A 70,327-nucleotide genomic window follows, 5' to 3' on the forward strand; every position below is an offset into this window, starting at 1 on the left:
TCAAGTTCTAGAGCATATAGCCTGACGTGAGTCCGCAGCCCCGGCACTAACACCGTAGCCCCAACAAAGCCACCACGACGAACAGCCATCTCCCTAAGCTTGGCTCTGGCATATTTGGACCTCCCAACTGGGTCCAGAGCTAGCATCAAGATTCCTCAGCCAAGCCCCTCTACCCCCACTGCCTTCATGGCTGGTGCTTATGTCATCCCGCATAGATGACACACGCAAAAACGCACACAGGAAACCCTGGGGTGAGCTGTGTGAACACGGGGAAAACCCACAGGGCCGGTGTTTACTGAATACTCAGCACTGCTGGGGAATCAGCTGGTGACCCAAGCGATAGGGCCGCCAGCGGTTTTCCTGCAGCCCCAGAATGTTCGATTCCACAGGGAGGCTTCCCTAGAAGTCTCTCCTTGCGATGTGATTTCCTGCCTCCGTTAAGCCAGGAAGGGGGGCAGGCGGTGCGGGCCAGTGGCCAAGGGAGTGGGGACTGGGTCCTCCCTTGGGCAGCAAACCTCAGGAAGAGATTAGGACAGAGGAGCTGAGGGAGGGTGGCCATGCAGGAAGGAGCCCTCCGCCCAGTAGGGGCTTGCCAAGCACCTGTCCTTGGACACACCCCTGGGCCTGTGCTATGGGAAAGTGTTACCCCCTCTGCCCTTGAATACCCTCTGCATCTGCCTGTGGCCTCCGGGGTTGAGCCCAGACTCCGTGAGGGGGGTGTGGAGGGGACCAGAGACTGGCCTTGTCTGTATGGCTGGGTCTAGGAGAACCCCAGCCCCATGTGTATCTTACAGTCTAGCCCCACCCCATCACCCGTGTCCCCCGCCCTCTGTGCTGCGACATACACTGGGCCTCTGCCAGGAGTGCTTTTCCTCTGTCTGTCTGTCTGTCCTCCAGGGCCCAGTCCTACTCCTGCTGGGCCTGGTGAGTAGGCGCCTCTCCCGTCCTCCCCGGCCCTGTCTACACGCCTCTGCGTTTGCGTGTGTCACGTGAATTCCTGTACACGTGTTCGTCCCCCTGCTGTGAAGGCAGGACCATCCCTGAGTCGTTTGTGACAAGGTCAGACAGGGACCACGCGGGACCAAATTTGATGCAGAGAAGGGCCTGATCTCCCCCCACCCCACTGGCCCGATAACCCCCGGGGTCCTGCTCCCAGAGCAGACGAGACCTGCAGGGTGAGTGGGTTTGGTGGGGGATGCTGAACAGCAGGCCCCTGAGAGCTGGGGCCTTCTAGAACCAAATGGACTTTGGGGAAGAGGTGCTCACGGGGAGCGACCACCCAGAGATGGAGAGATACAGATGCCTTGGCTCCCCTGTCTTATTGGGTTGGAGCTCCCCACGGGGGGTGGGGGGGCGTGGGGAAGGCAAGTGGAGAAGGTTCCTGTGCCCATCACCCTCCTGTGGCCTAGGGCCTTCATCCCATGCCTCACTTCCAAGAACCAGCACCCACGGGCCTTCGTGAGGCACCCACCGGCCGGTGACCCTGAGCCAGAGGCTTCTCCTTCTGAGGGATGCTCACTTTGGGCTGGTGTCGAGAGGGGCTGGGCAGAGCCTACGGAAGAGTCCAGGCGCCCCCACCCCTCGGTGCTGCCGGGGGGACTCGAGGAGAGACTGCAGACGGCGTGTGCATGGGTGTGCATGGGGCGGCGGGGTCAGTCCCCGGGACCGGTCGGCCCGTGTGGGCCCTACTCCAGCTGGAGGTTGGCTCACTGGGGCTCGCCCAGGCCAGCCCCGGCCTGCTGGGGTCCCTGGTTGTCTCTTTTCCCCCCTCACTCTCTCTCTGCCTCGGTCGCTCTCTGTGTGTGTGTGTTTCTCTCTCCATCTCTGTCTCTGACTTTTTTTTTTTATCAACCGGGAGCCGTTCCCCACTCCTGTCTAAAGCGGTTCTTTGTCTCCTATTCCGGGATGTTTCCCAGCTGAGCTCTGCGTCTCTGTAACCACCGACTCCACCGCTCTGGGGACGCAGGAAGATACCGCAGTCAACTGGACGAGCTCTTGGGCTCTCAATTCATCAACAGAGGCTAAGGGCCTGCTGCTGCCGGGGAGGGCCCCACTTCAGGGAGGCAGCAGAGGCAGGCCCAGTGGCCGCTTTTCTTCTGGAAGAACACGCGGTGCGTTTTGCGCCCCAATGCCACCGCCCTCGTGACAGCTCTGTGACCTGGGGGAGAAAGACAGTGGTGCTGCTGGCCGTGGGGAGTGGGGAGCAACGCGTCTCATGCTCGGTTTCCTCATCTGTAAGATGGGGGTAATAATACCCGAGTAGCGGTGTTTTGGTGAGGTTTAAACAAGTCAATATGCTGTCCAGGGCACAGCATGCATTTCATGAATGTCAAGTACTAACATCGTATTGGTATGATTGTTATCTCTGGGGTCATTGTTTTACCTTCCAGCGGCAGGGGGGAGGGGGGTGTGAGTTCACCTCCCTGAGCCCGTTTTCTCCTTTGTAAAACACGGCTCTAATACCCGCCATCCTCGGGGGCTGGGGGGAAATTCTGTGTAAAGCACCTTGCCCGGTGCCCACCTCTCCGTCGCTGCAAAGTTAGCCACCGTTCTCTTCCCCCTCCCCCCCCTCCTCCTTCCTCCTTCCTCCTTCCACGTAAAACTGAGGCCCCGGGGAGGTGGCCATGGAGGCTGGCATAGCAACCCAGTGGCAAGTCTAGAAATAAAACCAGAGGTGGGGACTTGCCTTTTCTCTCGGTCCCTTGGCAGACAACGCCCGGCTTTGCAGCTCCTTCGGCATCGTGGACGCAGGTTCTAAACCTGTTTGTCCCCAGAGGTTGGGCCCTCTCTTCATCTGTCACCCGTCTGTGCGGATTGTCCCCATTACGTGGAGAACAGTGCATCCTAGGTCTGAAGCACGGGGACGCTTGTGGCTTTGTGGACTTCTTCCGGCTAGATTAGGGTGCCGTCGCTGAAGACTTTAGTGAGCTGCAAAAGAAAGGGAGGGGACAGAAACGGGAAATATTCTTTCTGAGCTCAATTAATTCCTGTCTTCAGGCAGGACCGTACCAGGGGACTGACTCATCCCAGATGGTTGGGTGTCTCTTGGAGCTCATCTCAATGCTTCCCGCACACTTTCCTTCAGAGCCCCTGCTCCTTTTTTTCCCCCGGTGGCGTCTGGATCATCATCGAACAATAACCCAGATGCAGAACTTCTCAGGTCCGAAACTTGCACCCCTCTGCCTTCTCTTAGCCGCCGTGGGAGAGGACGCCAGGCCTGGGTCCCCAGGGCCACCCTTCTGCCCCAGATCCTGTTAGAGCTCTGCGTCTTTGCACACGAGGCCTGTAGGTGGCAGCACCTCCCGAACCCAGGAGGGCGAGCAGAGCCGGAGAGAGGAGGTTGAGGAGGGGGAGGCCTGACTCTGAAGCACCTGGGGGTTAAAGGTGGGGCCAGGGATCGGGAATCAATCGGGTGAGCAGTCTGGATGGACGCTCAAGACAGGGTCAGCATTAGAGCTAGGGACGGACGACAGTGTGAGAGCTGGCTCTGGGGCCAGCCTGCCTGGTTCGAATCCCTGCTCCGTCATTCACTAACTGTGTGGCCGCGCCCAAATTACTTTCCCTCCCTGGGCCTCAACTGTTCCATCTGTAAAATGGGAATCATAACAGTACCCGTATCAAGAGATTGCTTCAAGATTAAATCAGAAGTTACTTGTCGCGGTAAGTACTCATTCGAGATTAAGTCTGTGCTAAATGTCCCCTGGGTCAAACAGTGAATTGTACCGTAGAAAAATACTACGGCTGCAATGCCTTCACCGTCTAGTCTGGGAGTGGGAGACAGTGCATCAGCAGGAACATGTCCAGAACCCAGGGTCACAGCCTGGGGTAGGGGACAGACTCCAGGCCACCGGCTGGGGTCCTCAGAAAGCTGGCCTGTGCACCTGGATGCTGTCTAGTTCCTTCCTTCCCACCCCTGCAGGGGTGAATCCTCAGGCACTGGGGTCCTGGGGCTGCAGGGCTGGGCAGGGGCTCCCGATTAAGTGGGAAGGGAGGGGACAGGGAGAAAAGCAGCTGAGGACAGCCTGCCCTCCACATTAGCCCATCTCCTTTCAAAGGCTCCAGTCCCCAGAATAACTGAGGCTTTGGTTCCCTCAGCTGCCGTCTGCTCGTTTTCCAAAGAGCTGCCTCGGTGCCCCTCGCGGTCACTGACAGATTTTCAGAGCGACAATTATGAAGCCCAAAGATGCTTCTGGCAGTGAGCATGACTCTCGCTCTCTCCGCACACCAGTGCGCCCTAGGCCTTGGGAGGGGGCCGGTTTTGTCACAGCCCAGCCTTCTCGGGCTTTCCGGCGGGGCCTCGGGGATCCCGGCAAGTAAGGAGGCCCTTTAGGTAGAAAAGTCTGCTGGCCTCGGGGGTCCGCAGCCCCCACCCAGTCTTCCCGTTCTTCTCCCCTTCTTGCCTGCCCGTTTTGTACTGGCTTTGAACTTGAATGCCCTAGCAATGCATTCATTAAGGAGATAGCGCTGTTTATCAAGAAGGCTTCGGTCTTTGCCTGCAGAATCAGAGGCCCCAGCCTGCCCATGAGAGTTTCAAAGGCTACAGATTCTGGCTGGCTCCCATTCAACGACCGAATCCCCTTTGCAACCTCTTCTCGAGGTGGCACCGGCTTCTCTAACCACTGACGATGGAGAGCTCGGTATTTTGGAGGCCGCTCATGTATAGACAGCTCAGACTACTCCCCCGGTCCCCCGAACAGGAGGACGCTCTGTTATCCTGCCCTGTAATCTAACCTCAGTCCTTAGAACCACCCTGGGGGGGGCGGATCTGGTCACTCTGGAAAGATCGGAGGCTGGAAAGATCGGAGGCTGAGTACCTGCCCTCGGGTTCCGGGGGCCGGGCCCTGTTTGTGGCCGGGCGCGGGCTTGCTAAGGAAGGATGCTGCACCCGAAGGGGCTTCTGACACTTTGATGTTGGGCTGGTGCACGACACTTCAGCGCCACCGCTCAGGCGTGGGTGCTGGTCTCGTGTCTGTGCGTCTGTCCCCGTGGTGTCAGGAAACCGTCTTCCTGTTTATCTGTTGCCAGGACCTCGCCCTCTGGGAGGGAGACTGAGGTCTTGAGGTCTCTTTTTGACTCTTGGCTGCACGATCACTCGCTGGTGTTCCAGGCTCGGCAGACTCCTGTCACCCAGAGCCACTTCCCCTCCTGGAGGTGTTGAGGAGCCGTGAGCGCCTTCCCACCCCCACCCCGCCGTGCTCCTCACCCCGTAACCTTGTGCAGTTGACTCTCTCCCTTCTTTTTTTTTTTTTTTTAATTTTTTTAAGCTTATTCATTTTTGAGAGAGAGAGAGAGAGAGAGAGCGTGAGCAGGGCAGGGGCAGAGAGAGAGAGAGGGAGACACAGAATCCGAAGCAGGCTCCAGGCTCCGAGCTGTCAGCACAGAGCCCGATGCGGGGCTCGAACCCACGAACCTCGAGATCATGACCTGAGCCGAAGTTGGGCGCTCAACCGACTGAGCCACCCAGGCGCCGCCGACTCTCTCCCTTCTTTGGACACAGCCACTGCTCCTGGCATCTGCCTTCGCAGTGACCTTGCCCTGAGGCTGAAAGGTACCCAAGTTTCTCTTTCTATCTCAACCCTTGTGGACTCAGAATACTTGAACGGGGAGTAGTGGCATCATATGCGCGTGGAAGTGAGCCCCAGCGTCACCATTCTCTGGTCGTGTGACCTGGGGCAGGTCAACCGCTGTCCCTGAGCCTCAATTTCCTCAAGGCCAAAGTGAAGGTGACAAATAAAAAAAAAAAGAATCACAATTAGTTAACCCTTTTACTCTGTGTGTGTCAGGCATAATTCTAAGTGCTTCGTATAAATTATGCAACCATTGTAACTAGGATATGCAATCATCGGTATATTTCAGTCTCCACGTACTCGGGTGAGTAAACTGAGATCACGTAGGCAGTTCACGTCCAGCAGTGCTAGGATCCAGGAGGAGTTAGCTCCACAGTCCTGGCCCTTTACGTCTCAGAAAGGCACACGTATAGTCCCATCAATAATGTCTACTTCACCGGGTAGGAAACAAATGGTGATGATATCTGTATGTGCCAAGCTCCGTGCTGGGCCCTGAGCTCATTAAGGCTCACCTACCTTGTCCTCTCCCGGCTCGTCTATCTTTTTCCTTCTAGACCCCCCAGGTGAGCACACGCTGTGGCTACAGCAACGAAGCCAGTAGGCTGCGTCCGGGAAAGGCCGGCAGAGTAAGCACGGGCCAGTGGTCTCTCACTTCCCTCTGCCTCTGGGACAGCCGGCACCATAGCAAACAAGCAGACGTGGGTGGCGTCCCCCGTAGCTGACATATCCCTCTGACTGTTTCCCAAGGCGGGAGAGGAGGAGGGTGTAAACCCATTGGCAGCTGTCAGTAGGCCTGGGGTTCCTCCCCATCTGCTCTGGGGAGGCTGTCGATTTATGCTTGCACCCATTTCCTCATAGGCGCCCTGAGGGTCAGAGGTCATGCGGCATGGCATCTGGGCCAAGGGACAGCTGATAAGGAACAGACCCATCCACTGGGATCCACTGCGGGGGGGGAGGGGGGCCTTCCCATTAAGTCACGCACCAATGTAGATAGCCAAGGCCTTAAGTAGAATTCACACTTTCTTGATCCCTTTCTCTTGGTTTCTCCAATCCCCAGCCAGCTCAACCCCAAGGGGCAGCCAGTTCCATTTCCCCACAGACAGACGAAACCGTGCTGGAACCCTGGGGGAAGTTTCAAGAACCAGTTTGACCACAAAACCGAGAAGCTGGTCTGTTAGGCCCTATCTGGGCAGAGCGGTCATGGTAGCTGTCAGATGAGGATCCAAATTAGTCACGGGAGGAACAGAGCCCGTCTGGGGGTGGAAACAAGCCTCAGCGGGCTCTGCTCCAGGACTCGGGATCCGGCTGGGGCAGGAGCAGAGGCTGTGTTGCAATTTCACTGCAAATCAACTGGGTCATCTCTTGTGGGTGGCAGCGTGCAGAACTGCCAACCCTCGTGTTTTTTTGTTTTTTGGTTTTTTTTTTTCGTTTTTTTTTTTTTTTCATAGATAGGGAGATGGTATCGTCTCACCCAACTGTCTGTAGCATCGGGCCGTGACACGATGCCGGAGGGAAGATGTATGATAGGTGTTTTTGGCCAAACCAGTGGCTCCAGACGCATGGGGTGGAGGGGGACAGGGTGGAGTCAATGGTTGGACAAGTTGGGAGCCGATGGCTGGAGGAACCATGGGTACCCCCCTCCAGGTCAGAGTGGGACCCTGGGTCTGTTTGCAAGAGAGGAGGGAAACATTCACCACGTCTCCAATTGGGACAATTGCTGGCTATCTACGACACAGTAGCCAACCCGTTGGCCTGGGGCCACCCTCAGCCCCTTGAATACTCAGTGCCTTGGCAGGTCGTGAGGTGTGGTGGGAAGAACGTTGGCTTTGGGGTCTAACCAGCTTGAAATTAGATCTGAACGCTGCCCGAGACACTGGCTGACCTTGGTTATGCCACTCAATATCTCTGGACCCCATTTTCCTCATCTTTTTTTACTAGAAGAGTGACGACTTCTCAGCAGGGTGGCTATGCAAAGCAATAAGGATAACGTGGGTGGAGGGATGGTATACTGTAGGGAATTAATAAAGCTGTGGCACATTTCTCCTCCTCTTACAACACACACCGTCCTTCAGCGACTTCTGGGTTTATCTTCTTCATCTGGGTCTTTTGGGTGAAAGGCCTCACGGCTGGCTGCCTCTGCCTAGATCAGGGATCAACAAACTTTTTTCTGCCAAGGGCCATAAAGTAAATATTTTAGGCTTTGGGAGCCATAAGGTATCTCTCACAACTACTCATCTTTACAGTCACGGTGCAGAAATAGCCATAGATGATATGTAAATGAACGAGTATGGCGGTGTTCCAATAAAACTTTATTGACAAAAACAGGCAGTGGGCCAGATTTGTCCCCCAGGCTGTAGTTTGCCAACCTCTGGCCTAAAGTTTTAAGTCCAAACATACCTGCTTATCCCTCAAGGGACTTCCCCAGGTTGGTTTCACATGGTCCAACCAGTCAGGTTTGCAATTGTTCTCTTAAATGTTTCCCAACCCTATCAAACAAAATTTCCTTTTGTTCTCTCTCTCTCTCTTTTTTAATGTTTATTTGTTTTTGAGAGACAGAGTGTGAGCGGGGGAGGGCAGAGAGAGAGAGAGAGGGAGACACAGAATCCGAAGGAGGTTCCAGGCTCTGAGCTGTCAGCACAGAGCCCGACGTGGGGTTCGAACTCACAAACTGCGAGATCACGACCTGAGCGGAAGTCGGACTCTCAACCGACGGAGCCACCCAGGCGCCCTACCCTTTGTTCTTTGCTCACGAAGCCTCCGGTCTTGCCTCCATGCCTCTGCTCAGACTCTTCCTCCTGCTTAGAAGAACATCCCATTTCTTCTCTGCACTTCAACCTCCCAGGTTGTCCTGTAAAGCAAAGGGCTCAGATCAAGGTCTCTGGATTCAACACTGGACGAACATCCTTCAAGATCCTTCAGGGCCGGGCTCAGGTCAGCTGTCCACGGGAATTATTCCCTTTGCAGGAATCGCGCGGCCGTTCCACTGAGGCCAGAGTGGCCCTCCTGCGGACCCTGGGTTGCGCTGGTGTCTCTGTTTTGGTGATAATGCCTCGCGGCTCAGTCCCCAGCTTTCCTACCGCAAACTCACAGCAACAACTTGAACTTCCATCCTGCCAGGTATCTCTGGGACTTCTAGCCAATATGGATCCTGAAAAGTCTCCGGCATCACCTCTTTCTTTATCTGTGTCTCACACACCCACCGACTTTTAAAGTTAATTTTTCATTTTCAGCCATTCTATTTGAGTCTGTATAAACATCTCCCTATCATTTTTGGTAGTTTCTTATTCCTTGATCATCTTTTTTTTTTTTCTTCTTCCATTCCATCTTTCAAGTCTTTAAACAGTCCGTACATAGTTATTTGGTGACCTAGCTCATCGTTCTAATATCTGAAACCGTTTGAGGATCTCAATCAGTGCTTTTCAAGCGGGAGCCATGTTTCCCTCCGGGGACATTTGGAAATGTCTGGAGACATTTCTCGCTGTCAAAACTAAACTGTGTGTATGTGTGCGTGTGCGTGCTCACACGCGCATGCAACCTGCATCCAGCGAGTAGAGGTCAGGCATGCCAAAACATGTGCAGACGGCCCTCACAGTAAAGAATCACCTGGCAAGATGTCAGTGGCTCTGAGGTTGAGAAACCGTGTTTGAAATCTGTTGCTCGTTGTCTCTGATGACTCTTGCTCAGGGTGACTCATTGCTTTGAGTGTGTGTGTGTGTGTGTGTGTGTGTGTGTGTGTGTGTTTGGAGTTTCTCTTTGGCAAATCCGATTGAGAACGCACTTCCCTCCTGGGAGGGTTGCATTTGCTTCTTCCGGCCACCAGGGGGCACTGCCAACCTGGGACCACTTGACTTTTCCAGCGTCGGGCGGGGGGGGGGGGGTCCCTCATCACCCCCCAGGCAGCACAGATTCAAACCCCAGACTCCCGCGAGAACTGGCACCGTGAAGTTTTGTGCGTTAGCCCTGGATGGCTCGGAGCTGACGTTCGCCTGCTGACTTTGGATTGTCCCGCATCAACTGATTAATGAGGATCCGAGCCTGGACACGAAAGAGCGCTTCCGTTCAGTCCACTGGGCAGGGCGTGTGCATGCACGTGACTGAGCCATCGCATTTTGTCCTATATCGTTTGCTAGGCGTGAGCAGAAAATGGGTAAATGCGAAAGCTGGGGTAGGCGCGATAGATTTCCTAACCTTGGTACCGCTGTGCCAAACGTGGAAATTATTTAGCATGGCCAAGGCTGACCTCAGGGGCGCCAGCACCCCCGTAACTCGGTTGTGTCCACTGTGCCCTTAACTATGCGAAGAGAGACGGATACGAAGACGCAGGGGGTGCAGGTACAACATGCTGACGTTGCACTGTCAGAAATGGCTTTGCAAAAGTGGAGACTTGGTTAGGGATGATCTTGCGATATGGCACCTTATCCACAGTTTCGAAATCCGGGAAGCTCTCAAACACGAAAAATTGATTTTGACAGTTCAGCACAGACTCATTTAGCAGCAGAATCTTACTTCAGCCGACCTGTGGCCATGCAATCTTTATATTTGGTGTGAACGTTCGTGCATTTTGCCGCAGAAATGCCGTGTTTGACTAGAAGGTGCCGTTCCAGGCTCTGCCAGGAGTACTGGGAAGCAGACAGATTTTGTACACCAGCACCTGCTAAAATTATAAATCTTTAAAAAAATTTTTTTAAAATGCTTATTTATTTTTGAGTGAAAGAGAGAGAGAGAGAGAGACAGAAGACAAGTCGGGGAGGGGTCGCGAGGGAGAGACACAGAATCGGAAGCAGGCTCCAGGCTCCGAGCTGTCAGCACAGAGCCCGACGTGGGGCTCGAATCCACGAACCGTGAGATCATGACCTGAGCCGAAGTCGGACGCCACCCCTGAGCCACCTAGGCGCCCCGATTATAAATCTTGTAATTTTTCAAAACACATCTGGCTCCCAGGGTTCTGGGTAAGAGATTGTCAGCCCACATTATTAAGTTTCAAAGAAAGGGTTCCCCTTCCCCACACCCTTACACCCACGACACATGTAAGAATGCATGCGAACACTCACCATCCAACTATCAAGGATTTAATTTTCTAATACGATACGAGGAAGACCTTAATCCTCGCCCAAACCAGAAAAGGTGGGAATTGTTACCCCGTTTCCCAGATAAGGAAGGTGAGACTCAGAGAACCTATGGGACCAGTTCATGTCATACGGCTAGCAGGGAGTGAGGTTCAAAAGGACAGCTGCCTCATTTATTTTTCTTTTTTAAAGTTTATTCATTTATTTTTGAGAGAGAGAGCCACCCGGAGAGGAGCAGAAAGAGACAGGGGGGCAGAGGATCTGAAACAGGCTCCGAGCTGACAGCAGAAAGCCCCCGATGCGGGGCTTGAACTCGCAAACTGTGAGAACACGGCCTGAGCTCAAGTCAGATGCTCAACCGAGTCACCTAGGTGCCCCCGAATTTGCCTCATGTATCCAGGACTCTGGGCTCCCATCTACACTCTTAACATAAATTCTGCAGGAAAGAGGAAACAGCAATATGCATGCGTCTACACACATCTATAAACACAGGAAGAATGTACCAGAAATTAGCGGAGGAGGATGGGAACAGGGTGGAGAGCATTAGCGTAGGAGTAAAACTTCTCCAAGTACGACTTTAAACATGGTTATGTGTTTTTAACTATGGACATGATTTATATGTTCAAAAAAGTAAATCAAAGTAAATAAAAAATAAGAAAAAAGAAACCCCCCAGGTCATGCACACACATACACAACTGAACATAACTGCAAATTAATTTGGGGACCTAACAGCGCAGACAGTGAATTCAAATAACCTGGGAAAAAAATACCCTGGCCATATACCTGCGGTGGCATATATTCTAAGGACAAATAAAACTACAAAGAAACCTCAAGCTTTGCTCAATAGGCTTATTGTTACTATGCATATTGTAAAATAAAGCAAGTAAATACGTACATTAATGCTGTTAGAGACGAGGATTTTCTGTGTAAGATAAAAGAGACTCGCATATTATTATTATTATTTTTTTTAATGTTTATTTATTTTGGGGACAGAGAGAGACAGAGCATGAACGGGGGAGGGGCAGAGAGAGAGGGAGACACAGAATCGGAAACAGGCTCCAGGCTCTGAGCCATCAGCCCAGAGCCTGACGCGGGGCTCGAACTCACGGACCGCGAGATCGTGACCTGGCTGAAGTCGGACGCTTAACCGACTGCGCCACCCAGGCGCCCCGGGACTCGCATATTAAACGAACAACAAGAAAGAGTTCAGAAGAACCACCCAGAGCGTTCCATTTGCACTGACGATATTATGAACTGATTTTATTTTTCCTGCCTCTGTCCACTGAAAGGATCTACAATCGGGAGCCCCATGAGGAGTGAAACTGAACTCCCCAGTGTCCGGATCCTGCTTTCTAAGACCGTTCCCACCAACTAAACCTTCCTGAAGAGATTGCTGATCTGAGGGATCGGATCTGGATCTGAATCTGATCCAGATCTGAGGGAAGGAAAGGACGAGTAAGTCTGGAACATTCTTATTGTTCTATGAAGCAAGGACGTGCCTAGTGGGGCCATGTCAAAAAGATGTAGAAGCAGACTTGAAGGGACCCCTCTAGCTAACCTTGGAACTGCTGATGAAAATGACGCCTATGATTAATTGAACAGGTAGACGGAGAGGTAGAGAGAGAAGAGAGAGAATGGGAAGCTCTTCTTCACAGGAGGATACCTGCTGAGCAATGTGTGTAGAAGGAATGATAAAGTTAGAAAGCCGCCATTTGCAATCCCCAGTGTAATTCTTGATCCCGGCAGGGCTCACCCAGGGGAGCGAAAACCAGGGAGCGAAGGGTGTTGGGGAACAGGATATCTGTGCAGTTACGAAGCATCTCCCCCTAGAAAAAGGGAGACCGTGCACCATTACATTAGAGATATGGCGGTCAGAAGTTTATCCAGTTGACCAAACTTAGCATCACAGGCCTCCTGACGTAAGGTGACGTGTGGAGCACATCACCTACGGAGCGTTCTTGCCAAAGACTTTAGCCTTTGGCCCCAACCACCTGTGCCCAGAGGGACAGGTTGAACGACAACGAGGTAGAACAGTCAGGCAAATCCTTTCTAAAAGACTCTTCAAAAGCCCAGTGTTATGGGGCGGGGGGAAGCCAAGGCCATTTTAGCGTGAGAGAGGCCTGATACCCACGTGCCACGTGAGACCCTTCTGAAAACAAACCAAACAGCCAACAAACAACACCGATGGGAGACGTGTTTGGGGTAGTTGGCCCTGAGGCGGGGGCAATGGATTTGTCACTGTGTAGAACGTCCTCAGAGCAGATGTGAGCGGGACAATGGAGCAGAGAAGTGCCGTGTGTTCCATAACTGGTCTTCAAACATCTCAGCAGGAACACATGTTTACAGAGCAGGATAAAGCAAGCATGTCAATATATTAAAATTGTCCAACGAGGCCAGTCCTAGGGTGAGGCCAGGGGGTGCCCTATGCACAACACGGAGGCAGGCGGCACTCTCAGGGTCCACCCTGCACCTGCCCACCCTGGAAGCACCTGCCCGCTGCTCCTGTGGGCACCAAAAGCAGCTTACCAGCGTCGCCCCCATCCTGGCCCTGCTGCGGAATCGGGGGAGCGGGAAAATGGGTGCTCATATGTCAGAAAGCAGATTCGAGGTTATCAGGGGATTGGAGGAGGAGGCATAAATGGGGAGTGATTATTTAATAGGTACGGGGTGTTTTCATAGGGCGCTGAAAATGTTTTTGGTTTAATTTTTTTTAACATTTATTTATTTTTGAGAGAGAAAGAGAAAGAGCGAGAGAGACAGGGTGCGAGCAGGAGAGGGGCAGAGAGAGAGGGAGAGACACGGAATCCGAAGCAGGCTCCAGGCTCTGAGCTGTCAGCACGGAGCCCGACGCGGGGCCCGAACTCACGGACCGTGAGATCGTGACCTGAGCCGAAGTCGGACGCTCAACCGACTGAGCCACCCAGGCGCCCCTGAAAAGTCCTCAAAGTAGAGCGAGCTGGTGGTCGCACCACGTGGTGAGTGCACTGAATAGCACTGACTTGTACGCTCAAATGGTTAATTACATGTGACGTGCATTTCCTCAAAAACTTCAACCGCAGCAAAACGTTGAGGAAGCAGTGGTCAGAATACAGGGATACAACTGATACCTGTGCAAAAGAAATTAAAGTTGTACGTGCACGCATCCGAAGGAAGATTTCTTGGAATGCCGGCAAGGGGTAAGGTGGCACGAGCAGGGACGGGGTCAGGTGATGTGGGCCACCGTTGGCTGTCACGGGGCCATGTTGCATTCAGCGCCCCCTCTTGAACCTGAGTTGCCACTACCCAGTAGGCTCCAGGTTTGCCCGGGCCCCGCTGCGGCTCTGAGCCTTGGCTCTCCACCGGGAAACCGGGCCACGGGCAGGGTGGCTCCCCTCCCTCCCCCCTGCGCACCCGGGCCCAGGTGGGAAAGTTGCAAGGAAATGTCCTCCTGTTCTGGGAACACGCTAGCACCTTTCCTGACCTGAGCCCAGGGGCAGGGTTCCTCGTGGGTGACCCAGGGGTGCCAACGGTCGCGTAGGTGATGTTGATCTGGCTGGGAGGTGCGGTTGATGAAGCAGCTTCTGAGGGACTCTGGCTCTCCCGGGGCCGGGGGATCGCGTTGCGTGTGACTCGAACGTAAAGGAGGAGAGTCTTGCGCTTGTGTTTGGGGGGTGGGATCAAACCAACAGCACCACCAACGTTTACTGAGCACTTACTACATGCCAGTGACTGGGTTAAACCTGGCGTGTGCCCTCCCCATGCAGTCCTCCTGATGGCCCTCTGATGTGGCGGCTGTTACGGGTCCCCACTGCCAAAAGGAGGGGAGAGTCAGACGGGTTGGGCTAGCTGCCCAAGGCAAACCCAACTGGTGAGTGGCGGGGCCAGGATTCAAACCCACCATGTCTGATCCCGGGGCCTGAGCGCTACCTGGTGGAGACCCCGAATCCTCCCAGCAGTGAAGGGGCAGCAAGGTTCACTGTTGAACTCCTATCCTGTGCTGCCCCCACTAAGCTCAGAATCCAGGAGTGCTCGCTGAACGAGTGCGAACGACCCCAGGCAGCAGGCGTATCTGTGCTCGTGACCATTTTACAGGGGAGGACACTGAGGCTCAGAGAAGCAACGTTGCCCGCACATCACACGGCCAGGAAGCGAGCGAGGCAGGATTCGAGCAGGCTCTACCCGAGGCCGCACGGCTGACCCCTTGCTTCCCGAAGGTGGGAGTGCCTATAAGCGTCTTGATTTGGGGCCTCCCCTTCCATCTGCTTCTCTGAGGAGCGGTTCAGCCTCGTGAGAAGACAGGAGAGGGCTGTTTCTGCCTAGGGACACACACGGGGCCGCGAGGCGTCCCGTGCAGGCATCGGGGGCGGAAGCCTGGCTGCGTCGGCAGCGTGAGTCTCCTTGGCGGACGGGACAGGGACATCGGGACCCCCGGCTGCCGTGGCGTCTCCTCTCTGGAGGAGCAGTGGCCTGGCTTTGATGCCCCGCGGAGGATGAAGGGGTTGGAAGTTTCCAGAAGGGGGGACACCCGCAGCAGTCCGGCTGCCCGCAGCCAGGAGCGTAAATAGTCCTCCGAGGACTCCGGGGGAAGGACACGGTGGGGAACAGAGTTCTCTGGACAGCTGGAACTCGAGCTTTCCCTTCTCTGGGCATCTCCACCACACAGGGTAGGGCCAGGACGGGGTGGGGAGACAGGAAGGCCCAGCCTTGTTGTTTCTGAGTGTCTCTTGCGGGCATGGGTTTGGCCCCGTCTCTCAAGGAGCCCTAGGGTGGGGGCCACCTCGCCTGTGTGCTCTGTGGGAGATCCAGTGACAGAACCCCCCCCCCCCCAGGCCTCCAGATACCTCCGGCCACTCCAACTCACCAGGTGTGAACCACTCACTTCCTCCACCGCTCAGACAGAGCAAAACTGGCTGAGTCTGGTTTAAACGAGTTCCTGTCAGCCTCTGCACACCTCCTTGCCTTGCCCGTCCCCTCTAGGCATGGCTGGTGCCCATTCTTGGTGGCTGCTGGAGGCTAAACCCTTTTCTGGGGCCGGGTACCGCCCTCACCTGGTCGTGGGAGCGGTGCTCAGGGTTCCCGGTCCCGGGCTGGAGGGAATTCTCTGAGGGAGGGAACACAGCAGCAGGGCGGGCTGGGGCTTGCCAAGGGGATGCATCTGTCACCTTCTGATAGATTTCTAAGGGGAACGCTGGGTTCCTGTGACCCCCCCCTCTAGGCTTTGGGGTCCAAACCGCTTCACAGGGATCAAGCGCTTACTTGGGATCCAAGGTGTGAGAGTCTGAGAGTGGAGGGGAGGGCCTTGAATGGGGCCTCCGGCATGTGAGGGAATATAGAAGGCTTTCTGGAAGACGGGAGGGGAGGAGGAGGGGCAGATCTTAGGACTGGGGGCCCAGATTCAAAGGAGGCACTCTCCCCCGCCTGGATGTGCCCTTCATCCTTCCCATGCATGCATTCCATGCCTCCATGACATGCCTGCCATATTCCAGACTCTGACTGGAACTTTGGGAGCAGGAGGTAAATTAAGGCAGGGTCCCTTTCCTCACAGCCTGGAAGGGAGACAGCCAGGAAAACAAATGGTTTTGACAGACACGTGTGCAAAGTAAGTGACTGTACTACTGGAGGGCCTGGGGTGAGTTCTGCTCTGGGGCCAAGGGAAGGCTTCACAGAAGAGAAGGTATCTGAACTGGTTCCTGAAAGATCTGCCAGGCAAGAAGGAAAGGGAAAAGCCTTATGGGCAGAGGAGCTGGCAAGTGCAAAGGCCCTGGGGCATCAGAGTGGGTATGTAGTGTGCCGGGCAACAGTCTGGTAGTTCAGCCATGTCAATGGGGCAGGTAGAGGGGATGATGCTGAAAAGGTAGGCAGGCCCAGGGTGCGCCAGTGTTGAAGGTCACGTTAAGGAAGGAAGATAGGGTCCCACAGCCACGGAATAATGATGGGTCCCTGTCAGAGGGACCGTCTACTGTGTGAATGTGTCCGAACCACCCGGTCTAGACTCCAGTCAGGCTCTCCCTCCCAGCCATCCCCCCTCTGTGCTGCTTATTGTGGTGTCCTGTGCCCAGGCCAGGACTGTGTCCCCACGGTGATGGAGGGGGCCAGGGAGTGGTTGCTGGAATAGCCTAGAGCTGTCCCTCATGACAGGCAGCCCGCAGCCCTAGACACGTGGGGCAGAGCCCCGTCGCAGAGCAGGCCCGGCTCGTCAGGAGGGGCCGGACCTCTGCTCTTCTCTGTTCTCATCACTCCCCTACCCCAGCCCTGAACAAGTGAGTTCTTCCAAGGGGATTCATTGCGCTCAGACACCGCCCCACGTGCCCTGCGCTCCGTGGCCCGAGTGGGAGGCCTGCCCTCTGTCCCTGCCCTCCGTTGTCCCCGCACCCAAGCACCTTGTCGTCTCCCGCTGTGAGCTGTCACCTCTCATTACAAAACCTGCAGAAATTCTCCGAATCGGCTCACCAGTCATCATGCTCCCCACAAGCGCCTGCATGAGCCTCTGGGCCCGAACCACAAGGCGACCACAGCGCATCAGCGGCTTCTGCTCTGAGCCCCGCCGGGGGGCCCCTGCCCCTCCGCTGCCCCAGCCCGCCCTGGGCTCACCACACTTCCCTTTCTCTAAATCTTAAAAACTAAAGTGGTGCAGAGCAAGGCCTGGGGGTGACAGGCGAGAGCCACGGAGGCGGGCCCGGCAAGGGGGCAGGTCACGGCAGGCCCGGGGTGCTCTTTTTGGAGGAAGCCCGGGTTGGGAGTGGGAGCGGAGGGGTGGCCAGCCAGCTGAATCGGCCTGGTCTCCCCACGGTGTTCCTTCTGGCTTCCAGCAAGTACCCTCAGCCAAGGGGCCTCTCGGGAGAGTGTAGAATGTGTGCCCTCCACAGAGAGACAGGAACCCAGTACAACACAGAGACGAACTTATGTGGGAGACACAGTGGGGCCGTTAGTCTCGAGCTTCCTTGCCTTCCTCCTCTGACTTCCCCCTCCTAGCGACGGTCACGAGGACGGCTTTGAGCAACTGCGCAGGAAATGTTGGCGGAGCAGATAATGTAATCAGCGCCCGACGGCCTACTCCTTAGAGGTACCCTGCGCTCAGCAAGCGTGTTAGGGATTCAGGGACCCCCTCTCCCCCTCGTGCCCCCGGGGTGTGACCAGCGATGCCTGTATCTGCGCGTTGGAGGCCAGGTGAGCACCGGCCTCGTGGGGCCCACACTTGAGCACAGGAAGTGAATGACACGGTGGTCATGAGCACCCACAGCTCCTGGGGTGGCTCTTCCCTACCCGCCCTGATCCAGCCAGGACTGCTGGGCCCCCCCACTCAGGTTTGCAGATCATCAGCAAGCTCCCTGCAGCTCAAGGCTCAGGCGAGGGGGATCTCAGTCTCCAGGAGCAGGTGGGGGAGGGAGGGGGGGGGTTCTGTCTTCCGCCACTTCGCCTTTTGAAACCCGAGTGCCGTTCCTGCAGTTTGGATCGCTCAGATTCTAAGGGAAATGAACAGCACTCAAGGAGTGTCTGCTGATCGTCTAGCTGAGCTATAGTAACAACAGTGACCGTATGGCTCCCTACGGTTCGCAAATCACTTTCGCCTCTGGGATCGTACAGGAGTCCCGTCGACCCTGTGCGGCAGGGAAGCCCATGCCTGTCTTGCAGACGAGAGATGAGGTGACCTGTGTAGGGCCACACGGTATACGCAGGCACGAAGCGCGTCTGGCGGAGAGAAGGAGGGGGGCAAGGGGCTGGAGGGTGGCATCGTGACCGGGGAGTGTGGGCTGAGGACAGCCACCGCCAGCACGAGCAGGGGTCTGCTTCTCAACTCTCCTACGTGTCCCCAGAGGACCCAATAAAGTGAAATCCCTCTCCTTACCCGTCTGCCCTCATCCTGGAGGCACGGTGCCCAGAGCTAGACCAGGAAATCCTTTTCCTTTTTTTTTTTTTTTTTTTAAAGGTTTACTTATTTATTTTGAGAGAGACAGAGCTAGCGCACAAACAGGGGAAGGGGCAGAGAGAGGGGGAGGGAGGGAATCCCAAGCAGGCTCTGCCCCGTCAGCACGGAGCCCGACGTGGGGCTCGCACTCGTGAACCATGAGATCACGACCTGAGCCAAAATCGTGAGTCGGACGCATAACCCACTGAGCCACCCAGGTGCCCCTGGAAATTCTTGACTCAGGGTGAAAGCAATTTCTGAGAAAATGGCATTTTTCCTCCTAAGCCCAACACAAAACACGTGGGGTTCGGGGATACCCCGCTTCTCTTAACAATTTGGTCTTAGCGACTCTACTCCGGCAGGCAGTAATTGGTGACAATGTCCCCAGCACATGACCTAATGACAGTTCCTATAAAATGGACATAAATGTTGACTTCACACCGTAAGCACAAAAGGGGGGGGTCCCTGTTTGCCTTGAAACCTAAAGATAGACAACAAAATGGCCACCTCTACTGTATCATACATTCAGTCTAAACGCTCATCTTCTTTTTAATAAGCATTAATTAAACTTTTATCTAGGAAACCTTTTAAAAAATCCGTGTTGCAGTTTGGAAGTGTAATTAGGGTAACATCCGAGGGGGGAAAAAACCTACGAAAAAAATTGAAGCAAGCATTACCCCCTCCTTTTTTAAAGACATATTCCTGCAGCAAATGGGATCTTTCTGTTCCCTTCCGCTTGCCTTTGGAGGCGGTGTCCGGGGCAGTCGTGGGAGAAGCAGGCCCCCGACCTGTACCAGGCTGTGACCTTGGGTAGGGACCACCGCTGCCACCTTCTTTTTTCCAGGGAACCCGGGCTGCCCAGAGGGACAGTAACCGGCCCCAGGCCCCCTCGTTGGTCCTCAAAGTGGCCTCTGCAAAGTTCAGTGTTTCCAGGTCTGTTGGACGGATGGGGAAGCCGAGATGTTCTAAGCGAGAGGGGCGGCCTCTGGAGTCCTGAGTCTTCTCCTCCCTGGACGAGGGGAAAGGGAGCCTGGCCTCTCCAGAGTGCTCTCTCTATACGAGGGGGAGAGTGTGCCTGTGACGGGGCTCTTGGGACGGAGTGCAGGTTGTGCCTGTGGAGTTCTTAACACGGGAGGGGTTCCACGAATGCCAGCCAGGGCCACTGCTACGACGTAGGGCTGGGAGCCCCAGGTCAGCCTGACTCTCCAGCCATCAGAGAACCAAGCGACTACATTCCTGCTTTCTGGGTTACGTGCTGTGTTTCCTGGGGCCGGTCACTTTCCTTGGGCCTCGGTTTCCTTCACGATAGCGGAGAGACGTTACCTTACACGGTGGTTGTTCAAGACTCAGTGGGCCGAAAGAAGTAAAAACGTTCACTCCACGATTAGAGGTAGCATGCAGAGTTCAATGTTAGCTGGTGTTTTAACAAGTGTTGGCCGGGGGCGCCTGGGTGGCTCAGTCGGTTAAGTGGCCGACTTCGGCTCAGGTCATGATCTCTCGGTCCGTGAGTTCGAGCCCCGCATCGGGCTCTGTGCTGACAGCTCGGAGCCTGGAGCCTGTTTCAGATTCTGTGTCTCCCTCTCTCTGACCCTCCCCTGTTCATGCTCTGTCTCTCCCTGTCTCAAAAATAAATAGGGTTAGTCCACGGTGTCTTTGGGGCTTAAAGTACAGAACCCTAGCCCCTGATTCCCTGGGAGACCAGATAGAGGAAGAGATCACCTGACACCAGCTGTATACCGAGCTTAAGGACGGGCATTTCAGAGATGGAATCTAGGGGTCCTAGCTCCCCAGCGCGTGACCAGGAAATCGCGGCCCATTTGCTTTTCTTGGCTCCCGCTGCTAGAAATGAGTGTTTCCTGGGTATCTGGGGGGGGGGGGGGCTTGGAGGCTGTGACCCCTGTGTCTGTCCCACTGCCCCTCCCCAGCATGACCCCTGCCGTGTGAGGAGACCATCCGTGGCCGGGGCATTGAACACTGGAACACAGAATGTTCTAGGCAGAGGAAGAGGAGGGGGCACGTCTCTTCACTTCCACGCCGCAAGCTCCGCTTCTGTCCACAGTCTTACGAAACCTTTTAACTTCTGACTCTCCAGCCTCTAGATTTCAGAGCTCAGCGCAGTCCCAGGGGCCAGATGAGAACAGGCTCCATATCATTTCTCTTCCTCTGCTCTTCCCTCAGCCCAAACTCCCAACCCACCCTTTTCTTTTCTCTCTCTTACAGAACAAAAGCGTCTGGCACAGCAGGGGGTAGCAAAGACACGGGACGACGTCGGTAGGAGTACCCTCTGCCCTCAGGCTCAGCCATTCCCAAATTGCGTCCTTACACAGATGCTGTGAGATAGATATTGTCAGCCCATTTTACAGATGGAGACACTGAGGCTCAGAGAGGAGAAGCTGGGCCAAGGATACTCAGCTGGTAAATGGCCGAGCTGGCACTCGGAGGCAGGGCTGTTTCGTACCACCCTGCTTCCGGAAGCTAAAGGAAGAAAGCCCTGGCAGGTGACAGGGGTCTCTGGGTTCCTTCCCCCTGGCCACACAGGCTTTAGCTGATGGTCCTGCTTTCTAGCTGTTAGGCCCATCCCAGTTTGGGCTTTCATCACACCTGCCCTTGAGAAAGTCAAGTAATTCAACCTGCACAGAAACCTAGGCTCCCTCAGAGTTTTCTGGAGCTGCTCTGAAGATAAGCAGGGTGGAGCCTGGTTCGTGTTTGCCCGGGAGAGTCTTCTAGGGCCATTCAAACGGTAGACTCTATGTTCTTGCTTCTCAGTGAGGAAGGGGCCTTCATCCGGGTCTCCGGGAGAACTCCCTCCCACACTTTCTTTCCGCTCCTTCCTTCCTTCTCGTTCTTTTCCAGATCTTATATGCAAAATGCCAAAGACAGCCCATCTCCCATCATTTTCTTCCCTGCCCTTTGTGTCTCTGAATCCTTAAATCACAGGCCACACCAGCCGGTTTAGCATAAGAAATTAGATTAATTTTCATGCTCCGACTCCAGATGTAAATGCCTTTATTAATAATTTAAGGCACATTTATTTATGCAGTTTGATATTTTTCAGGTTCAGGGAAGCAATTAAGTTTTGCTCAAGTTGTGGATCAGTGGACAGCATGTTCCTCGCCCTCTGCCCCTCCAGAGCAGATGGGGGGGGGGACGACAGGCACGCGGGCAGGGCCCGGCTGGCGGCTCCCTCCTCACCCCTCCCGCCGGCCCCCTGCCTCTGGGAGGCCCTGGCTTTTGAAATTGAAGAGAACAGGGGCGCCTGGGTAGCTCAGTCGGTTGAGCATCCGACTTCGGTTCAGGTCACGATCTCGCGGTTCGTGAGTTCGAGTCCCGCGTCGGGCTCTGGGCTGACAGCTCAGAGCCTGGAGCCTGCTTCGGATTCTATGTCTCCCTCTCTCTCTCTGCCTCTCCCCCACATATGCTCTCTCTCTCTCTCTCTCTCTCTTTCGAAAATAAACATAAAAAAAAAATTGAAGAGAACACAACTATTTGCACACATCTATTTGCTTGGGCGTGTCCCCAGAAAGGCCAATTCCTTCCTCAGAATTGCCCTGGGTTATCACGCTTGAAGACCTTTGGAGGTCCCAGCTGCTAAAAGTTCCTGCAACTAGTTCCTGGGGAGACTGTCAGCATGGAGAAGCCATTTTTCACTTCCATCTCCATAGGCAACGTCTCATCCGTGAAGGCCTGGGGGAGGAGAGCTTGACCCCTTCGGAAATGGTGAGTGTAGATGAGCTGCCCACCTCTGTTCACCTTCATTTCCTTACCTGAACAATGCGCAAACGGCATATGCCTTCGTGGGGCCACTGTGGAGACCGGGCCCCCTCCTCGGGCCTCTGCCTGGGCTTTACCCCCAGGCCCGGCCTTCTCATCCTCCGGCCTCAACTCCGCCCCACGCTTTGTAATAAAAATATTTTCCATTCACGTATTGCTTGGTACCGCGTGCCTCGTGTCATTTGATTGTCAGTAACTACCTTATTGTATTTTTTTTGAATGTTTATGTATTTGTTTTTGAGAAGCAGAGAGAGAGAGACAGAGAGCGAGCAGGGAAGAGGCAGAGGGAGAGAGAATCCCAAGCAGGCCCCATGCGGTCAGCGCGGAGCCTGACATGGGGCTCGAACTCAAGAACCGTGAGATCGTGACCTGAGCCGAAACCAAGAGTCAGATGCTTCACCGACCGAGCCAGCCAGGCACCCCTGTCAGTAACAGTGTTTTAAACACAGAAGGAAGGTGAGTCCCCAGGAGACGTAACTTCCGGGAGACAGATTAGGGTGCGGAAGAGATCTCAGGATCCCTGGCCATCCATCCCGAGCCCTGGGTGCCGGGGACCGTGTGAGATACTGTGGGTGGGGGCGGGGCGCGCCCTGAGGACCGGGGCTCGTCTCCAGCCTCTCGGGCTCTAGGGGGACAAAGAGCAGCTGTACCCCCGGAGCCCTGCTCTGCTCAGCTAGAAATAGACCCAGAGTTGAGAATGGAGCCTGGCTGGGAGGTCTCGGGCACATGTCACCGATCTGGGCCTTGGATTCCAACATCGGATCGTCCCCACCCACGTGCTGCCACAGGAGGGAGCCCGGCACCTCCCTTGACTTCGCTCTCCCCCATCCTCCCCCGCCATGCATCACCCACGCTTGCGGATCTCACCTCCGGATTTCGTATCTCTGGGATGCGCCCCCTACTCTCCCCCTCACCGGTGCCCCTCCTCTAAAGCATCGTCATCGCCTGTGGGCACCTGGGCCGGCCTCCAGACAGGAATCCGAAGCAGGCTCCAGGCTCCGAGCCGTCAGCGCGGAGCCCGACGCGGGGCTCGAGCTCACGGACCGCGAGATCGTGACCTGAGCCGAAGTCGGGCGCTTAACCGACTGAGCCGCCCAGGCGCCCCAGTGTGTGTTCATTTTTGAGAGAGAGAAAGAGCGTGAGCGGGGCCGGGACGGAGAAAGATGGGGACGGAGGATCCAAAGCAGGCTCTGCACCGACAGCGGCGATCCCGATGCGGGGTTTGAACTCCGCAACCGCAAGATCGTGACCTGAAGCGAAGTCAGACGCTCCACTGACTGAGCCACCCAGGCGTCCCCCAAGTGCCTGATCCCATCCATAGCTCTCCGCACGGTGTGGCACCCACCCACAATACTGGCACCCCTGTTTCTGCTGCAAAGCCATATCAGCTCAGCCACAGTACCCTTTCCCTGGCTTCTAGAACTTCCCGTGCACCTTCCTACTGATCGTTCCTTCTGCCGTGTCCTCTCCTCCCCACCCCTCTACCCTGTGTAACGCCAGATCACTGTTCCTGCCTCAGCGACCCCCAGAAAATAATAAGTGTTCCCCCTTATCTAGTGTTCTCCTGTCACCCCTTCCTACGCTTTCACAGTCCCCAGGGTGGCATGTGATCTTATAATTACATGTGGATTAAATTCGAGGGCCCCTTCCAGCTAGAAGGCTCCGGTCTGAGACCACTTTAGCAAGCGGTCTGCCCCGTGAACCGAACGGACAGCATCCCCTGAACGCCTTCTCGAGGCATTGCGCTATCTGCTGGGCTCGTCTCTGGAACTGCTGGGTTGTCTGTGCCCCCAGCCATTGCTGCAGCCGTGTGCAGGGGCTGGGAGTGGCGGTGGAGGGGAGGGGAGGCTGGGCTGTCCCAGGTTAGGGGGCTGGGGGATGGGGTAATACGGGGGGAGGGGAGGCCGCAGTCTCATATCTTGCCTGGAAGGCAGTGGACTTTGGAAACAGCGCTGGGCGGGAAGTCCGGAGAGCTGGGTTCTGGTGCAGTCCGCACGGGCTCCCCTGTCTCGGAGCAAGTTCTGGGAGCCTCAGTTTTGTCTTCTGTGCCCGGAGATGATCTCTGTCTTTCACAGCGAGGACGTAAATCTAACGCAACGTCACACTCCAAGGGCCTGGCCCGAGCCTCTTCCTGCATGGTCTTCCTGGCCCCTGCCCCTGTTCCTCCCATCATTGTTCCCCAAGGTCATGTGAGGGCAGAGATGCGGTGCAGGATGGCTGAGGGACAGCCTGGACAAGCTCACTTCGCTTCCCTGTAGCCTTTGCAGCACTTAGCGCCCGCTGTCAGGGGCTATCTTATTTATTTGTTCGTGTACTTGCCTCCCGAAAGAAGAATATAGACCGCGGGGGCGCGTGGGTGGCTCAGTCGGTTAAGCGTCCGACTTCGGTTCAGGTCATGATCTCCCGGTTCGTGGGTTCGAGCCCCGCGTCGGGCTCTGTGCCGACAGCTCGGAGCCTGGAGCCGGCTTCGGATTCCGTGTCTCCTTCTCTCTCTGTCCCTCCCCCACTCATGCTCTGTCTCTCTCAAAAATAAAGTAAAATAAACATGAAAAGAAGAATATAGACCATGAGATCCGGGAGCTCACCACCTCTGTCTCTCCAGCCCCAAGAAGAGTCCCTGACTTTCCACAGGCTCTCCGTGGATAGGTTTTGAAAATGGAAATGGAGGGAGAGGCAGCCAGGACCTCTGGAGAAGTGGAGGGTGGGGGATAAGGAAAGGAGAGGGGTGTGACCCGGGGCTGTCCCCAGGGCTGAGAAGGGACCCAAGGTCATGCCTGAGATGGGCCAGATGCTCACTGTGGAGAAGGAAGGGGGTCAGCAGAGTCTGGGAGAAGAGATGACCCATGGCGGGACCCCATGCGGCTGGGGTCCGTTCTGGACAGCAGTAACCAGGGTGCAGGATCTGATGGAAACAGGCTTTGCCACGCAACTGGCTCGGATTTTGGTTCCGGCCAATACCCCCTGGGTGACTTTGGGTAAGTTAGCCAACCTCTTTGAGCCCGTGCCCTGTGGAGGACAGGAAAGCTGAACTTGGGGCGGTTCGTCTGGGGCCATGGTCTCCCTTCTTTCTAGAAGGGCCCTCTGAGGGAAGAGCCACACGCAGGTGTGGGTGGGTGGAGCCTCTAACCTCTGGTTGCGTATTTCTACTTTGCTAACACTGGGGCTATAGTCCAGCGGGTCCTTGTGGCAATTTCTTACGGACCTCAAGCCCATATTGGGAGGAAAGAAGGGAGTGGGGGCCCTTTTTCTATGGGGGCTCAAAGTGGGTGGGAGTGAAGCCTGGGCAGAGAGGCCGGTGGAGGGGCACGGAGAAGGGCAGAGGGCGGCAGAGTGGGACTTCCAGCTCTCGTGCCTTGAGCTGAGTCTCCAGTGGGGCTGTGGCCCCAGGTGGGGGCTGGCCCAGAGCCTGGGTCCCCAGCTGGCTTTCCCCTGGGGGTCTGATCACATCATCCTGCCCACCCCCACCCGCCCCGGACCTCACGCGAATGGGAGCTCAATGCTTCCCAGACTCAGCTGCCCCATGTGGGCACCACCAGGCCTCAGTGCCCCCAGTCGGGGTCGGAGGGGCAGAGCTCGCCGTTTACACGTAAAAATTGGAATGGCAGCAAGTGTGTGGGTCGCACCTTCTTCCTTGTTTTCTTCCGAGTGTGGTGCTCAGCACCTTTGAACTGTGATCCCAAAGGCTCTCTGTCCTGGGGGACAGAGTGACTTGGGACAAGACATGCCACCTCACTGAGCCTCACCTGAGAATTGGGGGCCTCGTGGAGTTCTGTTAGAAAGAAAGGAGGTAAATTATAAAGTGTCTCGTGGGCAGAAAATGCAGGAAAAGAAATTTCCCTGCCTCCCCGACCCCCACGTTCTCCCCAGATCCCTAAAAGCTGTGGGGTGGGGTGCAGGGTCCCTCCTGGTTTGGGCTCCCGTCTGTTGCAGGCTGGCTCTGCAGGGCCCGGGCTCCCCCGAGCCCTCTCCCTGCCTCGCCGGCCCTAAAGACTGGCGGCCAAAGTGTTGACGTGCCTCTGACATCCTCCCACTCAAGGAAGCCACTGGCTGAGGGTGGGTGGCCCAGGACCTGTGCTGAGCTCCCCTCTCCTCTCGTCACTCAGCTGGCTCCCACAGGTAGGCACCTCTCCCAGCCAGCTGGGTGGGCTCCGGGGAGAAGTCTGTCCCCACTGGCAAGAAACAGACAGGTTCGCACAGGGGCAGCTCCAGGCTGGGGTGCTGGGGGGGCAGGGCTCAAACGTGCCCAGAGACATAAAGTGACAAAGCTAAGTGGGGTGGGAAGGCTATCCCTGAACTCATAGAGCTGAGGCGCTTCATTGTCTGTATGGGGAAACTGAGGCTCAGGGAGAGAAGGTCTTGTCTACAGGAGTTCAGGGCAAAGGACCAGAACTTGGATTTATTTCAACGGACGTGATTCAGAATGACCTGAAAACCTGGTGCTGTGGCGGGGAACACCCCTGAGCAAGACTCAGCCCCTGCCTCTCGGCGGGAGGGACGCTGTCCTTGATCTCCTGAGTCTGGGTGACCATGACTGTCACCCAGTCATGGCTGTCAGTTCTCTGAGGACCTCCGGCCTGCCACCGTGCCCTGCACAGACCTTGCATAGACCCAGGCCTGTGGCAGGCCCCAGCTGAGTCTGGGGATTCAGGATCCCTGAGTCTGGGGATTCAGGATCCCGCAGGAGGGAGCGCTGCCCAGGCCTGCCTCTTGCTCTCCTCTGCGACTTGCAATCTCCTTTGAAAAGCACAGGCAGCGCTTGAGGGAACTGGATGGACCCCTCTGACCCCGCCCTGAGCTGAGGATCAATGCTACTTGGGCCGGTTTAGCAATCCACCCTGCATTTTCCAACAGGCGAACTGCCTGGCTCAGTTATTGAGTCACTTAAGTCTCTACATTGTATGAGATTTAGAGATTTGGGGAACCCCGGGGCTATTTGATGTCTCCTTTGTTCCTGTTAAACCCTATTCCCTCTCCAGCAGGTGGGGCCAATTTCTCTAGGAACACCGCAGGGAACCCTCCAGAAGCTCCAGGCCGCGCCCAGGGCTGGGAAGGACGCGAGTCCATTCCTGGATTGCCCCGTCTGCTTAGGTGGCATTTCCAGAAGCTGATTCTCTAGCGGTGAGCTCCTTCCTGCTTTGAGCAGAGCACCGTGCTAGGTGCTCGCGGCAGGGGGTGGGGGTGGGGGGGGTAAGACTGACGTCACTGAATTGATTTGGAGGTGGAAGAGAAGGATCCCTACCCGAACTGGTGTGGGCTGGTAAATGTTTAACAGCCAGATTTCCCCCGGGGTAGGGGGTGGGGGGATAAAATACCCTATCGTAGCATTTGCCAATGCCTGTGGCATAAAATCTCCTCCATGGCCCTTGTCAAGGTCCCAGTGTGACCTGATTGGAAGAGATGCAGAGGATCAGTCTTGAGAGGAAGGGGACTAGGGCTCCAATGTACCATCCAAGCTAAGCACTTGGAGAGGCAGTTGGTAAAACGTCCTAAGATAGAAGAATAAATACAAATCTATGGGCCCTGGACAGGGTGAGCCGTACCTTCCAACTGAGCTTCCTGGGGAGGCTTAAAGGAGCAGTTGTGTTCAGTTTGGGCCTGGAGGCAGGATAGGACCTTCTCTGGGCGAGCGGTGGATTGGGAGGCCCTCCGGCCACAGGGAACAGCCTGAGCCATGGAAGCACCCACACAGCCAGCCTGTTTGAGGACCGGTGTCCCGCGGAACAACCATAGACACCCGATCATAGGCAGCTTTATAAACTCTGCTGAAGAGTTTGTCCCTTGTCTTGTCAACAGGGGTGTGTGGTCAGCGGGCGAGTGACACGGTAAGATTTGTTTGGTTGTGTTTCTTTTGAATCCCAAATTTATCATTTTTGTCCCTAAAAAGTGACGTGTGTATGTTCATTACAAAAAAGAAAATCAAGCTGTGCATTAAAGTACGAAAACCATTTTGAAGATTGGGTAAACATCTTTCTAACATGTCTCCATACACAGTGCAGACAAAAGGTTAGACAGGTATGGTAGGAATTACACTAAATAAACGGAGGGGAAAGTAAAGGAAAAAAGACACAGGAATTAACTGGTTTCTCTTCTTACATTGGATACATCAGGACTGTGTGTGATATTTGGAGCTGTGGCAGCCATCTTGCAACCATGAGGGAAGCTAGCTCAGGGCAGTAGACACACAGAAACTGACAGAGTGGGAAGACAGAATATGCGTTTCGATGAGATAGGGTAGCTGCCGTCCTTTACATGTAGATCATCACGTGACAACTTTGGTTTTCACGTGGGTATGGTTTCCCCGTCTACCTCGATTCTGAACTCCCAAGACTCAAAACTGGGTCATAATGAAACAAGTCAGTGTCATGTGGTGGTTAAGAGCTTGGGCTTTGTTTTTATTTCCCTAACGTAGCATCTTCAGACAATAGACATTGTTGCTTCAAGGAAATTTATTTTCTGGGGGGGGGGGGGACGACTTTAAAGAAACCTGGATTTGAATTGAGCTCCTCCTGGGGGAATCACTTAATCTCTTAGTGCCTCAACGGTCTCATCTCTGAAACAGGAATAATAAGCCTCCTGGCAGAAAGGTTTCGAGCATTGCAGTAGATAACATAGGTGCAGTTTCAACCACAACGCCCAAGATGGGAGGCGCTCAGGCGATGATCGTGAGGTCTACAAATGGATCTGAGAAAATACTAAGCATGCCACCGGGTGGGGGAAACATTGTACTTCCGTTTCTTCAGCCCTCTCAGCACAGACCGAGCTGACTCTGAACTTTGACACAGGCCGAGTAATTTTGAGCAAGTTTCTTTACTTCTCTGAGTGTCAGTTTCAACATGGATACATCAAGTGGAGGTTTAACGGTGGATGTCCAAACAGTAATTTCCTTCTGCGTTTTCACGCGCGCGTGCACACACACACACATGCACCCCTTTCTTAGCCCCAGACTCTTTCAGGAGGAATTTTATGAGTGTCCACCTTTGAGGAAGCTGTCACCGTGTCTGTCTGCAAGGCCAGCCATGCACAGTCATGGGGTGTTTGTCTTACTCTGGATTCCTTTCCCAAATGTTAAGATCTTCAAACAACAGGCATTGTGACGTAAGGGAAAATTACTTTCTGGGGAACAAGTGCTTAACATGTAACTATGCATTAGATACACATCTAGTAAATCAGCCAGTGAATGAGGAGGCTTGTGCGGCCCCGAATTTGAAGGGGCACGTTTCCGCAGACGGGACAGCTCTCTGGGCTGTCAGAGGGGGTGGAGGCGAGAGGTGGAAGGAGAAACCATGTTCTTCCTTTCCGTCTGCCATGGGGCGGGAGGGGCCTGCTGGATAGGCTCTGGCTGGGACACGGGGACAGGAAGCCAGAAGCGGGCTGGGCTGCCCGGGCTGTCCAGCTTCGTCCGGGTGGGGAGTGAGGACACTTCCCCGTCTCTCCGTTCACGTCCCGGCCCCACCGTCGTGGATTCAGCCTTCTCCCTCGTGTCCCAGTTCCGTTCTTTCTTCCTCTCTCCTGCTCTGTGTAGCGTCACTAGACGTGTGTCCCTGAAATGTCACGTTCCTCCTGTCATGCCCCTGCTCGAAGACCGCCCCCCCTACTCCACCTGTTACGGTGCCTTACATTGCCAACCTGGCTTTCCAGGGGGAAGGACAGTGCCCCCCCCAGCTGCAGCCGACGGCTGGGTCTCCATGCTGTAAAACCATGCCCAGCGCTAGGCCACATGGCTGGCGGGAGTCACGTATATATATATATTTTTTTTAATGTTTATTTACTTATGTTTTTCTTGAGAAAGAGAGAGAGAGAGAGAGAGTGTGTGTGTGTGTGTGTGTGTGTGAGCCAGGGAGGGGCAGAGAGAGAATCCCAAGCACGCTCTGCCTTGTCAGGATAGAGCCTGTCGCGGGGCTCGAACTCCCCAACCTTGAGAAGAATGACCTGAGCCGAACTCAAACAGCTGGACGCTTAACTGACTGGGCCACCCAGGCGCCCCTGGAGTCACACCTTTTTAAAGGCTGAGTCTCCACAGGGCTCAGTCGTAAAGCCGTTCTCCCTGACCCAGCTTGCACTCCTCTTACCAACCTGTCCTTTCTCTTCCTGCTTCTTCCTTCCAGTTTACCTTCCTTGGCTTCTTGGGCCAGATTGTCAGCTATACTTAACCGTCTTTGACCTGACTCTCCTCCTAGCAGGAGGCTTGGATTGCCCTTCTGGCCAGACATTCATTCTTTTATGGAGACTTACTGGGGCACGTGCTGGCGACGCCATGGGGGCATGGACGGTGTCTGTGATCTGGAAGAAGAGGGAGGGCATTCCACACTTCCCTGAGAACTCACTTCCTGCGTGTGTGTGTGTGTGTGTGTGTGTTTGCAGAGGGGAGTGGTGTTGTGGGGGGGGGGGATAGTTGCAGAGAAGAATAAAACGTTGTCCTTGAACTCTGGCAGCTAGCCAGAGGCCAGTCAATGGAATTTTATCCTTAATTGATTTATCAGATTAGCTTTAATGGAACCCGGAGGAAGCAGGAGCAAGGCAAGAAGTGATTACAACAGAAGAGACCACGCTCAAGGATTCCTTTTGATCTTCAAACAACCCTGAGAGGGAGGGGGTCGTCCCCATTTCCTAGCCTGGGAAGCAGGCTCAGAGAGGCCTGCGGACTTTCCTGAGGTCACCCAGCTGGCGGGGGCGGGGGCAGCTGCCTTCTAAAAACTCCGCAGACCTGATGGGCATCCCCTGCTCACTGCTGAGGCTGCCCTGACTCCAGGGCAGTGGTCACCTCACTTCCTGAGCAACCTTCTGAAGACCGTTGAACTTGCGGTCCACGGGGCAGGCGAAAGCCCCGCGCGTGCCCTGGGCACCGTTTTCCACCCGCCACCTCATCCTCCTGGCTTCCCTACCTTGGCCCCCAGGGCATGGTGGGGGGGGGGGCGGCCAAGCTGTCATCTGAGAGCACTCCTATGGCACCGCGTGGGAAAGGGACACTGATTTACGATCGGAAAGGTAAAGGAAGATGCCGGGAAGAAGCAGGGTGGTAGGGGTGGGTGGGCAATCAGGGATAGCACCGGAAAGAATAAAAAGAATCCCTGAGCCTTAAAAAAGAGCCTGCCCTCTGATTGCTGGCAGGCGTGGGCAGGCGCTCTCTCCTGTAAGACTGAAACGGAACCACGGATGAGGAGAAAGCATCTGGGGGCTTGGGTGTGCCTTGTAGGACTGCGTTAAATTACAAACGTATTGATGGACCCCGCTGGTTAACAGGCTGGGCACGTGAGGAGGGGCTGGACCCGGGGAGCAGCGTCCCTCTGCCACCACCGTGTCACCTCTGAGTCTTGGCAAATCTTATAATTGGCCCGACGGGTTATGATTTGAAACCGGGGGAGCCAATCAGCAGGCGTCTCCTCTGACCTCCGGTTTGGGGTGGTGGGAGACGAGGCAGTGACTTGAGACACAGAGAAGGGAAAAAAAAAAACATTCAAAACTAAAAATAAAAATAGAGACTATCAAGAGCGAAGACCTAAATCTTTTTGGCTCCCTGATTAATAACCCTGTCATGCCGATCACAAACCCTAAACAGCAATGCTCGTTGCAGCTGAATTTTTTATACTTTCTATTAATCTTTAATGATAGCTTGGTCACCTAGTCTCTTTTATCTTGTCAGATAAATGTATGGTTAACAGGATAATGAGATTTCTAAAGCCCCATGCCAGCTCCCAGCCATCCAGTGCTTGCGGTGACCTCTGACCCCTGGCAGACAGCGGCACCAGGGTGCTGGTAATTGGTAGGTGTGCTGGGAAGGTATTGGAGGCTGACGGATGGTTTAAACTTTGATTTGCGGTCAGCGAGGTCACCGAGCTCGGGAGGACCAGCCCGGTGTTATTACCAGCTGCCTCTGATGGGGATATAATTAGATTTAGCTATTTCTTTATTAATAAGTAATTGCTTCCCCCATCGCTGTGGGTGGGCAAATGTATTCCTTGGATAATTTGAGGACACTCCTCTGGCTTTATTAAGAAGAATATATCACGCGTATTGGCCAGAGGCAGACACCCATTCGGTTTTCTGGACTTTGGAGGGACTGGATCATTTTTACCCATTTGCAGCTTCGAGTAAGTTAGCTGTGCCTCGTGAAATCTGCCCTCGCCTCGGTGACCTCGAACTCTCTGCCGTCATAGGGAAACTCTGTTTTGACCCGTTTCCTGTGATGTAAGAGCAAGAAATAGTAAATAGTTTCATGCAGCTGTCCATCCAGCCACTGAATTATCCATCCATCCATCCATCCATCCACCCATTATCCTATCGTCTACTCAACCATGTAAGTACTCGTTAAATGCTAGTTACAGCCTTAGGTGCAGGGAGGAAAGGGTTCACAGAAGAGTTAAAAACCTAATCACTGCCTTAAGAGATTCGCAAGCAGGCAAGTGACTGAAAGTCAAGGAAGGGTATAAGCTAAGAGCCACAAGCAAAGTGTTAACACAATGCTAGAGCGTGCCTGGAAAGCCTGAGCATTGGCCCGGACGCATCAAAAGTGTTCACATTTTGGAAACAGTTACTAACATTACTTCTGTGCTTTCAGAGAAGGGCTGGGGCACGGGAAGGAGGTAGACTTGAAAGGCGGGCCGAGGATTTTCTTTAAATCTTTAAAAATTTTGAGAGTTTCTCCCGTGAACCCCTAGCATGGAAAATTAGGAAGAAAGAAAGGGGGGAAACGAGAGAGACACAGAACACAAGAGAAACAGAATTGAAGAAAGATCACTCCCTGGTACTAATCTCTGAGTAACTCATTCAACAACTCTCTCTCGAGTGGCTACTGTGTAGAAGTCATGTCCTAGCCATTCACCCAAAGATAACCCGCATATAAAGATTCCATCTCTAACGTTCAGCGCCCCAGTACTGCATAAGTCGTTCTATTCCGAAATATTGCAAGCTTGGCTTTTTTTTTTGTAAATCTGAAATTTGTTATGCTGGGTGCTCTCCTCCATGTGGTGACTTAGGGATTCAGCTCCCAGTATATACATATATATTTTTAATTTTTTTAACGTTTATTTATTTTTGAGACAGAGAGAGACAGAGCACGAGTCGGGGAGGAACAGAGAGAGAGAGGGGGACACAGAATCCGAAGCAGCTCCTATTTGCCTAGAGGCTTCAACGACGCCCTCAAATTTCTAGTTGAACAAAGGGGCGTTCTTTTAAAAAGTGACTGTGATCACATCTCGACTGCATTTCACCCGATCCGAGGCACGGCATTATGTTAGGTACCGTGGAAAGGAAAAAGCATTTGCTACTCTATGCCGCGATGTGCTATTGGGTGTAAGATGCATTGTGATTTCCAAAATGTCAACTGGTGGAAAAAATGTGTTTTGCGATTGATAAAAGGTACCACTTTCAACCTTCCCCAGTATATTGTTTTTATTTCCCATGTCTCAGGCTCCCTGGGAGGGTGAACATATTGTCTTATGTCTACTGGACCTTTGCCCTGGAGACCCCGTTACGCTTGGATCTACTTCCCACAGTCTTGGGTGGCACTTCCTCCAAGGACAGTGACGGCGTGGAGAGAGGCCTGATTCTTTGCCTTTGCCTGGATAGGCCCTGCCCTGTCTCTTGCTTTAGAGGTAGACTCTCTCTTCTCCCCCCTCCCCTATTCTTCCTCCAGGGACACACCCATTCCCCTAGGGCTTGGCCCCCTCTGTAAGAACCACTTGTCGTCACTAGGAGACCCTCAAGAGCAGTGGACAGGAAAATGCCACCAGGACGGACTCAGGCCAGACCAAGGAAGCCCAGTTCTGGACTTAGTGGTCTCCCAGACCGACAGGCCATTTGTCGTACCACCGAGGCAAGGTCCAATGTGGGTCTTGCCATCCGATGGCTCTACAGGTATTTCACTCCTTTTCACTTGGCTTACACTACTCTACTTAGCTTTGCTAACCCGAGCCTAGTAGCCTTCCAGGGCCTCAGTTCCCTCCACATCTTCCTTGGGATCTTCTGCATCCAGCCTGCCAGTGAGCAAGGCAGACATAAAAAGGGTGGCTTGTGATGGGGCGCCTGGGTGGCGCAGTCGGTTAGGCGTCCGACTTCAGCCAGGTCACGATCTCGCGGTCCGTGGGTTCGAGCCCCGCGTCAGGCTCTGGGCTGATGGCTCGGAGCCTGGAGCCTGTTTCCGATTCTGTGTCTCCCTCTCTCTCTGCCCCTCCCCCGTTCATGCTCTGTCTCTCTCTGTCCCAAAAATAAATAAACGTTGAAAAAAAAAAATTAAAAAAAAAAAAAAAAAAAAGGGTGGCTTGTGGAGGTTGTGAAGGCCAAGCCTGCAAGTGGTAAGTCTTACCTCTACCACATTCCATTGACCAGCAGTAGTCCCACGGGCCCGCCTGGATGCAAGGACCACGCCCAGGAAGAACATGAACTGGTGTGAGCGAACATTTACCGTTAGCTCTTTCTCGCCAAAAAAAAAGTCCTCAACTGGAAGGTGCAATGGTGATTCGAACTCAGAATAACGTTCTCTTCCTTATTGCGCCACAGGCCTATGGTCTGCCGTGGGGACAAAATAAAATCACCAACCAGCCAACAAAACAACATGACACAAAGAGAAACACGCACGTGCACACACACACACACACACACACACACGCAGGACATAACTGAGATCCCACAGGTACCCTTGCTTTCTCCCGCCTTAGAGGTTTAGACTGCCCTAAAGAGGCGGGGGAGTCTACAGAGGGGGACCAAGGATTCATCTGGAAGCCACAGGTCCTGGGTTCAAATCTCATCTCCCCCATCATTAGCTTATGATTTTAAGCAAGCCGCTTCCCCTCTCTGAACTTTGGGATTCTTCTCAGTGGTAACACTATAGAAATAGCCATGGAGTTTTCTGATCCTATGTTGGGGTACCAACAAATGCCGGCGTGTGTATGGAGGCCACAGGACAAGAGTTTTGAAGTCAGGACCAAACTAGAAGACTGGATTTTATAGGACCACGTAGTTTCCCGTTGTTGCCATGACAAATCACCACGAATTCGGTGGTTTAAAGCAACACACATTTACGCTTACAGTTCTGGAGGTCAGAAGTCTGAAATGGGTCTTATGGAGCTAAAATCCAGGTGTCAGAATATCTGGGTCCTCGTGGGGTCCAGAGGAAAATCTGCTCCTTGCCTCTTCCAGCCAGGCGGCCACACTCCTTGGCTCATGGCTGCATTTCCTCAACCTCTGTTTTTGTCATCACATTGCCTTCCTCTCTTCCGTGGTCAGATCTCCCTCCGATGAGAGCACTTTGTGATTACCTTTAGGGCTCACCTGGGTAATCCGAGATAATCTCCCCGTCTCACCATCATTAATTGAATCAAATCTGGAAGATCCCGTTTGTCGCATAAAATACATTCACAGATTCTGAAGGTTTGGATGTGGGTATCTTCGGGAATCATTGTTCAACCTACTCCCAAGACAGACTGAGTCATTCAGAGGGAAGTTAGGTGCTTTTCTGGAATGGAGGGCCAGGGGTCGGGAGCCCAGCACAACCACTATTCTGGCCTCAGCCTTGAAGTCTTTGAGAGGAGACGCCGCAGAGAGTCCCAGGGAATCGCCAAGACTGCTCTTGACTTTCTGCTCTGCCCGTCACCGACTGTGTGGCCTTGGACAAGTCTGTTGACTTTCCTGAGACTGTTTCCTTATTTTTAATTTTTTTCACGCTTATTGATTTTTGAGAGAGAGACAGAGACAGAGAGTGAGTGGGAGAGGGGCAGAGAGAGAGGGAGACACAGAACCCGCAGCAGGCTCCCGGCTCCGAGCTGTCAGCACAGAGCCCGACGCGGGGCTCGAACCCACGAACCGCGAGATGGTGACCTGAGCTGAAGTCGGACGCTTAACCGACTGAGCCGCCCAGGCGCCCCTGTTGCCTTATGTCTAAACCGGAGAAAGGTATATCTGATTGCCATGGCTCCTGTAAAGATAAGCGATAACTCGTGAGAGGCTTTTGGCATAATGCTCAGCGCGTAGCAGGGCCCAGAGTCTACAGGTATTACCCTAACCCCCCTACCCGATACCCCTGCAGGTGTATTAGTCTGCCCGGGCTGCTATAACGAGGTGTCACAGACCGGGTGGCAGAAAACAACGACATTTATTTCTCATGGCTCTGGGAACTGGCGGTCCAAGATGAAAGTGTCAACAGATTCAGTTCATGTTGAGAGCTGTCTTTCCAGCTTGCAGACAATTTCCTTTCTGTTGTGATCTCATGTGGGAGAGAGAGAGAGAAAGAGAGCGCGCGCGCACTCTGGTGTCTCTTCCTCTTCTTATAAGGACGCTAATCCCATCGTGGGTCCCCACGCTCATGACCTCGGCATAATTACCTCCCAAATGCCTCACCTGTAACCATCACGTCGGGAGTTAGGGTCCCGCATATGAACTTGGTGGGGGACACATTCAGTCCGTACTAACAGGCGAAGGAGAGCATCAGTAGAGGAGACACTGGCCTCTGGAGAGAGTGGAGATCCCAACGGGGTACCCACGTCAGCAGGGGATGGAAGCAGGTCACAGCCAGCGGCAAGGACAGCTGGCTTTCCTAGAGTGTCTGTGACAGAACGGAGCCGTGGAAGCGGAACGTGTGAATGGGAGGTATTTTTGGAAAAAAGCAGCCGCCCTGGAGAACCTGAACGAGGGGACCCGCCGGGATTCCCTCCTCTTGGTGTATTCCTTCCACCATCGAGACCCTTCGGAGGCTGGGACTAGACCTCCAGCATAGCGGGTGAGAGCAGGCTCTGCTCTTACCGTGCTCACGGCACGGTCCGCGTGCCGTGAATCCTGGCTCTATCCCCTGCAGGGTCTGTGACCCGGCGGAGCCATTTGGCTTTTTGGTGTTTTGGTTTCCCCGCGTGTGGACTCGGGGGAATAATTACAGCCCCTGCGGGACGGGCTGTGAGGACTCCTGAGTTAACACAGCCAGGGGAGAGGACATTTGGGGGCCCTGAGACCGCCCCCCTCCCCATCAGAGGCTCCGGGCCCCCCTTTCCTCCACCCGCACCAACCTCAGAAGGGGCTATGGGTCGGATGCAAGTCTCCGTCTAAACAAACCGACTTCCAGATCTGTTGATTATCAAAACACAGTACAAATGTTGTTTTTATGCTCAATAAACAGTTCCTCAGCTCTGCAAAATGAAATATTCCTTTCGTTATGAAACCGAGAAGCCATTTATCCTGTGTCTTAAGTGGTATAAATAGACCGCCTGGCAGTCAGTGGAGGGATAATGACACTGTTTATTTTCACTAGCTCGGGACGGGCTGAAACACCGTATACCGGGGGAGTGAGTGCGGCTCCTAGAAGGGGACCCACAAATCCGTCGTCTGTGCCAAGAACAAGGTGCTCGACGTCTGTTCTCAGGCTCTGCTTGCCAGGCCCAGGCAGGTGAGGGAAATGCGGGGATTCCACCTGCTACCTTGTAGAGCCAGTTCTGAGCTTACGCTGGAGAAGGGTCCCCGATGGGGAGGCAGCCGGTGCACCTGGGCAGCCCTGTGACACCTCCATGCCGCCCAAGACTGCCGTTGCTTAGCTACTCGGGCACCAACCGAACCTCACAGCTGAGGAAGCGGCCGGTGCCCAAGTGAGGGTGGTGGAACTAGACACAGAGCCTGAGAGTTGGGTCCAAGGTCGGGCCCTGGCCCTCTCGGTCCACAGGACACCGGACAAGTCCTCAGCTCTCTGGCGTCTACCCTCGCCTTTCTGCAGAGGGGGCGCCTGCCTTGCCTCCGACGCGATTGAGTGACAAAGTGTATCTGTAGGTGTTCAGCTTTGCACCTGACCATACCTGACCATTCTGGGAGGAAATGAGATTCCACAGAGAGGGGGTCAGTGGCTGGTAGAAGATTCCGGATCGGACCCGGGTCTCTTGACCCCTAGTCATGAGCTCCTTGTACCAACGTGTTCCTTTGGACTAAACCTTGTCGTTGGAAAGGCAGGACCACTGTCTAAACGTGCGCTGCATGCCCCCAGGGGGTGGGGGAGGGCTGCTCCCACAGACAAGGACGTGAATGGCACCCCCCAGGGTGGGGAGGACACAACCTCACGGTGGGAGGTAGAGATCCGCTAAGAACAAATGCATTTCTAGGGAACAGAGGGCACATCCGCTCTCCAACACGTTAGTACAGATGAGCGTCTTAATTCCCTGGTGGAAAATGGCACTCGACAGACTTTGGATCCAGACATTGTATTGTGTTGGGGTCAAAGGATTGGAAAAGCCCAGTGGGTGGGACTCAGCCTGAGTTGAGGGCTCTGTGTAGCTGAGGGGTGTGTGGACCCCCCTAGCACCTAAAATAGGGAAGTGGTGAGTGCTGATGTCAGATGAGAGCCTCTTCCAGAAGAAAGCCATGGGCAAGTCACTTTCGCTCTTTTGAAACTCACTGTTTCCGTCCGTACAATGGGCCTAATACTATCTTGCCATTCTGAAGAAGGGAGGCTAGAGTCCAGATCTCTACAGGGCTGCTGCAGCCCCGGGGTCACCTCTGGGTTGAGCTGCCTGGAGAAGCCATTCCTTTCTCTGCCTCGTACACACTTTAGGATTCTGCCTTCGTGGCGTGGCCGGGAGTCCCTGGCAGTGGTGGAGAATGAGCGGGCTGAGGCATACTGGGGCCCCGTCAGGGCCTATGGGGAGGTAATTCGAACAGAAGAGCCGAGCCCCTTACAGAGGGGACGGGCGAAGGTTTCGAGTCGTTGATCTGTTAGGGTAAACTGAGGCCCAAGTCTGGGTTCTGATCAGAAGGTCAGGCAGTAGGTGGGGGGGGGGGGGGGCGCTGCTGGGGGGTTCTTGGCACCGCAGAGGGCCTGGGCTAAGGTTCAGAGAAGGATGCACAGAGTAAGTGAGCAACCCTCCAGATGCAGGCTGCCTGCTCTCCGCAGCATCCGTCAGTGCCCAGGCAGGAGATAGGAGCTGCTCTAGATGTTTCCAGCAGATTTAATGCAAGGAATTGGATACAGGGGTCTAAATGGGTCAGAGGGCATAAGGAAACGAAGGTTCTTCTGCCTCATCCAGGAGTCTGCCTCTGTCCTGGGGTCTGTGGCCCACCTGGGAGCCCCTAGGACCACAGCTGCTCCTGGGCACATGGCCCCTGCCTCTGCTGGAGGCAGTGCCAGGACCAGTCAAATGCCTTCTTCCTCCTCCCTGCTTTCCAGTCTCCCGCCAGGGTGTCCCATTGGCAGGACCCAATGGGAAGCCAGCATGCAAGGGAACCTGGGAAATGTAGTTTCAGGGATAATCCTAGGCAGGGAGTCATAACAGGGGAGTGTGGCCGGGCACCTGGGTGGCTCAGTCGGTTAAGCGTCTGACTTCAGCTCAGGTCATGATCTCACGGTTGGTGGGTTTGAGCCCCGCATCGAGCCCTGTGCTGACCGCTCGGAGCCCGGAGCCTGCTTCGGATTCTGTGTCTCCCTCTCTCTCTGCCCCTCCCCTGCTCACGCTCTGTCTCTGTCTCTCTCTCTCTCCCTGTAAACAAACATAAAAACAAACAAACGGGAGAGTGTGGCACCGAGAGCCAACACACCCTCTTTGACCAAGGTGATCAGATACATTATCTGATTCAAACATTCATTCTGGATCTTTCCGACCACCTTTTGAAGACGATAGTGGGTAGTAGCATGTCTGTTTTACGCGTGAGGATCAGAGCGGTTAACCAAAGTGCCCAGGATCCCATAGCTAGCAAGTAAGAGACTTTGGACTTGAGCCCCAATCACCTGCTCCTTTATCCTCGGGGGGCAGTACTGGTCACAGGGTTCGGCTGAGACGGGTATTTGGGCAGGAGCCAGGAAAGTGGGTGCGTCTTCCTAAGTGTGGGGGGGGTCTGAAGCCCATGTGGCCCCTGGGGCTGAGTTCACTGGCAGGCTGCTGGGCAGGGGAGAGGCGGGCGTGCTCACTCTCTTCCTGGGGATGGGAAAGCGGTGGTGCCCCCGCTGTGGACCAGCATCTCATTGCCCAGAGTGGGGCTGGGGGAGACAGGGACTGACCATAGCTTTGAACTTGACAGGAGCGCTGTGTGCTATGGGGGCACACCAGTGCAGTCAGGGGGCAGCAAAGGCTGGGGTATCTGCTGGCTGTTTGTCCCTGTGATGTGGGGCAGGGCCCCGTCCCAACGTGATGGAGAAAATGACCAGGGGTGTTGACACCCTGGAGCTGGGGCCACAGGCTCCCACACCGGTCATCACTCGGGCTCACAGGGTGGCACCGTGATCGGTGTGGTGGCGAGGGCAGTGGCAGAGTTTCTGCTCTGTCCCCTCCTCACTGCGGGGTCCCAGCAGATCAAAGTCACTTTGTTTTGGGCCTCTGTGGTTCTGCCAGGGAAGGACAAAGAGCGTCTGCATGAAAAGACCCTCAGAGGAAGGCCATGGCCGCTTGGGGGTGGCACGGGACCCTGTCCCCCCCCCCCCCCCCCCCCCCCCCCCCCCGCCCCAACGCTGAGCCAATATTTCTGTTCCAGATCACGGGTAGCTCTTCCTAGGATTCACTGCCACTTCCCGTTTCTCTAAATCCCAGCTTGGGTCTCTCTGGTGTTTCACTGGCCGCCTTGGCCCGCTTGTAACCTTCAAAGGGACTTGGGGGCTGAAAGTGACACCACCACTGGCCGATGGGAGCCTGGGGGCAGGCGTGGGTGGGAGCTTGCTTCCGGCCACACAATTGCAGTGGAAAATAGCGTTTTGGAGGCTGACACTCCTGGCTCTCTCTTCCGACCAGAAGCGTCTGGGAGGACCTTTGACTCGCAGAAGGACTTTCTGTGGGAATTGGGGCATAGACGATATACAGACCCCAGTGGGATCATTTGGAAGAAGCAGGCTTAACATCAGCTTCCCGAGAATTATCCTCTCCACTTAGCCCCAAACACTTCTCGTAGGTTCTCACCTGTCTAGTATGTCAGGGTGCCTACCCGGGTCAGGGATCCGTAGCTGAGTAAGAGACCACACCCAAACCCAGTGACTTAAAACAAGTTAGTTGGGCTCACAGGTCTGCAGGTTAGTTCTGGGCATCCCTGCTTGCTCACACGTCTGCCGTCCTCTGATGGGGTGGCTGGGGGCCGGCTGGTTCTGGATGGCCGTGCTCCTACATCTGGTGGGCAGCTGGAGCGCCTGGTTTTCTCCTCATGTGATTTCTTGTTGTTGTTGTTTTTAATGTTTATTTATTTTTGAGATAGACAGACAGATAGACAAACAGAGTGGGAGCCGGGGAGGGGCAGAGAGAGAGGGAGACACAGACTCCGAAGCAGGCTCCAGGCCCTGAGCTGTCAGCACAGAGCCCGACGCGGGGCTCGAACTCACGAACCGCGAGATCACGACCTGAACCGAAGTCGGACGCTTAACCGACTGAGCCACCCAGGCGCCCTCCCCTCTCTGCATGCGATTTCTTTTCCTCCAGCAGGCTAGCCCAGACTTGTTCGTGTGGCGGCCGTGTTCAAAGAGGAACAAGAGTGGAATCTGCAAGGTCCCTTCGGGCCTAGGCTTGGCACTGGCTCCTGGTCACGTCTATGACACCCTCTTGGTGGAAGGAAGTAACAGGCCAGCCCAGATGCAAGCGGTGGTGTTCTAGATTCTACCTCTGGATGGGAGGCGCTACACCTCTACAGATGGAACACCCATCTCCTCTTTTCTGGATTCTTAGAACACTGCCTGTTTGTCCGAGTCCCTGACACCCACTGGGTCCCCTAGCTTTGGTCCCATAGCATTCTGTTTGTTTTGTTCATCTTGGTATCTTCTATACGTCAAGGCTTTTATTTTGTTGTGGAGCAGAGATCGGCGGTCTCCTTCATCGTAGGGCCGGGAGCTATAGTCTCCTTTGTATTTCCCTCAAATTCATCCATTCATCCGTTTACTCAGTCATTCAACAATATTTTTGGAGTACTTATCATGTGTCAGGAACTGTGGTAGGCTCTGGGGACGCAAAAGCGAGCAGAACAAAATCACAGTCCTTTGCCGTCACGGAACTGAGGGTGCGGTGGACACGAACAGGCTTTGAAGAAATAAACAATTGCGTCTATAACTTCAAAGTGTGATATATCTCAAGATGAAAAGTACCAGGAGCATCTAGTTTAGGTCAAGTGCTTAGGGAAGGCCTCTTTGAACTGCTTAAGGTGCAGTGGAAAGCGGAGGGGAAACCAGGTGGGTGTTGTAAAAAATGCTCCCCGACAGAGGGATAGCGTGTGCAAAGGCCCTGAGGAAAAAAAAAAAAAAAAAAAAGAGCTCAAGTATTTGAGGACAGGAAAGAGGGGTCCTGTGAATAGAAAGCAAAGGAGAGAATGGAGGAAGGGATTGGAAAGAGAGCCAGCAGCCAGATCACACAGGGCCATGCGGGCCATCGAAAAGAATCTGAATTTTATTCAGTACGCAGTGAGGAGCTCCTATGTGCCAATATGGGGTGCACCAACTATTAGGGTTAGGTTCTCCTGCTTCTGACTGAAAGCCCGAGTACCAGGGGCTTAAACAAGCCTGCAGGGAGGTTCAAGGAACCTGCAGGAAGTCCCAGGTTCACAAGGAGGCTCCAGGATGCTCTTAGGAATCCAGGCTCAGTTAGCTTCCTGCTCGACCATCCTCATCACGTGGCCCTATTCCCTAGTCTCTTCATGGCCCAAGATGGCCGCCGGAGCGCCAGTCACGTTCATGCACGAGGTGCAAAGAGGCAGCAGGGAGGCCTCGTGGCTGACTCAGTCCCCCATAAAGAGCTTCCCAGAAGCTCTGCTGAACAGCTTCCACTGTCCTGGCTACCCTCAGCTGCAGGGAAGCCCGAGAAATGTCATTTTTCAGCTGTGCCTATTGCCCTCCTATCTGAATTGGACTTTTGTTTAGAAGGAAAGGAAGGAGGGGGGAATGGATGTGCGGTAGGTAAGGAGAAGTCTTTGCCAGAACTGGGTTCACGCGAGGCATTCATTAAAGGCCTATTTGCTCCGATAGCTACACACAACATGGATGAGTCTTGCAGCCATAAGGTTGAGTGAACAAAGCCAGAGCTGAACGATACCTCTCTACGATTCCAGAAGTAATCTGTGGTGAGTGGCAAAAGGGGTTACTCCTGGGGCATCAGCGCCTGGGAGGGAGTAGCCATTAGGGAGCTGTCTGGGGAGCCGGAAATATTCTAGTTCTTGATTTGGGTGGAAGTTACGAGTTGGATACGAATCTAAGAGTTTAGCGTGGCCTCTTCTTAACGTTAATGCTCCTTACCGCATACATGTTACGCTTCAATAATTTGTTTTAAAAGTACATTCGTCCTGGGACTTGTCCAGAATATATATGTATGTGTCTACATACATTTATCTTTCTGGAAGACTCTAGTGTCAGAATAATCACCGGCTTTGCTCTGTGCCTTTTCTAAACCCCAGTCCCAGGACTCTCCTCCTGCAAAGCTCTCTCCAACTGTGAGCTGGGGGCACCGCGTCCTTCTCAGAATCTCCCCGCTCGACATCCCTTGACGACGCGTCAGACTTTCTCTCTGCCCGAAACGAGCCCCACGCTCCTCCCTTAGCACAACGCCTGGCGCATGTTTGCGGAACCGCAACCTTTATTCAACCCATGTTTTATCACAGGCTCTCTGTGCGGGGAGCGGAGGGGTAAAGACACCACGAACCCTGTCCACGCTGCGCTCTTGCCTTGGGACCAGTGGATAGTTGAGGGAACAAAGGTAGTAGGGAGAAAGAGGAGGTTGGTGTTAAGGAAGCAAACCTGGGAAGGCTTCCTGGTGGAGTCAGCGCTCTGAACCTGATATTGAAAATGATTGGGAATTTGCTACTGGCCGGAAGTGGCTGGAGGGGGAAGGGGTAGCAGAGAGGCCGGTGGTGTGGGCCTGCGAGTCTCAAGTCCAAGTGACTGGCTAGGAGCAGGGCGGAGGGGGCAGCCAGGCCAACGCCGGAGTGAGGGCCGGAGCCAGGGCTGGAGCGAGGGCCAGAACGTGGGTCCCTATCTGTCTGCCTGTGGCAAATAGGAACCCTGAGTGGTGGCCCTGTGTCCCAGGGCTGGGCAGGCCGGCTGCCCGGAGGCCCACTTCCTTCCTTCCCTCTCTCCTCCTCTCTGCTTCTCACAAAGCGGTTCTGAAATGGCACCAAGAGCAGCTGCTTAAGCAATTTTGCCAATTAATGGGTCTCTGAAATTAAACCGCCTACACCGTCTGGATGAGCCTTCTCCAGGAGGGATTTCAGCAATTGTCTTCATGATAATCAGGCTTGACTTGCCTTCACACACGTTAATAAAAAAGCGAAGGCGTCGGGAGAGATGCCCTTTCGCGGGGAATATCGACAATATCGTAATGAGGCTCCGGGAGAAGATGCCGGGGCCTGGTGCCGCGTGCCCCAAACCCTTCCCCTCTGGTAGCAAGAGCTGCTCTGGCTGGAAGCAGCTGGGCTGACAGTAGAGAATGTCAATGCCAGGGGAGCCAGGCGGGCTGGGTGGGTCCAGAGAGAGGAAAGGAGAGGGCAGGCTGTACGTAGGAAGAGAAGTCAGGAGGGCCTCCTGGAGGAATGTTTTAGGCGGAAGCCGGAGGTAGGGGGCGAGTGCCGGGCAGTCAAGAGCCACAGAGGCCACGCTGCTCTCAGCCTTCGTCTCCCATGCCCTGCCCGACTCCAGACGCCCACACCTTTATTGACAGGCATCACCAGTTGATCACCTATGCCTTCCCCCCAGCCGGAAGTGATCTCAGACCCCTTGTCACACTCCTCTACCAATTGGTTGGAAGTAGAACCAGAATTGGAACCTCCTTGGCCCCAGCCACAGTGTGTGTGTGTGTGTGTGTGTGTGTTGCTTCCAGCATTTTCCAGCCCCTTATTCTGCACTGTTTCTACCAGGCACAGTCCCCCCAATTTTCTCCCAATGGCACTGTATTTTCGCAAGGATCAGAGGCTTGAGAGATGACGTTCTTTTTTTTTTTTTAATGTTTATTTCTTTATTTTGAGAGAGAGAGAGGGAGAGATCAGGGGAGGAGGAGGGAGAGAGAGAGAGAGAGAGAGAGAGAGAGAATCCCAAGCAGGCTCTGCACTGTCATCACAGAACCTTATGTGGGGCTCGAACTCACGAGCCGTGAGATCATTGACCTGAGCCAAAGTCGAATGCTTAACCGACTGAGCCACCCAGGCGCCCCCAGAGATGATATTCTAATGGTGGCCATTCACGAGTGAAATACAGAAGACTGCGTGGCTATCCAGGCCCTTGAAATAACACGAGAGAAAAGGACACTGACAGCTATCTAATAACTACAAAATCACAGACACGGGGCCCCCCTCTGCCGTCTTGTTTAACCTGCGGTCCGTTCTCCTGTTAGGTAGGTCCTCTATTTTGTGCACAGGGAACGTGAGGCTTAGAGAGGTGATACACTTGCCCCGAATCACAAAGAGTCAATGGCGGAGTTGGGAGGGGACCCTGGGCCAGTGTGGAAAGGGGCCACCGTGGAAAGGCTGCCTGGCTACCTGGTAGGAGAACTGCCCTTCCCCGGAGTTGTGCCCGAGCTGTGGTGGCTGCATTTAATCACAGGGCTTTTTATTTAAATGGCCCACACCAGGCTGTCCCTTCTCACATGCCTACCATCATCAGCCCTTTGGGAGCTAGATGCCACATTTCTTATCTCCCTCTCTCTCCAAACTCCTAGCAGGGTAATTATTTTTGGAATTGATATACTTACTTAAACCCTCAAATAATGTAAGGCAGTATATGATTATGCCAAACCTACACTAAATATAACACGTAGCATCTATAGCTGAAACTGCATTTTTTTTTCTGAAAAAAAAAAAAAGTCTATATTTGTTTCTCTCTCCTCTCTGTGTGAGTAGTTGTGATTCATTGTCTGGGGGAAGGTGTTTGGTATCCGTTTGTTTTTGCGTGAGTGATTTTAAGCCACGCATACACATACAGTTCTAACTTACAAGGCCGTGGCCAGGCTCAGACGTGAGGACCACAGGGCTCAGATTTGGGGTTATCTATTAGGACAGAAGACTGTCTCCTTCTTTCATGTATCTAAACAATTTTTTTAATGTTCATTAAGTTTTGGGAGACAGAGCACGAACGGGGGAAGGGCAGAGAGAGAAGGAGACACAGAATCCGAAGCAGGTTCCGGGCTCTGAGCTGTCAGCACAGAGCCCGGCGTGGGGCTCGAACTCACGAACCGTGAGATCATGACCCGAGCCGAAGTCGGGCCCTTAACGGACTGAGCCACCCAGGCGCCCCGGACTGTCTCCTTTTTATATCCACGCTAACTGCTTCTTTTCCTGGCTTTCCTGGCTCTGAGGTAGACTTGCCCTCCTCCCCATCTTCATTACTTAACACTCACAGTGCAGGTGAAGGTACCGCGGGCTAAGGGTGCTCCCATGTGTCATTTCATTTAAAACTCAGTCCGAAGACGCAGGTACTCTCAGAAATCCCATTTTCCAGCTAGAGACATTGAAGCATTAAGCGATCACCTACCTGCAGGGAGTCACTTATCACCTGCCTTTCTTTGGTCCCCCTAGTGACAATCTGGCCCTCTGGTGGGGCAGATGTCAGGACTGAGGGTGGTCAGACGGACCTATAGACAGGGACCTGTGACCTTGGCTCCTCTGCACGGCCCTGCAACAGGTTGAGCCCCCTGCCCGTGGCAGAGAAGACCACCGTCTGCCAGAAAACCACACTCCTAGAACATCCTGAGGCCGCTGCTCAGTCAGGTGCCATGACTCCCAGGCTCCCGTGACCAGGTGTCCCCAGTGCGACGTGAACTTGCCTTGTTCACCAGCAGCTACACGGGCCCTAGAAGAGTGCAGATCCCAAGTTGGGTAGAGCCCGGAGCCCGGAATCACCATGAGGAGGAGAGCTGCCCCTCAACCAGAAACACCCTCCTGGGGCAAGAAAGAAACTCATTTTGTGTTAACCCCCTGGTAATTTCAAGTTTATTCGATTGTAACAACTAGCACTGGCCGGATCCAAACACCTGGCCGGTAAAAGAGCCCAAGACTCCCGAAGGATTTATTCTCACCTGCCTTTGCCCAAGGCGAACCTCGCCGAGGGACCCCTGTCCTTCGGTCTTAGACTCAGCACCGCCAGGGTCCACGTGTGATCTCGACTGTCAAGGCAGGAGGGCGTTCACCATACGCACACACACACATGCACACACGCGCAGGCACACACACATAAAGTTACAGCACACACTGCCCGGAACAGAGTGGAAATGTAACGCTTCCTTAGACGCCTCAAGATCCGTGTGTGTTTTCTTCCTTATAAACGCTTCTCCCTGGCCAAGTCCCTCTGCGGGACCCCCCTCTGCTGACACTTCCTGAAGGAGCCTAGTGGGGCTGGGGCTACAGAGGAGGTCCCCCCGCCCCCGAGCCCCAGATCCCGGGCCGTGTCACCGAGGGCCACGCCAGCTCCAAGCAGCCGTACTGCTGGGAAAACCTGGGCTCCGAGACATAAAGACAGAAAACACAATGTTTTATTAGTGCTTGAGACGTTTATTTCCCGAGTTAACAACAATAATAAACTCGTTTACGGCTGTGGGTTTCATTGCCTTCCCCGGTGGGGCTCCCACCTTCTGCCTGGGAGGCTCCGGGTGCCGAGAGGCCGGCCTGGCAGCTGGGAGGCCAGTGGCAGGGTCCCTTGGGTACCGTACTGTCAGCAGGGCTCCCGCCTCGGTGTTGGGGGAGAGGCTCACTCCTCCCGGCAGGACCATAGGCAAGCAGGTGGCAGCAGATGCTTCTGGGCTCTCACCTGTCTGTTTTGCAGGTGTCTTTTCCCAATCAAAGCAGGAAATGATGTCTTGACTCAGGTGATTTATTACGGGGGACACAAAATCTGAATACCAAGGGATGGGTTTACCTTCACACAGGGCTGGGACCAGCGTGGGGCCAACGAGGCACTCAGGAGGCGCTGACAGTCAGGGTCAGGGTCAGGCAATCCTCTCCATGAATTCTGAGTTCCGGACATCTCCCCCAGTCCTGGCGGGGCCCCCCTGCTCCCTCCACTGACAGCATGAATGGCCTCCTGGGCTTTTTCTTCCAGTTTCCATGGAAAAGTGGTCAGTCTTCTCCTTTTTTTTTTTTTTTTTTTTCCTTTTCAAGATCTCACAGGAGTAGCTGTGGATCTCCAGCCACCCCTCTTGTCAAGCCGCCCGGTTGCACGGGCTGCAAGAAATGTGGCGAGGTGAAGCCCCCCACCCCCCGGCTTTGCAAGGTGCCGCGCCCTGTTCCTTCTCAGGACTGGGAGCCCAGGGGGGCGTCCAGCGAAAGGAAGGGTGGGAGCAAGATCTTGGGAAGTTATGAAGATATGACTCACCTTATGTTGTTGTTTTTAAAAACCCATTCAGAGTTAACTGTCCTGTTGGTGCTGACTTCCTCCGTGATTCTAATTGCTTCTTCGTGCCTCCTCTTAGATCTTACAGAGTGGCTTTGCCTGACACCCCTTTGCAGGAGGCTTTGAAAAGCTCTCAAGTTTCGTCTGAGTGACAGGTGGGCGGGGCAGCAGGGAGGCTGAGGGGGTGTCCTGTTTTCTCTCTCCTCTCAGGGGTTCTCCAGCCTGAGCCCGCATCAGGGTCCCCCGGAGGGTATGTAGATAGTTGGGTCTGCCCCCCCCTCCCCCCCCCAGTCCTTGACTCTGTGGGCCTGGGGTGGGGTGGGGGGTGGGGGCAGAGAATTTGCATTTCCGGTGCCGCTGCTGGACTTGAGACCCGCTGCCCCAAAGGGCTCTCGCCGAAGCCCTCTGCAACTGGTCAGAACTGAATTCAGATCCAGCTTCTCTGTTTTTATCAGCTGTGTGACCTTGGGCCAAGTCATTCAAAACTTCCCGAGCTCCTAATAGCTAACTCTCATGACAATCAGAGGGCAAACCCGCAAAGAAGCTGGTGTGTGGAACGGCTCCGTTTTATGGGAGCAAAGACGGAGGCTCGGGAATTCGGGAACTTTTCCAAGTTCACGCTGCTTGCCGGTGGTAGAGGCAAGGATTTAAATGAGGTCTGACTGCAGAACGGAGCAGTAATCCTGAACTCCCAGAGCAGTAATGGGGATTAAATAAGATGTGTAAAGCACCCGACGTAAGGCCTGGCATGGAGTCCCTTCCCCCCCGAGAGTAAGTCCGTCTCCCCAAAGACAGTGGGTGAGGCAAGAGGGGAGGAAGACCGGGGCCGTGCTCATAGAGGGGTCAGCCTCCAGGTGAGCCCAGCCTGGAGAAAGAAGGAAACAGGAAACAGTTGGGCCAAGCGTCTAAGTTTGGCTTAGGAAGAAGTGGGCACAACCCTGCTGGACCCCCAGGGTGGGAATGGGCGGGTCGGGGTCTGGGGTGAAGAGAACACCCCATCGTGACGGCGGGACCTGTACTTCCTCATCGGGAGGCCCCCAGAGGGTTAAGAGTGTTCTCCTGGCCAGAGGCTTCCATGCGGTGTCCCAGCATCTCAGGGGTGCCCTTTTGAGGGCCTGTCATCGAGCCCTTCCCTGTTCCCCTGTGTCTCAGGCCATTGGCTCTAAGGCCATTCCCATAGCAATGGTCCACCCATCAGAACCAGCCTGGATGCAGAGAGGGACTCTCGTGAGTCCTGCCTACTATTTTTTCGCCGCTTTGCAAAACCACAGTTAGTCCCATGTTTGCCCCATCCCTTTGTCACTGCCATCGTCATGCAAAGGAAGCATGCTCACATACGCTCCTAGTGCCCTGCAGGGTAAGGTAAAATGGGGCATCCTGGGGTTCAACTTCCCGACAGAGAAAGAGCAGGGGCCTCCCGGCCCAAGAGCCTGGATTATCTCCCAGGCAGCACGTTTAGACCAGGCTCTTAGGACCGGGTGCACCGTGGAAAGACTCCTGGCCCCCTAATGCTCCACCTCGTTTAGGGAAGGGGTTCAGGGAGCAACAGCTGGTCAATGGGAAGAAGAGGTCTGTCCAGCTGGGCCGCCATCTTGGGGATGAGCCTCCAGGGCCACCCAGATCCGCTCTCCTGAACCACCGTGTTACCACTAAGGGCCCTCAACCTCCTCCCAAGCACCCTCTTCCAAGCCCAAAGGGTCTTCTCCATGAACCTCTGTACAGGAGGGACCAAAGGCTGCATTCTGCACAAGTCGAAGCTGTCAAATATGAGCTCGGGGTAGCAGCCCGTGATTTCCATTTCTCCCCAGGCCCCACGGAACGAACCCACGCGGAGCAGGCGCCTCGAGAGACTCTCTCTAGAGAGAATCACACCACTGCCTTCCACCTCCTAAAAGTCTCCATAGTATATATACCAGCAAGCATTCTTAATCAGAAGACGTTAAAACAAGTTGGTTTGAAAACGTCACTGCCCCTTGGGACGCCACAAGGGTCAGACACTAACAGTGAGGAGAATCCTGGCTTCGGCTGGAGAAAGAAAGACCACACTGACGGGCAGAAGACCCGCGGAAAGGGGGCTTCTCGTAGAAGCTCACGGAGTCCCGTCTCCCACTGATTGTGTGACTTTGGGCTGGTCTTCTACATCTCTGTCTCCTCATCTATGGAACGGACGTGAGAATCTCGGCGGTCCCCTGCAAGATGAGTTATGGCAAAGCCCCTGGCTTGGAGTAGATGCCCGAGCAGTATTCGTGGGGAGGAGAAATTCCTGTAGTAATCATCGGCCATGTTTGAACAGGGCTTTAAGGGGTCAAGGCAGTTTCGGACGGGTTACAGGGCTGAGTGTTAGCGATCGCCGGATATATAGACAGGGAGCGAGCCCTTGGCCCACAGACCATAGGGAGGAGATTCTTTGGGTCTCCAGGGAACAGGCGAAGCTGCGAGCATCTGATCTGGGCAGAGTGGTTCTGACTGCCACCATTCCTTTAGTTCTTCTGGTTCTATCGGGAATGACGATCTAATTAAATGCTGATTTGCCTTTCACAACATTGAAACGCCCTTGTCACCAGGATTGCTCAAAGTGACCTGTCAGGGAATAGGCAAGGACGCCGCTTATCCAGGCACAGAGAAAATATTCCAAAGCACAGTTCTGGTTCCCTGTATTACTCCGTCCTGTGTCTCTGCCTCTCCAGCTCGGTGATGCACACACATTCCTACAAATGGCAAGTGATGAAGACACAACCGTTGGAAACCCCCGTCCGTGGTCAAGTGAGAGAAAATACCTCATCCTTCCAGAACCGGATTCTGCATGCCCGTGAAGCCCGAGATGATTTTTTTCTGACCTCCAGATGCCCCGCCCACTGGGCCTCGAGTCTCAGCAACGTGCACCAACCACAGAGATGCTGATTCAGGAGGGCAAGGGGGGGGCCGGGAATCTGCATTTTAACAAAGCTCTGCAGTGGTCCTAACTGCGGGGGCTCGGAGGACCACAGCTCTCGAGACCACTCTAGCCTTTGCCGTCCAGGTAGTGACGAAGATGTACGCTAAGCCAGCCCTTGGAAATCACTTTCCCCTCCCCCAAAATGGGATCCCCCCCCATTCACACCTTGGAGGAAGCGGAGCGTTTTCTTGACAACAGACAACTAATTTAGAAGTCCCGGAGAACAGGTGGGAGACGGGAAGAGACAAAAGAAGCAACTTGGGCAGGTGCCATGTTGAAACAAGGGGCTCTTGACAACCCCCTGGAGCACACATTAAGGAGGGGGGGAGGAGCCTTGGGGCCCAGGCAGGGAGGGATGTGGCCAAGGGAGCCCACTCTTCCATCTGGGTCTTGGTGAACTCTGGCGGGCAGGTCACTGAAAGTCTGTCCTGGAGCTAATTTTTGAAATTCAATTTTATTGAAAGACATGGCCGTCGGAAGGGAATTTTAATTGTGAATACCTCATTTGAACAGGAAACTCAACCAGAGAGGCAGTACTTAAGGCCAGCAGCCGGCTAGATGTGGGCTTCCAGAAGGGCACTTGGCATCAGATAAGTCTGGAGAGAGAGCTCGCAACTGGTGGGACCCGGCCCCTGGTTCACGACTTCAGTTCTTGGCAAATTCTTTCGTGGGCCACCTGGGTCCTGTCCCAGGCCCTCTCTGGTGTCCTCTCCCAGCCAGCCTCCAACCAATGCCCACGGCTCAGCGTCCCCTATCTTGTCTTATGCAAGTTAATCCGTCTGTCTCAATCCCGCTCCTCCCCCCCAGGACCTGCATAGATCCCGTCGGACAGCAGCAGCATAACGTGCGCTCTCTCTCTCTTTCTCTCTCTCGTGCACACACACACACACACACACACACACATCTCTTCTCTGTGTATCTTTACCTCTTATCACCAACTGAGCCGTCTGCACCTCCTAGGCAAGAACCAGACCTTCAGATGGCCTTGGAGGAACAGGAACCTCAGGATGGGGGCTCAGTCATTGGCTCTAGGCTGCTCCCTGAGTTGGACTTGCCCTTGGCATGAAGGTGCTCACCTTGGTAGCACATCAGAACCCACTGGGGAGCTTTAAAGAATGCTCATGTCTGTCCCTGCCCCCGACCACCTGAAACCAGATCTCTGTGGGGCAGCCAAGTCATTGCAAAAGCTACTGGCTATTCTGATGCACAGTGAACGTCGAGAGCCGCCTTCTTGAGAAGGCCATCCTTAGCCATGGAGGGCAACTTAAGAATGAGGCATTTCCCTTGTGTCCTAATACTGTAAGAGTTCAATACACAGCAACGACCCTAGCTCTTTTCTGCTCCCTCCTCCTTCAGGAATGCGAGAAGTTAATCCCAGACTCCATGAAGGCTTAAACTAGCCAAAACCCTGGGACAATGGCCAAGGATGGCAGATACCTATGTACCCACTCCTCCATACCTCGCGGTCTGTGGGTTCGAGCCCCGCATCGGGTTCTGTGCTGACAGCTCGGAGCCTGGAGCCTGTTTCAGATCCTGTGTCTCCCTCTCTCTCTGCCCTCCCCCCGCTTTCCGCCGCTCGTGTTCTGTCTCTCTCCCTCAAAAATAAATAAAGATTTTTCAAAAATTAAAAAAAAAAAGAAGAAGGAGGCATAATAGGTGTTATGCCTTGATCTTTGAAGGATATATCAGGGAGGCCAACCATAGTCTTCCCCTAAATGTCTTTCGAGATCTTTGGGGCCTAACCTGAGGTGAGAAAGACAATTCTGAGTTTCTTTGAAGTGAGTTAGTTTCCTCATCTTTCTTAGAATTGGGTGTGGTCTCCCATTGGCTCTCTTAGCTGACCTAGGGCAAGGAAGGCTGAGTAGAGAGAGTAGGACGTCAGGTAAGAATGGCGTTAAGTGTGCATTCAGGCAAAGCTCACAACCTTGTCCATTTCCTTACCACTTGAGCATGTGCTGGAAATAATTAAGCTAACTTCCTCCTTCTCTGGATTTATCAAAGTCCTTATGGTCTTCCTCCTCCAAAGGCCTGACTGCCAGCTTGCTAACCTTAGCTCCATTTCCAAACTGTATTCCAAATGCCCTTGCTTATTCCTTTCACCCCGGCATTCAAAGCCCCATACGCCCTGGCCCCAGCCTAACCTTCCGGCCTGATTTTCCTCTTCACCCTTTTCCTTCCTGAATGCGTCTGGCCCTCCGTGCTTTCATCTGCACCCGAAATGTCCTTGCTTCTGTTTCTGTCCGCTAAGACCTTACTCCTCACTTAGACATATTCACATCATACCTCTTGCACGTGGCTCCCACCTCGCTGACTTTCCCACATCTCTCCTCCTGTTCTTCCACTTTGTTCAGTTTGTACTTCCGTTTGAGCACAGGGAAAGGTGTGCTTCTTTTCCGTCCTTCTCTGTCTCCCAGGCAGAATTTCCCCTTGTCTGCCTTGTACATAGGATTTGGAGTCAGAAAACGGAAAAGGCCCGTACCACCTACTGACTCTACTGTGTTGTTTTGGCCGTTGCCTTAACCTCTCTGGGCTTGTTTCTTCATCTGTCAGAGGATTAAAATAATACCCGGTCCACCTGGCTCACAGAGGAGAGCTCTTTTTCCCATGGAATGGGCCTCCTGGGCTGACACCTCATTATACTCATCTTGCCACCTCCATTCCGCTTGGTTGACACCGGCCCTAGAACAGTAACGCGCAACAAACCCTTGTAATTCAATTAAACGAGATTAAATCAAACGAGGCAGTAGGTTAGGGAAGAAGAAAAAAAAAAACCCAACACCTCCATTTGAGGTCCGGAAATGATTGCCCCTCAACAGCGTCACCCGGAGTGCATTTTGATCGCAGTCACTTGTAACGTGCGCGTTTGCTGTTTGCTTTGTTTAGCAAATTCCTTCACAGAGAGACAGGGAAGGGGCCCGGGAAGGCAGGGCGAGGGTGTGGGAAGATGCTGGAATCCGAGAGGGAGCTCAGATTGTTGGTTGAACATATTGCCGTCTGTGTGGAAAATGTTCACAGCGGTTACAACTTTGGATGAATATGCATTAGCAGCGATGCTGTGATTTGCTGGCGTGCGCCACACTGCACTCGGAGACTTGGCAAGATGGGTAATTATCTCCACATTATGTGCCTTGTCTCCTTCTCTTCTTAATTAAGTAACTAATCTGGTGGAGGAGAGCTCTGTTTGTGTTTGTTTGCCAGGTGCAGCCTCGTGACAGTTGTCTGGAGAAGTTTCTTGGAAATTTATGAGATTTTCAAAAAAAAAAAAAACAAACTGCTCGGAGCTGAGCCGACCCTGCCGGAGCCGGGGAGGGTCAGAGGCGGGCCTCTCCCGAGAGCACGACACAATGTAGCAGTTGCCACTTCTCCTACACTGTGGGGCTCCTGCTGGCGGGGCCGTCGGGGCCCCTGACCTTCCAGAGTGGAGGGGAGCAGGGTGTTCCAAAGGACAGGTCCTCCCGGTGGAACCGAGGGAGGTAAGAGGTCAGAGTTCCAAGAACGGTGTGTTTCTTTCTTGCACCTTGTCTCCCTGTGGATTTCCCTCTCTGAGCAGATCTCCCCCCTCACCCCTTCCAAGCTCCCCGTAAAGGAATTGACTAAAGGGGCTAAGGGCTGACCGCTCCTTGAAGACTGGCCACACGGCTCATGGGCTAAGCCACTGACCTAAAGGTGCTTGGCTGGGCCATCGTCACGGGGGCTGCTCTGTTCCAACGGCTGTGCGGGCCCAGAGGCCCCCTGCTCCGACTCTTAACTTCTATTTTGTTACTTGACGGGATGAGCCTGGTTTCTGTGTATTTGTGCACCCTCCCAACACATACATCAGTTCAGTGAAATAAGCTGTCAGATACCCCTCATGAGTAACACATCCCGGGCGGGGGGCACTGTGGTGCTGTGGGAGGTACGATTCTCAGGTGCCCCCCCCCCCAAGATTATCGGGCCTTAGTGTACGCGTACTTTCTCCCCTCAATCAACCCTTAATCTCGGTTCTACCGTGAAGGGATTTTGCTGATGTGCTTAAGATCATTAATCACCGGACAAGGTGAAACTGACCTAATCCCATCGGCCTTTTCTTTATTTAAAAAAAAAAAAAAAATTCTTTTTAAGTTTATTTCTTTAAAAAAAATTTTTTTAATGTTGATTTTTGACAGAGAGAGAGGCCGAGTGTGAGTGGGGGAGGGGCAGAGAGAGAGGGAGACACAGAATCAGAAACGGGCTCCAGGCTCTGAGCTGTCAGCGCAGAGCCCGACGCGGGGCTCGAACTTACAGAACCGTGAGATCATGACCTGAACCGAAACCAAGAGCCAGACGCTCAGCCAACTGAGCCACCCAGGCTCCGCCACCTGGGCCTTTTAAAGGCAGAGTTTTCTCCAGCTGGTTGCAGAAGAGAGAGTGAGAGATTTGAAGCATACGAAGGATGCATTCCACCATTTATGCCTTGAAGGTGGAGGATGGCCTTTAGAAACTGAGAGCAGTCCCCCAGTGATAACCAGCCAGAAAACGGGGTCCTCAGGCCGACGACCACAGGGAACTAAATTTGCCAACAACAGAAATAGCTTGAACGTGGAGTTTTCCTCAGATCCTCCAGACCTGGCCGATACCTTGATTTCAGTGCTGTCCTACGCTGAGCAGAAATCCCAGACGTCCCGGGCCAGACTTCTGACCTACAGAACCATGAGCCAATAAAGGGGTGCTGTTGGAAGCCATTATGTTTGTGCTAATTTGTTGTATGACAACAGAAACCTGAGACAGGGGTTAAGCCTTACACCTGACCTGTAAGAGAAGTGGCATAAAGTGACTCTGCCATTTTGTTATGGTCTAGGCACATGGGGACTCAGACACTGGTCCAGGTTTTGCCAGTGATCTTGGGTAAGTCATGTCCCCCGTCTTCTGTAAAAGGAGGAACGGGACTCCATGTTCCTTAAGGTCCCTCACAGCATGCTCATTCCAGTTGTGGTTACAGACACTGACATGAAGAAACGCATAGGGATGACCGCCTGGAGGTCGAAGCTTCCTTGGCCCGAGATCTCGGGCCTCAAGGTCAGAGCAATCCTCCCGCGAGACTGGTTCCATGTTACCATATTCTGCTCAAACACCTTTTATGGATCTCCATTGTCTACAGGAGGATCTCCATTGTCCTCTCTTTGTTGCTCAGGATCTAGATAATTTGGGTCCAGCCAACCTTTTGACTCTGTGTCCTATGCTTCACCTCCATCACATGAGCCACCGCTGGTAACTATGCTCATGTTCTCTTCTCCAGTTCCTACCTTCCCCATCTCTGTTAACCAAAACCTGAACTTCTGATCTTCCAAGATTGAGCTCTACACCTACCTGTTCCAGGTAGCCTTCCTGGCATTTCTATGTGAGTAAGGCTCTCCTTTGGTGGTGATGAGAAAAACTCAAGCTAGCTTGAGAATCGAAAATAGAATCTAGCGATTCATGGAACTATGGAGTCTGAGGTTGCCTTTAGACATGGATGGGTCCAGGGGAACAAATTGTGTCACTGGGAATTAGGGCTTGGCCCTCCCTATCCATCTCTTTTCTTTGGTTCCCTCTGTGAGTCAGGGCCCTTCCTCATATGGGGGCGGGATGCCCTAGTAGCCCTAAGCCTGGTTCCTCATGGCTTGAAATGTAAAAGCAAGATATACCTTTTCTGCCCTCCCCACCCACCTCCTTCCAAGCATCTGTGTATTAAAGATCAGAGAAGACTCTTGGTCCTGTGCGGGACAGTATCCTTCCGAACCAATCACTGCACTCGTGTAGATGACCACGTCTCTGATTGGTCGGAGGAATATCCCGCCTAAGCCTGGGTGGGGGGAGGGCTAACGGGACTGATAACCTCACCCTGACCACGTGGACTTTGGGAGGTTCGTCCTCCAAAGAGGGTGACCTGAAGAAGTGAGACAGAGGGGCTAGTCAGACAGAAACAAGAAAAGCCCCTCCTAGCCTCACCATACTCTGCTCTGGACTTCACCAGCTTACCATTTTCCCATTCATCTGGCCACAACCACACTCTGCCCTGCATAGATGTGTATACGTCTGATCTGATCAGTAGACTCACAAAGTTTATACATGCAGAAGAAATATAAGTGGTTGATTTTTTTTTTCCCCACGCATAACGAGATTTTCCTCCCAATCTTGGTGAGTGGGGGGGGGGGGGCGGGAATTAACTAATTGTCCAAGGTGATTGAATATAGTTGGCTCTGATCATTTGAAACAGTCCTGTTAGGGAAATTTTTACTCATTTGAGTAAAAATACTGAGCTGCGGCACTTGCTAAGATGGGATCCAGGTGTAGGTAGAGAGAGGGGCTTGTAAAATCTTTATAAATCCATTTGGTGGGAGGATGAATCCAAGCCTTTGGACAAAATTTCCTCTGCACCCCGCCCCCCCACCACTGTCTTGTCCACCTGAGTAATGTCTCGGGGGTACTCGCTGCCAGAGCCTCAGGTGGGGGGAGACCTTGGCTTGGCCAGAGTTCGCTGGCACCCTTGGCTGACTCTGTCCCTTCTTCACTCCCACGGGATGCGGTCTGGCGGGGGGCCGGCCAGCTTTGGGTCCAGCACACTGGCCCTGCAGTCCGTTCCTAGCCCCACTGAGGGGCTCCTAGAGGGGCATCTAGTGTGTGGAACGGGACAGTGGGGGCTTACACTCATTATGTCTCCCCCATTTTATCTCCAAATCTTTGCTGAGCCCTTATGGCAAACAGGGCAAAAGATCTGCCCGTTCCTTATCAGGACTCTGTGAACTGAGGCGGTTGATATACCAATGAAGGAGATAAAGGAATTTAGAAATCCTCTCTGAGACAACAGCTTGATTTACGAAACTGTTGCACCCGATGCATAATCCTATTTTCTGTGTCAATAACTGAACATTGCCTCAGCCCTTCTGCCTCTCTTTTGAAACAGAGTCTAACCTCCTTCCAGGGAGGGAGTTGCCTGGGATGGACCAAGAAGGTTACCCTCCAAGAAGGCAAAAGGGAAAGTACATTACAAATTTCAACCGTCAGGGACGCCCGGGTGGCTCAGTTGGTTAATCGTCTGACTCTTGGGGCACCTGGGTGGCTCCGTCGGTTGAGCGTGCGACTTCGGCTCAGGTCATAATCTCACGGTTCGTGGGTTCGAGCCCCGCATCGGGCTCTGTGCTGACAGCTCAGAGCCCGGAGCCTGTTTCGGATTCTGTGTCTCCCTCTCTCTCTGCCCCTCCCCTGCTCATGCTCTGTCTCTCTCTCGGTCTCAAAAATAAATAAAAACATTAAAAAAAAAATTAAAAAAAAAAAAAAAAGAAGAATCCCCTGGGAGTTCCCATCTACCTCCCGTGCTACCCTCCAGGTCCTCTGAGGCTGCCTGGAATGTTCTACGAGCCTCCCCTGCTCCATTTCCTTCATCCTCCCCACCACGGATGTCGAGCGTGCAAAGACCTCCGCTTCTTAGAACACGCCTGACGTGTCACTGCTTGACCCGATCTGTAAATATTGGTGCCCACAGTGCCAACCCCCTAATGCTTGACGGGGAGGCCACCCTGGCTGGGCGGATCAGTTGAGCGCCTGATTTATTTCTCGGGTTACAGGCGACTGAGAATTCTTAATGGAAGTAGCTTCTTTAGTGACCCGGGAAATGCGGAGAGGGCAGAAGCTGGCTAAATCCTTTCCTCCTTGATTTTTTGGGCCATAACTGGTCTGCACTTCGTGGTGTCCACTCAGAGACAGATGTGCCTGGGGATTGGTTCCGGCTTTGAGAAGCTCACCCAAGCTGACTGTAAATTTCAGACCCATGGTGGCTAAAATAAGCAAACGAGGCTGCAGTAATTTTAGGACAGCAAAGGGATGATTGCAAAGTGGAGTGGAAGGATGCTGTTTTTGAAGACAAAGGAAGGGCGGAATTTTTGCCAAAGGGCTTTGCCACAGGTGACTCGGCTGCGGAGCATTTTGGGGTGGGAAACGTTCGCCAGCTTAGTGGGATGGAAGAAACACCAAACTTGGGAGAATCGAATTTAAATTCTAAGCGTCGGTCTGCCATCGGCTACCTGTGTGACCAGGGGAAAGTCACTGTCTCTCCCTGGGTTTTTTCTTCCTTGGCAAAACGAGGCAATGGGGACTTCACCCTTTCCAGAATTCCTTCCTGATCCAGGAGGACGTGGCTTGGTGATTCCGGCTGCGATCTGCACCTTTGGTCTTCAAGTCGGCTCGCTGTCATGGCCCCTTGGGGTACCGGCAATGTCAACCTTATGGCTGTCGCTCCGGGGCCTCCCAAATCTCACATGCCCCCATGGCATGATGGTGTACCAAAGCGCCTGGCCCATTCAAACGAAGCCTGGAACTTTACCTCTCCGGCCTTGAGAGGAGCAGAGACTTCTGCGGGAGGATCAAACCCCTGTCTGGGCAGCGGAGGCCAAAGCGCATCCCTCAGGGAGCAAAACGAAGTGAGAATAGCTGTGAACCTGTGAGCATAGCCTCCCCTTCCCAGAGGGAGTCTTCCCTCGGGGCTCTGGGTTTGCTTTAACTAGGGCTGCTGTTCCTTACAGAAATCCACCGGTCAGTCAAGTGTGAGGTGCGAGACCAGCGTGGGTTTCGGGACGCGTATAGAGGAGACAGAATGACAGCTTCACGGGGCACCAGGCGCTGCTATTTATTGGGCCCCTACCATGTGTCAGCCCCGGTACTGGGCAAGCGTTGCAGGTGGCTTGTTTCACTCTTTGGGATGCCAGACCATACATCGACTTCCTGTAGGTAAGTCTTGGTGTCGGAAAGCAAACAGAGCAAGATGCTCGCTCCCTAGTCATTCTGGAGTGTTCAGGGTGGGGACACGTGGCTCAGGCTTGGCCAGTCAGATGCTCCCGTCTGGACTCTGAATCGTGTGCAAAGAGCCAAAGACGACGGGACTGTTGGAATGGACTCACGACAGAGTCCAGGGGCAGTGGACGCGGGACAAGTACCCCGGCCAGTCTGTTCTCCCTAAAAGCTGGTTGTGCCGTCTGCTGCTGGGCTGCTTAGTTTTTCCCCCTTTCCAAGGCTTATTCTTCGAATTCCCATTGATTCTCAGAGCCCTTTATGCTCGTAGTAAACAGCACTGGTTTCTGTTGCTCGCAGCCTGGATTCTGGGGTGACACTCTGGGGTCATAATGACCCTCTGGGGAACTGTATTGATAGCTTTTGGCATCACTGAAACCCTCGGCGTCTGTCTTGCTCCAGTCGCTGCGGTGACCAGTTCTGAGTTGTTTGGCCGACTTTGCCCAGCTGCTCTCACCTGCCGCCTTGGGGCTTTGTGATGGCCAAGCACAAGGTGTCCGGGGAAGCCGGTGTGCAGGAAGGCATCTGTAGAGCCAGCCGTGACCAGTGAGGAATGGAAACCAGTGGAGGAATGTTCTCTCCGTTCCTCCGCCAGGTGGATGCATTTCTTAAGGCTGCTCAGAAGGTCATCCCAGCAGTGGCCTCCTGAATGATATGGGATTACACAAGATTCGCCCTCGCGTGTTCTGCTCGCTGATCCTTCGTGCCTATTCCTCGGCTCCTTTCTGAAATAAGTGATCTGAAGACAAGTCTGTTTCTTGGGCTCTGCTTTTGGGGGGAACTCAGGTTTAGACGGGAACTGAGGCATGGAGGTATTAAGGAACTTGTTCTCAGATCTCACAAAGCACAGAACCGAGGCTTGAACCAGGGTCCCTTTGACTCCAAAGGCTTTGACCTTCTCCGTTCCATAGGGCCTGATATTAATGACAAGTGGGGGTGGGGGTAAGGGTTGGTCCCTTTGAGCCGGGTTCTGGGTAAGGTGGGGAGGAGGGCTCTGGGCAACTCTGGAGTTCTTACCCTGGTGCGAGCCGCTGAACATACGAAGCCTCTCTTACTTCTGGATATTTCTGTTGCCGTGTAAGAAAGTTTTTGCTCTTGGCTTTCTAAATTTTTCTTCCTGTTTTTCTCTGGGCCTGGCCCTGCTTTGCAAGCCTGCTGAAACGTGCATCCAGAGACCCACATCTCATTCTCAAGCCCACCACCGGCTTGTTGTTTGGCCATAGTACGAGGCTCCCCCGCTGGCCCGCTGGGTCCCCATGGGCCAGCTGAGTGGCTCCCAAGTATTCACCTGGGATGGCCATGCCAGTCTCCCGTGACGGGAGCGGGGGAGAGCGGAACTTACTAAAAACCCAGATTTCTAAGCTCTGCCTCCCAGGACTCAACCCGGATCGCAGGAGTGGGCCAAACGTCTGTATTGGCGACAAGTTTCTCACATTTTATCAAGGCTTTCTCTCCCTTTCTCTACGCTGAATCGCTCTGTCTCTCAAGCCCTCGATTTGGGAACGGTTCAGGAATTCCAAAAGGCAATTCCACTCCCAAATATCTCCCCTTTTAGCCCGTCAGAGCCCTGCAGTTTTCACCTTCAGAGCAGGTATTGTGTCTGATAAAATACCGATGGGGTCCCCAGGGGGTTGACATGTTATCACTTCGGCATCCATAACATCACACAGATTGCTTTTACCTTATCAGGTAGCAAATCCCCTTCAGAGATCAGGGTCTGGGATAGTAGCACTAAGGAGCCCCAGCGGGTAGGGTGTTTTCTGAGAAGCGAGGGGATAGCCAGTGAGGAGGAAGACCAGAGTCCGGGTGTGGAAAGGGAGATGCCAGCGTGAAGAGGGGACAAGGGAATGACGACAAGGTTCACTTACCTTCCAGAGGCCAGAGATGGGCAGGGAGCCAAGAAGGTAACAGTGAAGGAGCAGAGAAGGCTGAAGCCCAGAGTGGATATCTCTGGGTTCAAATCCTGGGGTCACCACCCCACGACCTTGGGCAAGTTACTGGACTTCCTTTTCTCTGATGACAGCCCTCTCTGTGTCTTTCTGGTCTCTTTGTCTCTCTCTCTCTTTCTCACACACGCACACCTGCCGGGCACCGGCATGGGTTCCCCATACACATGGCTGTTCTACATGGTCTCACTGCCATCGCTGATTGGGCCAGGTGGTCACTATCCAAACAGAGCATTTTGGAATTTGGTTGGAAGACAAAGTCCCCAGGTGTCCATGGGTATAGTTGGGCAGGCAGCTGTGGCTTGTGCAACAAGTAGAAGTGGGGAAGAAGCTGGCCTGCAGAGAGCATGACGCACAGACTCCGAGAGAAGCAGAAGAACGAGAAGGTGCTGGGGGGGTGGCGGAGCTGAGGGCTGTGAGATGGGAGCCCCCGTGCTTTTTCGGAAGCAGCATCCAATCTGAGGCTTCTGGGAGATGCTCTTATCTGTATGAAAAGCAAACAAGCAAACAACTCCCCTCTTTTTATTCCTTAAATTAGTCTGGTTCCATTACTTGCAATCCAACAAGGAAGCCCTTCCTTAAGCTGTGCGCACCATCGGTGCAGGCGGCAGCATCGGGCAGGCCACGGTGAGTGGGACAGACGCGCTCCGTGGGCGTGCCCTGGGTCCCCGCTGAAACTCCAGCAGGTGCCCAGGCAACCACTTTTCCCAAAGCGGTTCTTCGAAGCATTTCTTACAGAGCCTCCCTCCGGAGCATGATAGAGGCCCTTCTGCCTCTCCACCTGCCTGCCGTCGTGCCCAAGAAACTGTACAGGGCTCAAAATAGGCAGATCAGGGCGTCTCAAACCGTCCCTGAGATAAAGTCTAAAATGCAGATCCCAATGCTACAGGTTGGGCCTCCCCAACGTGGCGGATGCTGCTGGCCCAAGGACCACACCTGGGCTAGCAAGGATTTAGACTCCCTATGCCAAGAATTATAAGCGAGTGGCCAATGAGAACCCCCACATCAGCCGACGTGGTTGAAACCCAGAAACTCTCCTGGACAGGAGCAAAACAACCTCACTGGCTTTAATTACCCACGACGTCAACACAAGCCTGGATAGAGCATCCATGCTAAGAGGTAGCATTTTATTCCTTCCGATAGTGCACCGGGGGAATAGTTGGCCTCTCAAGGAGAAAGACCTAGATAAGCAGACACCGTAATTAGCATATCAATGACCACTAATTACCAAGGAGTTTCTAAAGAGCCAGAAGGGACTGGAACAGTTGCTTCCTCTCCCCCACACGCTCTCCAGTAGTTTAGATGTCTCTGTCTTCTTTCAGATGGCTCAGATTTATTAGACAGGCCCAGCCTGTTTCACAGAGCAGAGAACCTTCCACGCACCCCAAACGCAACGCTCACAGCCTCCTTGGTAACGGAGCCTGGTCGGTGGGGCCAATCTCCTTACCGAAGACAAGGCCTTTGCAGAAACTGACATCTTAACGCTTCGTATCCGTCTTAGTGGAAACAAATGTTTTGATTGCATCCAAGTGAGAGCCCCACAAAAGCTGTTGATGCTGAACGGACGCCTTCGCTACTGGTTTTAGACAATTTGCTCTAATATTGTCTGGAATCATTCGTTTATGCACCCGTACAGATTTGATTACTTTACTTGTTTCATTAATCTTTATTTGTTTAATCATCTGTTTAATCTGTTTAATCATTGGTTTAAGTGGAAAGATTACACGAAGGTGCCTAGCGTTGGCTCGTACAGGCATTTGACAGGGGGCCTGGCGTTCCTTTCCGGCTATTTATTGCCTTGTGTTTTTTTATGGGGCTTCATGAGCCACGGCAAGCCTTAACAGGATGCTTCGGGGGATTCGATAATTCAGTAGTTCTTCACCACCGGACATGGTATATTTTTTGAACGTGTTATTTAAGAAGCAATATTTGTGGAATACTTTGACTTCCGTTCTGGGACGGCGGTTCCTCCTCTCCCAACCAAATGCAATATTTAAGTTGGCACGGAGACCGTTCTTTAAGGAATCGGGACAGCCCGGGAGACTGGGAGCGTTCTCAAGGATGAGAGCGTGGCTTCTTCTCTTTAGCTTGTTTGCATGGAGAATCCACGTTGATTCTTGTTGGAAAGCGCGACGCAGGGCCCCAGGTCTGTGAATGCCAGAACCCCCCCCCCATCTTGTCATCCCCCGGCCTCTAATCAGACGTGGGGTGCTGCCTCTGACTGAGAGAACCCTCAGGAGCCGTCACGGAGGTGAATGGTTTCCTTTGCATCCAACCCATGTAGCAAAGTGGTCACCGCTCTCTCCGGTGACCCGTTTCTTATGTTACGCTCCAGTTTGGTTGGAAGGTGAGAGGAGAGCGTGGCCGATGACACTTGTGCATCATGGTTGGTATGATGGGTGTTACTTCAGCAAAAGAGAGCGAGGGTCTGGGGTTAGGGAGCCGCCGCCCCCACAGGAGGCATTGTGGGCGCAGCCCTTCTCCTCTGGGATGAGAGGCCCCTGCCCTCGATGGCGAGGTCTGCCCGCCTCCAGACCACCTCCCAAGTTACGTGGCGCCTCCTCTCTCTTACCCCGAGGCCAGATGGGGGCAGAAGTGAGATCGGAACGCACTGCTTCTAGAATTCTTTCGGAAAGAACCCTCTGCCCCAGCCCTTAATGTTCTGAGCTTTGGGTCCCTCTGAGAAGACGCCGACAGGAGAATAAAAACGGGACTGCTCTATGCTACTGTTGCCATCCTCATTAAACGCCCTCATTTCACGCTGTCTAAGTACATTGATTTTATGCCCCTCAAACCTGGCTAGGGTGTAGCTGGGTTGTTAACCTGCCCATTTGTACCCTTGGAGGGAATGAACCTCATGGGACCTCCAGCTCCTCACCTAGGGCCCTCCGAGGCACGATCCTTGAGAGAACACAGCATCCGGTGCCATGGCCGTGTGTCTGGGTCACGGGGCATGTGACCTTGGATAAGTTCCTGAACACTTTGAGCCCTGTTTCTGATCGTCCCAGTTGGGGGTGATCGTGGTCCAGATCCCACAGGGTGTTGTGAACACGAAACGACAAGTGTCAGTGCCTGCCCAGCCTGGCGCCCGGTGAGAGTGGGCCACCAGGGACGGCTGTTGTGTTATGTGGTGACCTGATGTCTCATGCAGGGAGGTCTTTGGCGGGGCGGGGGATGGGGGGAGGCATCTTCGGTGTGCCTCCCGAACTGCCACAGTGCCCTGCTCGGCAGAGCTGCTTAGTTAACTCGTGTGGCCTCCTGTCTGAGGGCCTTGCCCTCTTCCATCAGGCCTTGGGCTCAAGGAGCAGAGGGGGGGCAACTGCCCAGGCAACCGATTCAGCTCCCTAAATCCTGGTGCCTGGTGGGTGAGCTTTCAGACATCCGTCGAGCCCAGGAGAATACGGGAGAGAAGAGATCCTCCCTCTGCAATCATCCTACCTCCTACCACCAGCAGAGACTCATTCCCCCCAGATATGTATCCTGGATAACAATCTTTCTCTTAGATCCCCGATTTGGTACCTGGCGTTAGAGACAAATGAGGCTCTGGTGGCTCTTTGTATCTAAGACGAGGAGGAACAGGGAGATGCCCAGGTCAACATCCAGAAGTCCTGATGACTACGGGAGCAAGGGGAGAGCCTTTGGTGATGGGAGGAAATAAAGGAAGAGGGAGGGAGCCCAGGTGAACTTGGAAGTTGTGTCCTCTTGGCCTTGGCATCCTGCCCATACTTGGCAGATGCCTGTGGTGGTGTGGCCTGATGGCGAGGTCACAGCTGATACCTTTGCCTTCCACGGCCACAAGGCAAGGACCACCTCTTATTCACCCAGCCTCTCTTCCCACCCTTTCACCTGAGAACATCGGGCACCAAACAGGCGCATCATAAAGGTAAGACAGATGAAGACTCCGTGTAGGGGTGGAAGGCAGTAGTGAGGGTGTCCAGGCAATTCCCTATTAGTATTTATTTGGCACCTTCCATGTGCCAGACCATGCTAGGTTGTGGAAGAGTAGCAGCGGACCAGCAGGACCCAACTTCATAAGGTTGTCGTGGAGATTGGGAGAGTGTGCCCATTAATAAACACTGCTGGTGCCGTGAAATTGAACCGGAGCGCAGAGGGTTTGACGGCCAGGCTAAGGACTGTGTACTTTCATGAGCAATGATTCGTCATGAAGTGGTTTGGGACAAACGACTGGGAGGAACTGATTTCATTTTGGAAAATTTTCATTGTAAAAATAAATCACATTCATTGCTAAAACGATGAGGTGGAGAAGAGTTCCTGTTTCTTCATATCCCTGAAAACCCTGTGTATTATAAATCTGGTTAATATTCGTAAGTCTAATGGGTAAGCAATGACTCACTGCTATTTGATGGGTTTTTAATTATAAGTAAGCTTGAACATCTTTTCATGTGTTAATTTGTACTCAGTTGACTTGTTTTCATTTGCCTGTTCATATACATTGCCTACTGATCTATTGGGTTGATGGGTTTTTTTTTTTTTTAAGTACCGATTTGTAAGAGATCTTTTCATTTTAAGAAAAATATACCTTTATTGAGGTACACTTTCCATAAATGAAAATTGTCACTGTATTTTAAATACAAACAAGTCAAGTTGTTGACTTGACAAATGTATATACCTATGTAACGGTTGTCTCCACAACCAAGATAGAAAACATTTCCATCACTCCCAACGTTTCCTTGTACCCTTTTCCGGTCAATGTCCCCCCAACTCCTGACCCCAGGCAACCACAGATTGGTTTCCATCACAGTAATTTTCTTTTCTTTTTTCTTTTTTTCCTTTTTTTTTTTTTTTTTTTACAGAGAGAGAGTGTGAGCCAGGGAGAGGGGCAGAGGAAGAGAGAGAGAATCCTAAGCAGGATCCACACTCAGCACAGAGACCGAGGTGAAGCTCCATCCCATGACCCTGGGGTCATGACCTGAACTGAAATCAAGAATTGGATGCTCAATTGACTGGCCACCCAGGCATCCCCATCGCAATAATTAATTTAGTTTCCTCTAAAACTTCATGTGTAAGACATAATCAAGTCCGTATTCTTTGGCATATGACTTCTTTTGTTCACCATAATGTCTGAGATTCATCCGTGTTGTCGCATTTATTCCTTTTTATCGCCGGGTTGTGTCCGACTGCATGGAAAGAATACAATTTGTCCAATAACTCACCTGTTAACGGACAGTTGGGTTGGTTCCAGTTTGAAGCTATTATAAATAAAGCTCTGCCGCCATGCTTGTCCAAAGTCTTTATATGGACGTACTCTCTTGGGTAAATACCTGGGGGCAGAATGGCTGGATAACATGATAGATGTTTAGCTTTAAAAGAAATTTGCCAGAGTGCTCTCCAAAGTGGTTGTACCATTTTACACTTCCAAGAGTGCTACTTGGTCTCCATCCTTGCCAACACTTGGTATTGTCAGCCCTTCCTTATTTTAGATATTCTAGGGATACCGAATACCATTGTCTTGTGGTTTTCATTTGCATTTGCCATAATGAACGAGGTTGGGCATTTTTTTTCATGTGCTTTACTGAGCTTTCATACATCTTCTTTGGTAAAGGGTCTCTTCGAATGTTTTGCTCATTTTAAATTCGGTTTTATTATTGAGTCCTAAGTGTTCTTCTTATTTATTCCAGATGCAAATTACTTGTCACATATTCATATTGCGAATGTTTTCTCCCACTCTGAGTTGCCCCTTTTCAATTTTTTTTCTGAGGGCAGAAGTTTTTTGTTTTTGTTTTTTTTTTAATTTTTTTTTCAACATTTATTTCTTTTTGGGACAGAGAGAGACAGAGCATGAACGGGGGAGGGGCAGAGAGAGAGGGAGACACAGAATTGGAAACAGGCTCCAGGCTCTGAGCCATCAGCCCAGAGCCCGACACGGGGCTCGAACCCACGGACCGCGAGATCGTGACCTGGCTGAAGTCAGACGCTTAACCGACTGCGCCACCCAGGCGCCCCCAAGAGGGCAGAAGTTTTAAATTTTGATATGGGATGCCTGGGTGGCTCAGTCGGTTGAGCGTCCTACTTCGGCTCAGGTCATGATCTCAAGGTCTGTAAGTTCGAGCCCCGCGTCGGGCTCTGTGCTGACAGCTCGGAGCCTGGAGCCTGCTTCAGATTCTGTGTGTGTGTCTCTCTCTCTCTGCCCCTCCCCTGCTCACACTCTCTCACTGTCTCAGAATAAATAAACTTAAAAAAAAAAAATTAAAAAAAAATCATCCTGATTTTGCTTCCTGAAGGTGAGTTATATATACAGCCAGAATAACTAAGATTTTTGTGTTATTCCTAACGGTTCAGTAACTTCATCAAGATGTGCCATGGTCTAATTTGTTCTGCATTTTCCTCCTTTAAGGTATAAGCTCATAATTTTTTTTTTCAGGAAGGTTTTCTTCTTTTTTAAAAAAATTTTTTTAACGTTTATTTGTTTTTGAGAGAGACAGAGAGACAGAGTGTGAGCGGGGGGAGGGGCAGAGTGAGAGGGAGACACAGAATCGGAAACAGGCTCCAGGCTCCGAGCTGTCAGCACAGAGCCCGACGCGGGGCTCGAACTCACGGACCGCGAGATCATGACCTGAGCCGAAGTCGGACGCCCAACCGACTGAGCCGTCCAGGCGCCCCAGGAAGGTTTTCTTCTAATATTTTGTGAAGTATTGTTTTCTTCTGTCTTAAGTTACTTTTTTTTCACTCATTTAATAAGGCTTTGGAAGAGATTTTATGATTCCCGTACCTACTCTGCCATATTCCTTGCTGAGACAAAGACAATAATTTAGAAAGATAGCAAATTTTTCCCTGGGAGAAAGAAGTTCCCGAAGGAGCGGAAGTTGGAAGTAAAAGTACATTTGCGAACTACGCTCGCACACTTGTCTGAAATATGTGCACTGAGTTGCTAAGCCGTTAGCTCATCTATATGTGTTTTGTCTGTATGTATTTTTGTTTTCTTGTTGGTATGTTTCCATAGTTCTGTTTTGTCTACAATGAGCATGCATTGCTTTTGTAATAACTCCCAAAACTCCAGACAGAGTTCTGGGAGCAGAAACCACGAACCTCATTCAATAGCTGGCTCACCAAAGAGTTCCTGACACCGATCTCCCCTCAATCAGGAATTTAATGCATTTCCTTCCACTTAAGGTGGCAACAGTAATCCCAAAGTGAAAAAAGGAGGCATGGAGATTTGACTGCCGGGGTAAAACAGTCTCTCCAAAATGGGGGAAGTGTCCCTTATATATCTGTCCTAGAGGCCTGGGCCCTGGGCGCGCCCCCTATAGATTGAGCAGACTGGCTATCCATGGGCCACATGGGGCCTGCAGATTGTTTTGACTGACAGACACAGCGGAGACTTTATTATTGTTTTAAATGTCTGGGCGTGCGCACCCCCCAACGTTTTCCACAGTCTTCCCAGCCCCCTAGTAGGACACCCGAGGCCTGCTCCATTCATTTATGCGGCCCGCCTCATCCCTACAGGCATTTGAGTCTGTGGCTTTGTGGTGTGGGAGATGATAGATGGTTTGTCCAAAAAATCCCGTCAGTTTTATAATTTATATTGTCAATAAGTCTAGAATTAAAATACTTGCTGAAGAGAAACAAGGCTTCACTTTGAAATCAAGCTCATAAGATGAAAACTGCCTTTGAATATACTTCCTCTCTGTTCGGGAGCTCAGAATCCTAAAATGATCCCGGTAGAAGCTATACAAATACGTTAAATGCAAAATGTGTACGTCGCAGGCTAGATGTCTACACCAGCTAACCGGGAGGGAAAGGATTTTTGAGCGTAGCTTATAAGAACTTAGAATGTCTTGGGGCACCTGGGTGGCTCAGTCGGTTGAGCAGCTGACCTTGGCCCAGGTCATGATCTTGCAGTTCTTGAGTTCGAGCCCCGCGTCGGGCTCTTTGCTGACAGCTCGGAGCCCGGAGCCAGCTTCGGATTCTGTGTCTCCCTCTCTCTTCGCCCCTTTCCTGTTCATACTCTGTCTCTCTCTAAAAAATAAATAAACATTAAAATTAAAAAAAAAAAGAACTTAGAATGTCTTCATTACCACGTTATAGACAGCATTGCTATCTTCTATGTAAAAACTGAAATATCGCCATTTGTGTATACAAGTTAGCCTGGACTCTGTGTCCAAGGTCTAAAATAAATGGGATCATGAAT

At 53.2% G+C, this 70,327-nt stretch overlaps 2 long non-coding RNA genes across 8 annotated transcripts; one reads left to right on the top strand and one right to left on the bottom strand.

Moving 5' to 3' along the window:
- Positions 1-13,527: 13,527 nt before the first annotated feature.
- Positions 13,528-17,166, bottom strand: LOC115515722. Of its 2 annotated transcripts, none has more exons than XR_004343760.1 (3): positions 16,993-17,166; positions 14,094-15,713; positions 13,528-13,740 (listed from the first exon to the last, which is right to left on the bottom strand). It is a non-coding gene; the product is annotated as an uncharacterized LOC115515722 (long non-coding RNA). The 2 variants fall into 2 exon arrangements; XR_003969368.1 differs by having other exon boundaries at positions 14,094-14,420; positions 15,474-17,162.
- LOC116738134 lies at positions 13,748-34,704 on the top strand. Of its 6 annotated transcripts, XR_004343758.1 has the most exons (8): positions 13,748-13,809; positions 14,705-14,826; positions 22,060-22,235; positions 27,266-27,407; positions 28,083-28,111; positions 30,770-32,583; positions 33,696-34,142; positions 34,617-34,704. It is a non-coding gene; the product is annotated as an uncharacterized LOC116738134 (long non-coding RNA). The 6 variants fall into 6 exon arrangements; XR_004343759.1 differs by lacking the exons at positions 13,748-13,809; positions 14,705-14,826 and adding an exon at positions 20,083-20,933 and having other exon boundaries at positions 22,181-22,235; XR_004343755.1 differs by lacking the exons at positions 13,748-13,809; positions 14,705-14,826 and having other exon boundaries at positions 21,929-22,235; positions 33,696-33,880; positions 33,981-34,142.
- Positions 34,705-70,327: the final 35,623 nt, after the last annotated feature.

This window comes from Lynx canadensis, chromosome B3, assembly GCF_007474595.2.
Source record: "Lynx canadensis isolate LIC74 chromosome B3, mLynCan4.pri.v2, whole genome shotgun sequence".
Taxonomy (NCBI): Eukaryota; Metazoa; Chordata; class Mammalia; order Carnivora; family Felidae; genus Lynx; species Lynx canadensis.